This window comes from Budorcas taxicolor, chromosome 5 (assembly GCF_023091745.1).
Source record: "Budorcas taxicolor isolate Tak-1 chromosome 5, Takin1.1, whole genome shotgun sequence".
NCBI classification, from domain to species: domain Eukaryota; kingdom Metazoa; phylum Chordata; class Mammalia; order Artiodactyla; family Bovidae; genus Budorcas; species Budorcas taxicolor.
The window spans coordinates 14724259-14795248 of record NC_068914.1 but is presented as its reverse complement, the minus strand read 5'-3'; the positions used below and the strand labels follow the sequence as shown (position 1 = coordinate 14795248).

Genomic DNA, 70990 nt, shown 5'->3' with positions numbered 1-70990 from the left:
TGTTTGTGTTTTTGCCATCAAGCTGCATGAGCTGTTTATATATTTTGGAGATTAAATCCTTGTTGGTCACTTGATTTGCAAATATTTTCTCCCATTCTGTGGGTTGTCTTTTCATTTTGTTTATGGTTTCATTTGCTGTGCAAAAGATTTTTAAGTTTGATGAGGACTATTTGATCATTAAGTACAAGAATCTTTATTCTTAGGTCTGATATTTAATCTGTGGCTGCAGATAATATGTCTCTATTTAGAGAATAAAAGGTCCCATTATTTTCATTCAAGTCTTCAGCCACGAAGTTACACTTTATTCTCATATAAGATAAGGGTTGGTAGGGGATTAAGGAGGTACACAGGATAAAAGCAAAAGGGAACAAACACTTTTACAGGCATATCGTCCCAGTTACCGTGAAGGTTACATTTCAGGTTAATTTACAAAAGTAGTGACAGAACCATGATTTCAGTGATAATCAACACGTTACACCTTTAAAAAAAACAGAAATACTAAGGCAAGCATGCAAAATTCAGGGTATAAAAAAACGCAAGGGCTGGCTGCCCAAACAGGTATTTCCCTTAGAAAGAGGGATTTGAAAATGTGCACAGAACCAAAGGAATTAGAAGCTGAATTAGCAGACCCATTTCCAAATGGGCAGACAATAACTGGTAAAGCTTACTCAGTCAGATTAAGAATGTATAGACATCTAATTCCTCGTGCTATCCACAACTACATGTATCTGAAATACAAGGAGATAAATATCCAGAATACATCAAACCCACTGATTTAAACAAAACATTTCAAGGGAGGGGGTGAAGTTGTTATTATAGTATGGCAGCACATTACACATATTTAAGAGATTAAATGGAAAGAAATAATCTCTTATTTTAATGCTCAGTTTTGATCAACACGAGTTTCCAGCCAACTTTATGATATAGAGCAAAACAAGTATATTCTTCAGTTTTCTTCTACATTTTTTTTCACTATCTTTCAAAACTGAGCACTGGGTATTTTTAATGTAAGTAATGGGATGTTATATGTACATTCTAATTACACATTTTTAGGAATAAACAAATGCATATTTCAGTAATTCATAGTGTATTTATAAAATTAAAAGCTCTCTATCAAAATAACACTTTTCACTGGGAAAAATAAATAAAACAGACAAATGGATCTACACAAAGTAAAAATTTAACTTTGGTAGACTTCACTGTGGAGGACAGTCCATAACAAGCTTATCTGCCCTTACTCCCCCAGAGCCGATCATCTGAGTTAAGGTTTTTAAAATATGTTTTAATTGAGATCATTATATTGACATTTGTTTCTCATTCCACAGCATCTTCAGCCAAGCTCTGAGCACTTACAGTTCTCTAATTGTTGGGAGCTTAGTCAGGAGCATCTGGAACACTGGTGGTGGAAGAGTTTGCTGCAACACTTGCATTAACTGCTGTGGCTGTCCACACACAGCAGTCGCATTTGTCAGATGGTCCACACCCTTCTCATACTCACCTTGAGCTAGTAATTCTTCCACCAAGCTGTATTTCTTCTAGAAAGACTTTCTGAACGGCTTCAGCATCTTTAAGGTCAGGTAGCTTGGAAAGCCCAGCTCTCTCCTTGGCAAGCTTTTGTTTGTTTCTTCGTTCTCGCAGCCTGTTCTTGAAGTTGGGGTCACTCCGTCTCTTGCAGTCGAAGTAAATGCAATAACTGATGAAAAGGGCCCCGCACACTCCAGCGGCGATGGCGCTGTTCTGGCCCACCATCTTCTCTCCACCAAGGAGCCGGGTCGGCTGCGGCGGGGCCCGCAGAGAAGCTGTTGACCGCGAAGCCTCGCTATTGCTGCGATTTATGTCAGTGTTCTGCCTATGTTTTCCTCTAAGAGTTTAATAGTGTCCAGTCTTGCATTTAGGTCTGTAATTCATTTTTAGTTTATTTTTGTGTATGTTGTTAGAGAGTGTTCTGTTTCATTCTTTTACATGTAGCTATCCAGTTTTCTCTAAACTACTTACTGAAGAGAGACTGTCTTTTCTTCAGTATTGATCCCACAGCAGTGCCTGTGATTCTTAGTCTTTTTTTTTTTTTTTTAATTGTCCTTTGGTTGTGCTGGGTCTTCACTGCTACGCGTGCTTTTCCCTAGTGGTGGCACACAGGCTTCTCATTGTGGTGACTTCTCTTGTTGCAGAGAATGGGCTTCAGTAGTTGTGGTTTCTGGGCTCTGGAGCACAGGCTCAATAGTTGCAGTTCACAGACTTAATTGCTCTGCTCCACGTGGGATCTTTCCAGATCGGGGATCAAATCCATGTCTCCTGCGTTGGCAGGTGGATTCTTTACCACTGAGCCACCAAGGAAGCCTCTTACTCTCATTTTTTAAAGTTACTAATTTCAAGTAAATAAATTGCGAACATGGTAACAAACTGTATACTGAAGACTCTTTCCTACTCCTGTACCCCAGCCTTTAGTCTTCCAAGAGACAACCATTTTTACTGAATTTTTCCTGAGCTATTTTCTATGCACATACAACATATTTCTAAAATTGGCTTTACATTATTTTATACAAATTGCAGCATATACATATATATACACATATATACATGGTTTTGCACCATGCGTATTTTGCTTCACACGTGCCAATGCCTTCCCCTCTAGGGACGCACCTTAGTTGAATCAGTAGAGCTTGTTGCTCATTGCAGTGAGTGGGAACACACACCGTCAGGAACCACAGGGCACCTCAGTTGGAGTGTGTTGGAAAGAACTTATCAGATTGGGGTTTAGATTAGTTGGTTTAATGAGAAAGTTTTAAGGAAACTCATTTGCTGTGGATTAGATGTATTTAGGATGCTGGAGCACTTCTTTGTGTGTTTCAAAATAAATCCTAACAGTAAGACAGAGGGAATGAATTGAGGCTAATGTTAATCGATAAAGAAGCAGCAACCACTCACATCAGCCAGGATAGAAGGATGTCTGATCATGTTTGTAGTTACAATAATATTCATGTTTTTATATGTGTTCGGGTATCATTGCTAAATAGTCTTGTTTTCACTTGATCTGTCATGGTCTCATATCTCGTCTGATGTTGATGTTCTGGGAAATTTTTTGTGTTTAGTAGGATAACAGTAAAGCTAGTGTTTTCCCCATTGCATAGATATTGTAATTTATTACTCATTCCCTGAGAGAGAGACATTTAGATTATTTACTGTTCAAACAACGCTGCAGTAAATAACGTTACTTAACCTGCATACAAGTTTATCTGTAGAAATGCTAAAAGGAAAGTTTTTGGGTCAGAGGTTTTGTGCACTTTAAATCATGTTAGATATTGTCAGATTGACCTAAATAGAAGTTGTACCAGTTTATTTTTCCACTAGCAATGTATGAGTTTGTCTATTGACCCACACCATTGCCAAAATAAAATATTACTGAACTTTTACATTTTTGCCAACTTGATAGGTTTAAAAATGGTACCTCAATTCCCTTTCTGTGTAAACAAGCTGCAAAATTATTTTTAAATTGCAGTATAATAAGGAAATAATAGAATGGTGACAACTTTATTAACATGCGAATCTTTCTGGAAGATTAAATCACAGATTATGTCCTATATTTTGTTAACATATAGTATATATGGCTATAAGATGTTGGATGGGAAGAGAAAGATGATCATTAAGTTGAGTGTTTCATTTTATTTGTAGCATAGTATTTAACTTGGCGTCTTTTATCATTGGCGAGTAGGGTTTTTTCATGGTAATGATCTTCCCTGAGAACTGATGGAAGCTAAGTCCTGTCTGGTCTGAGGGACAGTCCAGAGGACCCAGTTGGTCTCCTTGTCCTAAATTTCTATAAAATGTAACTGTTATTACTTGTCTGCCCACCAGCGGCTGCTGTTGGCTCTACCATCACTTACGAGATATTCCAAGGACTCAAATTTACCTGTCCCAGATATAGGGCTGTCTTGTAGATATGTTGGACCTGAGGTATGGACAATGTTTTGAAAGAATATTTATCTAACATTTATTGAACATCTACTATATGCCAAATAATGTTTAAGCACTGTGCTTCAGTGCTGAGCAAAACAAAGTCCTTGCCTTCAGGACACATACTTTCCAGACTATGAAATATATGAGAAAGAAAAAAGCACCCCTGTTAGCTGTCAATTAGCTTAGTTACAACGGTATTCCCTGATGGCTCAGGCAGTAAAGAATCTGCCTGCAATGCAGGAGACCTGGCTTTGATCCCTGGGTTGGGAAGAGCCCCTGGAGAAGGGAATCGCAACCCACTCCAGTTCTGCCTAGAGAACTCCACGGACAGAAGAGCTTGGCAGGCTACAGTCCATGGGGTCGTAAAGAGTCAGACATGACTGAACAACTAACACTTTGACTGAATATAATGTTACAGAACAGCAACAGCAGATGAGGACTCTGCATGAGCATGAAGGGCCTTCAGTCATAATTCAGCCTGAATGAACACTGCGCACCACAAAATCGTAATACACCCCCTTTCCTGATTAATACTAGTAACTACGAGGGACCTCCCTAGTGGTCCAGTGGTTAAGAGACCACACTCCTTGTAGGGGGCATGGGTTCGATCCCTGGTTAGAAACTAAGATCCCCACAAGGGGAAACTAAGATTCCCCTTGGTGTAGGGAAAAAATGAAAACTAGTTACCAAGAAACTGAATTGCTCCAGCTTTCTGAAAGCACTCAATCTGAAATAGCACCCTTCTTGCTTTCTTGAACCCTCTGTAACATCACCTAACACAAGCCCAAATCTTGTACAAGTCCCTCCTAAAACCCTCTCACTGAGATTCCCCACTCTTCTGCATGCTGTTCAGCCTCTCTTGCTACAGGGAGTTTAATTTAGAAAACTAACTTTGACTAACGTGTTCCTGGTGGTCTTCGGCTGGTAGGAATTGACTTTCTAGGTAGCCAAAAGTAGTGTCTTTCTGTCTCACACACACACACACATGATGAAAGAAATGAAGCATTTGTTGTCTGATGGCATTAAAAGGCCTGCAGAAGTGACTTGCACAGAGGCATGAAAAAAGTGAGGAAGGACCCATGTGGATATCTAGGAGGGAGGGAACAGCAACTGCGCTGGCCTCTGGGGGCAGGCTTGACATGTTCTCCAAACAATTATAAGGCCAGTTTGGCTTAAGAGTGAGAAGTGAAAGGGTGATTAGAAATGAACTTAAAGAATTAACCAGGGCTCTAATCATGAAGGCTTCAAAGGCCCTGGTGCAAACTAGATTTTTGCTTCCAATGTTGTAGGAAGCCATTGAGAAATTTTGGTTTTGTTTAGGGGAGAGACTCATGGCTGTCTCCCACTCAGCCATTGTAGTGAAAGTGACATTGCCCTTGGGCTAAGGCAGGGAAGTCCCCATCCACCCACCTTTGTCTTTATGGGGTGACTTGCCTGGCCTTGGGGACAGTTTCACCAAGCTCTTCTGGAGTCCTTTATCTGGAGAAGAATGAAGGATGCAGAAGGAAATGGAAACTTCAGCAGAGCCATAGGAGAATGCACTTTGAGCTCAGAAATGCTACAGCGGGATGAAGCCACAGTGGATGAAATAGGAAACAGGATTTTTCTTTTCACTTGAATAAAAAACTTAGCAGGCTGTCAAACCTAGTTACAAGCGCCTTGTTTTTACTTCAGAGGTCGGCCTTTGCAGATGGGCACCAGCAGAGGGCGCTACAAACTTCAGCAGCCTGTGTGCTTTTGTCACAGGCGCAAGAATGAACTACGGAAGTGGCGGTCTGGAACAAAGTACAATAGATGGTTAAAACACATTAGATCCTACCTTCCGAGTTTGAGTCCACTGATGGGGGGAATTTGCATTTCTGACAGGTTCCCAGGCAATGCAAATTGGTTTTGGAGTCAATCACCTAAAAAGCCTATTTTCAAAGCTGGATGCCCTTTCCTAAGAGCATTTCATGATTGGGTGGGCTGAGAATACAGGTATTCACAAAGCTCCTTCATTCCCTCCTCTTAGGTGGATATGAAAGTTCACTGAAGATTGTAAGCATTATCTCTGTGCTTGGTTGCTTAGGTGTCCGACTCTTGGCAACTCTGTGGAATGCAGCCTGCCAGGCTCCTCTCTCCGTGGGATTTTTCAGGCAAGAATACTGGAGTGGGTTGCCATTTCCTCCTCCAGAGGATCTTCCCAACCCAGGGATCATGTCCTGTGTCTCCTGCATTGCAGGCAGATTCTTTACCTGCTGAGCCACTGGAAAGCACCAAGCATCATATTTAGCTTTTTATTCCTCCATTTCATTTTTTAATTTTGGTTTCTGATTGTATATTACTAATATATATAAACAGTTAATTTGGGGATGTTGATCTTTTATCTTGTGACTTTACCAAACTCGCTTATTAGTTCTAGAAGTTCTTTTGTAGATTGCTTAGCATTTTTTACATAGGTAGTTTTGTCATCCTGAACAGGGACAGTTTTATCCTTCCCCCTTTCCATCTTGAGCTCTTGTTTCCCTGGTGGCCAGAAATAGATCTTCTAACCCAATTATGTCATGATATTCAGGAGCAGATAACGTACCAGTTCACAAAGCAATTGACAATATTCTGACTCCTAAGTGTCCATGGAGGACACTTCGGGGGGAAAACATCTGCAATGATGATAAGACTTGGAGATGAGAGAGATCTAGTCTTGATAAAATAGTTTGTTCTCGTTGGCCAGAGCCAGAGGGTCTAGCCTTACCACAACCCTGCCACTCTAAGTCAGGAGTTTCTGAGTTGCAGCATCCCAGGGGATGGGATGGGTTAACTTGGCTTAAGCATTGGAGTGGACCAGGGATTGGTATAGTGGGATAGCCCATTTGATAGGTCCTGGAAATTGGTAACTGCATTCTCAGAGAGGCCTTCAAAGGGAAAGCAACAGATTGGGCTTCTAATGTAGGCACTGGAGAGAGGAAGTGCCTTTTCCTGGGCAGTAGTTGAGTGGGGGTGAATGACATCTGAGAGCAAAATAACGTGTTTGTGTCCTTGCTCCCTGCACACTGCCTGGTGCCTTCGTACACTGGCACTGGAAGCATAAACTCCCTGGGCTCTCCCTTTGCCAAGCCCCTTTTCCTGGGAACTAGTTTCTGGGGTCAGTTTACTAAGAGTTCCCATTTTCATAGCTTCATCCTTCCTCTGCTTCTATACTTAAGGGTAGCCATTGTCTTCTCGAGGAAAATATCAACATGTATAAAATGCATTACACTTTCATTTCCCTAGCCATAGGGTAGCATGTTTTAGAGTAGATTCAGAATTAGTACTGCCTTTGGCCTCCCACTCTGGGCTCCACCTCATCCTTTATATTTCTTCCCATTGGGAAAATTATTTAAAATAGAAATGGCTGATAAGCTCAGCTATCACACTGTAATAGGTCTTGACTTAGAGGGGAAGGAACTTTGTTCACACGTTTTTCTAGTTTTGATGTCGTGGGACTGTGGGTGAGTTCAGGCAAGTCACCAAACCACTCTGTCTCAGTTTCCTCCTTTGATGTAACGGATGGCAGAACAGTACAGTGGTTTAAGGGCATGGGCTCCGAAGCCAAGTGCCTGGACTCAAATCTTGGCTCCTCTGATGATTAGCCGTGTTAACCTTGGGAAGCTCCTAAGCCTCTTTGTCTCTCAGTTTTCAGCTGATGACAGTACTTACCCTCTAGGGTTATTATGAGTATTTATGGTATTTATGAGTTAATACATGCAAAAGATATAAAACAGTACTTGGAACATTGTAAGTGCAAGATAGCTTCATCATCATGATTATAAGGATCCAGGGAGTTGATATTGTGAAGTACTTTGAAACTGGAAAATGATACCCACCTTTGACAATTACCTTATGAAAGGTATTTAACTAGATGCTGTGTCTAGGTTGATCATAACTTTTCTTCCAAGGAGCAAGCGTCTTTCACTTTCATGGCTTTCTCTACTTGCGGAGAGCGGAGGCTACCCTAGTTGCGGCGCACTGACTTCTTGCTGCGGTGGCCTCTTGTTGCCGAGCACACGCTCTGGGCCCTCAGGCTCAGTAGCTGCGGCTCACGGGTCTTAGCACACACAAGCTCAGTATTTGTGGCCCACGGGCTTAGTTGCTCCGTGACGTGTGAAATCTTCCCAGACTAGGGATCGAACCCATGTCCCCTGGATTGGCAGGCAGATTCCTATCCGCTGCGCCATCAGGGATGTCCTGAGGTTATACTATTACTCGGCGAATTACCATTCTTGAACGAAACCTCCCTAAAAGTGAGTTCTATTGGAGAGTTGAGGTGTGTGGGTGAGCAGTAAGCCCTATTGACACAGGGCGCTCTTGCTGGCCCTGTTTGGCCATTCTGTTAGATTATGCTCTCAGTCGCACTCTCTGGAGGCTTTGGTTGAATCTGCAGAAGTTTGTCCGCTCAGCCACTCAGTGTTTCCAGTGTTCTGTCTCTGCCTGGTCCGCAGCCTGGGGAAGGTTTCCTTTCTTTGCTTTGCAGCCCTTCTGCACTCACCCCACATCATACAGGTGTTTTTGCCATGTCACCAAGTCCTCTATGGTAGAGTGCATAAGCTTTTGTACTGTGACTTCACTGTTTCATCCATCGAGACACAAAGTCTGTTTCCCCAGCCCTTGAGGGTGCTCAGTCTGTGACTTGCTTTCACTAATAAAATGTGGTAGTTTTACTGTTACATGACTGTGGAAGCTACCACTTTCACCCTCTTGGGATGCTGACTTGAAACTGCCATGCCATGAAGGAGTCTGGGATGAAAGATCTTGTGAGTTGAGAGAGGCCCCGCTGGCCAAGATGTCCCAGCTGAGTTCACTCCCCACCTCACCCATGCAGCTACGTAAGTAAGCCCAAGGGAGACCAGAAGAACTGACCAGTCAGTGTGCAGGGTCATAGACATAAACTGTTTTAAGCCACGAAGTTTTCGTATGGTTTGTTCTGTGGCAGTTGATAACTCCTGTACCTTATATTTTATTTCTAAAGCCCCTGCCCATTGGTCTTCTATGTCTTGAAAGCCCTGGCTCTACATCTTTAACAGCTCAGAGTGTGTTTTCCCAGGCTTCTTGGCCAATACCCAGTTCCATACTGTCCTGAAGTCTGTTTTCAGGAGGTTGGTCTTGGCTCTGAGGCTGTTGTATTTTAAGTGTAATCTCACTGGTGAGTCACTGGTGCACTGTTGCTTGGTTTTGCCTGGAATTAAAAGGACCCATTTGAATGCAGAGTTCCAAAGAATAGCAAGGAGAGATAAGAAAGCCTTCCTCAGCAATCAATGCAAAGAAATAGAAGGAAAAAACAGAATGGGAAAGACTAGAGATCTCTTTAAGAAAATTAGAGATACCAAGGGAACATTTCATGCAAAGATGGGCTCAATAGAGGACAGAAATGATATGGACCTAACAGAAGCAGAAGATATTAAGAAGAAGTGGTAAGAATACACCGAAGAACTGTACAAAAAAGATCTTCATGACCCAGATAATCATGAAGGTGTGATCACTCCCACTCACCTAGAGCCGGACATCCTGGAATGTGAAGTCAAGTGGGCCTTAGAAGCATCACAACGAACAAAGCTAGTGGAGGCAATGAAATTCCAGTTGAGCTGTTTCAAATTCTAAAAGATGATGCTGTGAAAGTGCTGCACTCAATATGCCAGCAAATTTGGAAAACTCAGCAGTGGCCACAGGACTGGAAAAGGTCAGTTTTCATTCCAATCCCAAAGGTAATGCCAAAGAATGCTCAAACTACCACACAATTGCACTCATCTCACACGCTAGTAAAGTAATGCTCAAAATTCTCCAAGCCAGGCTTCAGCAATATGTGAACCGTGAGCATCCATATGTTTAAGCTGGTTTTAGAAAAGGCAGAGGAACCAGAGATCAAATTGCCAACATCTGCTGGATCATCGAAAAAGCAAGAGAGTTCCAGAAAAATATCTATTTCTGCTTTATTGACTATGCCAAAGCCTTTGACTGTGTGGATCAGAATAAACTGTGAAAAATTCTGAAAGAGATGGGAATACCAGACCACCTGACCTGCCTCTTGAGAAACCTGTATACAGGTCAGGAAGCAACAGTTAGAATTGGACACGGAACAACAGACTGGTTCCAAATAGGAAAAGGAGTGCCTCAAGGCTGTATATTGTCACCCTGCTTATTTAACTTATATGCAGAGTACATCAAGAGAAACACTGGGCTGGAAGAAGCACAAGGTGGAATCAAGATTGCCGGGAGAAATATCAATAAGCTCAGATATGCAGATGACACCACCCTTATGGCAGAAAGTGAAGAAGAACTAAAAAGCCTCTTGATGAAAGTGAAAGAGAAGAGTGAAAAAGTTGGCTTAAAGCTCAACATTCAGAAAACTAAGATCATGACATCCAGTCCCATCATTTCATGGCAGATAAATGGGGAAACAGTGGCTGACTTTATTTTTCTGGGCTCCAAAATCACTGCAGATGGTGATTGCAGCCATGAAATTAAAATATGCTTGGTCCTTGGAAGGAAACTTATGACCGAACTAGACAGCATATTAAAAAGCAGAGACATTACTTTGCCAACAAAGGTCCGTCTAGTCAAGTTTATGGTTTTTCCAGTGGTCATGTGTGGATATGAGAGTTGGACTGTGAAGAAGGCTGAGCGCTGAAGAATGGATGCTTTTGAACTGTGGTGTTGGAGAAGACTCTTGAGAGTCCCTTGGACTGCAAGGAGGTCCAACCAGTCCATCCTAAAGGAGGTCAGTCCTGAGTGTTCATTGGAGGGACTGATGATGAAGCTGAAACTCCAGTACTTTGGCCACCTGATGCAGAGAGCTGACTCATTTGAAAAGACCCTGATGCTGGGAAAGATTGAGGGCAGGAGGAGAAGGGGATGACAGAGCATGGGATGGTTGGATGGCATCACCGACTCGATGGACATGGGTTTGGGTGGACTCTGGGAGTTTGTAATGGACAGGGAGGCCTGGCGTACTGCAGTTCGTGGGGTCACAAAGAGTTGGACACGACTGAGTGACTGAACTGAAAAGGACCAACCTATATGCTGTCAAAATTTTTTAATTAAGAAATCACAAGTTTAGATTTCTGCCTGTGACAGGGTGAAGCAATAGGGTCCAGATTTACCCTTCCATTTCATTGATGCCCCCCGTCATCCTAAATATGATAGTCCAGTTGTGATATGGACCTAATACTGAAGACAGCCAGCCCATGCCCCTCCCTTGATCTGGACTCTCTATGTCTATCATTTCATGCTTGTATTTTCATGAAGGAGGTAGAGCCTGAGCAAACAATGTTTGGTAGCTTGTGATCTGGCCTCAGCTGACCTCTCCAGCCTGGCCTTGCTAGGAAAGCCCTCTTGTTGCTACCTCCTCCCCTACCATCCCATCTGTGGTCATTTCCATCCTTGTCATATTATTTGCAGTTTGCTGCACATGCCATGTTACATGGTCATGCCTGGGCATTCCTTCCTTATGCAGTGCCCTTCCCCTCCTTGTCTGCTGCACACACACACACACACAGACACACACACAGACACACACAGATACACACACCCCTTTCACTGTTGAGACTCCTTTGAACTCTGAAGCCTTCCTGATGCTTGCAGGATGGTCCCTTCTTAACCCCACCGTCCTCTGTTCATGGAGCAATTCTTGCACAGGCAGCACTTTACAATACTCGTTCATGTTGTCTCTCTTTCGAGACTGTGAGATTGTTGATTTCTAATTAGTCTTTGGCACAGTGTCTCACAGATACTCGTTGCTTAATAAACATTTGAGGAAGGAGAGGAGAGAAGAAGGAATGTGTGTTAACAAAATCTGAAAGAATAGAGATCCCCTCCTGCCCCCTACCCCAGCCAGAAGAATATCCAATACAAAAACTGAGCGTTCCTTCTGAGTGTTGAGGACGGTAACTTCGTTTCATTGCTTTGTTAATTGGGACTGCACTAATTTGTGAAGGAATACCAACTTGGGTAGTTCATTTTATACCACTTATAAACATGGGATTTGTTCGACTGAAATCCTGCCGTATAAGCAAGAGCAAGCATTTCAAGTATTTCCATATACACAGTTGATGGACTGAATTAGAAAATATTCTCATTTGTTCATTAAAACAGATTTCCCTTAAGACCTATACTGAGGAGCACTTTATTAGCATAGTCCCACTAGATTCCTAAAGGTAATAAAACTGAATTTCTTTTAATATGCTTTATGAGTCAGTCAAACCAATTCTTGTCAGCTGGACCTAGTTAATCTGAATTAACTATATATGAAATCCTTGGCACTGCAGAGGGCAGAGTGATTCATTCAAATGGTGTTTAGTAAAAAAAGAAAAAAAAGAAGTTTCATTGTAGCTTGTCTCATAAAATTGCTGGAAGCTCAAAGAAAATGGGTGCTGTTTTGAAGGCAGTGAAGGAGATGTCCTTGGTACACTTTGGCTTCTAGATTTGAAATGCTTGAGCTTGACGGTTTTCTTCTTGTAAGGGAACTATATATAGCAGCAGCCCTCACTTTTAACAGGCACCCCTCCTGGTGACTCCCCTTCCTGCCAGCTGCTTACTTCTATATACATATCATGTGTAGTACTTTCATGGGGCCCTGGGGGGGCCTCACATGGGCCATAGAGGTCGTCCTGCTTGAAGGGAAGAAAGCTTGCTGCACATGAACACACTTGCCTACTGGGGGAGGAAAGAGGCCACTAGTGCTGGCCTGTACCCCTTAGGCTGCTACCTACAGCTTTTCTACTGTTGGCTCAAATACACTAGAGTCGGGTTTTAAGAATTAATGAGGTTTTGGGCTTCCCTGGTGGCTCAGATGGTAGAGAATCTCCCTGCAATGCAGGAGACCTGGGTTCGATCCCTGGGTCAGGAAGATTCCCTGGAGGAGGGCATGGCAACCCACTCCAGTATTCTTGCCTGGAAAATCCCCATGGGCAGAGGTGCCTGGCGGTCTACAGTCCATGGTGTCACAAAGAGTCGGACACGACTGAGTGACTAAGCCCAGCACAGCACAGCACAATGAGGTTTTAGGAAGAGCTGAGGCTAGTGTGAAGGCCTCCCATCCCATCAAAGAGCAACAGTGAGCTCGTGGGACAGATTATTCCCTTTCCTGAGCCTCCCCAGATGCAGAACCACAGTTGGGCACACAGGCAGAAGATCTAAGAATTCCAGTAGCTTCCTCACACACCAACCCCATAACAGGTTACTTTGAGGGGCTACCGCTGCTGTGCTGTGTGAAATTTCCCCTACCAAGTCAGGGTCTATGCGAAAAACCTTAAAACCAACATGACCTGACACCATGTACTGAATGAGAAGGCAGTACTCTGAACTAGGCAGGAAAGCCCACTCTGGTTCTCTATGTTCTAACTGTGTCCATGCATTGACATGATGTTTACTATTATCAAGCTTTGCAATTTCCTTCTTTCACTCTTCTTTCATTTCTTCCTGGTTGCACTAACCTTGGGTATGAGGCTTTTACGGCTAAAATAGCTCTTCCTGATTGTGTTTACAGGGCTCAAAGTGCCAACCTATGCACAAGAGCCTGGGAGCACACCTTTGAACTTCCTGGCTCTCTTGTAGGCAGTTATTTCTGAAATCATGATTCTTTTATATATTTGAATATCATATGTATATTTTTAGATATTATATAAACATGTCCTATCTTATACCTGTACTATGTATTTCGAATATTTACATTTCTTGTACCATTGGTTGACTTTCCTAATTGGCTCTTCTGCCCCTTTTCCCTGAGATGCCCCTTTCTTTCTGCAAGGAATCATTTTTTTCCACTCAATTTAACAGCTATTTGTTAGTTCACTATGAATAAGGCTTTAAAGGGGAGTTAAAGATTACACTGTCCACCTTTAAGACTTTATAAATCTGACAAGGAAAGTAGAAAAAACACAAATGACTATAAACCATTGTTATCATTCAGCCTGTTGAGTACCTGCTATATGCTCGGTGGTTTAAGTATAATTTTTCATTTAATTCTTATAAGCCTTGCAAAATAGTGGTATAATCCCCCATTTTACAGCTTGTTGGAGAAATTCCTCGAGGTTATACTACTAGCAAGTGACAGAGTTGGGATTTGAACCTGGGAAGCTGTCTTCTAGAGGCTGTGAACTTCCTTTCTGTATCACGAGGCCTCTCAGTGCAGACCATAAAAAGCAGATGCCGTGAAAGTGATGTGAGGTTTCAGGGAGGAGCTGAATCTGGAAAGGCGTTTGAAATAGGTTTGCCAGTTTACATACTCTGAGCAGCAGACGCCAAGTTGGAATTAAAAGTACAAGAGGTTTGCTGAAGGATATGCTGGAGACAGACAAAGAACAAAACGTAGAAGCAGCTTCAGATTTTGATACAGGAAGAAGGCAGGGTAGGAAGAGTTCCAGGTGGCAATACACCTCTAAGGAAGTTTTGGCAAGGCCAAAGGGACATCTTGTTAGGGGAGTCCCGTGTTTTGCAGGGATGGACCTGCATGAATACCCCTGTCATGCTTGGTCAGCAGCAGCAGCTTGTGTGGCTTCACTGGGGCCAGAGCAGGGAAGCTGCCATGATCCTCACAGCAGCAGATGTGAACAGTTGCATTTCCATGGCTGCCGTGATAGCCTTAGAAAAACTGGTTAAGTTTCAGGGGTAGCTATGTTAAGAATGGCATTTGAGATAGCACACTTTCTATGGAACACTAGGTTTTCAAGATCCTTGTTGAAAAAAAAAAAAACTGGAACGTGTTCTTTTCTCCTTTCAGAGACTCATCCTGCAAAGTAATTTAAAGCTCTATGAAGGTCCACTTGAAGAAACGAGTTAACCTTGGTTTAATACAGCAGTGCCCAAACCTATTTGACTACAGAGCTCTCTGTATGTAAATTCTATTAATGCTTTGTGTAATTAGTATTCAACAAAACTCTGTGATTTCTTAGATACTTAGGTATGGGCCATATGGTGAAGGACTTATCTAACCTGGGAGAGGGGTCTGAAGAAGGGAATCTGCTCTCAAGTTGTATTATCTGGCAGTGGTGTGCAGTGGTGACTAGAGCAAGAGAGTGACCGTCAAAGTTCATCCCTGATTACTTAACAGCCATAACCCGTCCTGGGACTGCCCGCTGTCTCCAGAAACAGCATGTGAATCATTGGGAATCCAATTGCTTTACTTCTAATCCAAGGTCTAGGAGAACTGAAATTGGTGGGAGGGGTGGTGGGTTCACGCAGTATCCAACTGACCAGCCTCCTACAGCCAGAAAGAATGGCCTATTGTCTGGTTTCCCTCTGTGCTGAGTGTCCAGGCGGCAGCCAGTCAAGCTGCCCTTGTGATTTTCCTAGGCCTCCAAACTCTCCCTCACCCTCCTTTCACTGCCTCCCACACCAGCCCCAGAGACAGGGCAGCCACACAGTAGATATACGCAGCCGTGGGATGTGTCATGAGACATTCTCGGTGACCCAGTGACAAGACCGTGGACAAGCTACCTTCCCTCTCCCCTTTTACCTTCATTATGGAGCTTGCGCCAGGGAAAATTTTTGAAGGCAGCTATCTCTGTTAATGGGCCATGACAAGGCTGGTCCAAAGCAGTGGGCTCTTTGAACATTCCATATATATGGTTAGTCTCCTGCAGTGAGTTCAGTCGCTCAGTCGTGTCCGACTCGTTGCGACCCCATGAATTGCAGCACGCCAGGCCTCCCTGTCCATCACCAACTCCCAGAGTTTACTCAGACTCACATCCATCAAGTCCGTGATACCATCCAGCCATCTCATCCTCTGTCGTCCCCTTCTCCTCCTGCCCCCAATCCCTCCCAGCATCAGAGTCTTTTCCAATGAGTCAACTCTTTGCATGAGGTGGCCAAAGTACTGAAGCTTCAGCTTTAGCATCAGTCCTTTCAAAGAAATACCAGGGCTGATCTCCTTCAGAATGGACTGGTTGGATCTCCTTGCAGTCCAAGGGACTCTCAAGAGTCTTCTCCAACACCACAGTTCAAAAGCATCCATTCTTCAGCGCTCAGCCTTCTTCACAGTCCAACTCTCACATCCATACATGACCACAGGAAAAACCATAGCCTTGACTAGACGGACCTTAGTCGGCAAAGTAATGTCTCTGCTTTTTAATATGCTATCTAGGTTGATCACAACTTTTCTTCCAAGGAGTAAGCATCTTGTAAATTCATGGCTGTAGTCACCATCTGCAGTGATTTTGGAGCTCAAAAAAATAAAGTCTGACACTGATTCTACTGTTTCCCCATCTATTTCCCATGAGGTGATGGGACTGGATGCCATGATCTTCGTTTTCTGAATGCTGAGCTTTAAGCCAACTTTTTCACTCTCCTCTTTCACTTTCATCAAGAGGCTTTTTAGCTCCTCTTCACTTTCTGCCATAAGGGTGGTGTCATCTGCATATCTGAGGTTATTGATATTTCTCCCGGCAATCTTCATTCCAGCTTGTGTTTCTTCCAGTCCAGCGTTTCTCATGATGTACTCTGCATATAAGTTAAATAAGCAGAGTGACAATACACAGCCTTGACATACTTCTTTCCCTATTTGGAACCAGCCTGTTGTTCCATGTCCAGTTCTAACTGTTGCTTCCTGACCTGCATACAGATTTCTCAAGAGGCAGGTCAGGTGGTCTGGTATTCCCATCTCTTTCAGAATTTTCCACAGTTTATTGTGATCCACACAGTCAAAGGCTTTGGCATAGTCAATAAAGCAGAAATAGATATTTTTCTGGAACTCTCTTGCTTTTTCGATGATCCAGCAGATGTTGGCAATTTGATCTCTGGTTCCTCTGCCTTTTGTAAAACCAGCTTGAACATCAGGGAGTTCACGGTTCACATATTGCTGAAGCCTGGCTTGGAGAATTTTGAGCATTACTTTACTAGCGTATGAGATGAGTGCAATTGTGTGGTAGTTTCAGCATTCTTTTGCATTGGCTTTCTTTGGGATTGGAATGAAAACTGACCTTTTCCAGTCCTGTGGCCACTGCTGAGTTTTCCAAATTTGCTGGCATATTGAGTGCAGCACTTTCACAGCATCATCTTTCAGGATTTGAAACAGCTCAACTGGAATTCCATCACCTCCACTAACTTTGTTCGTAGTGATGCTTTCTAAGGCCCACCTGACTTTACATTCCAAGATGTCTGGCTCTAGATTAGTGATCACATCATCATGATTATCTGGGTCGTGAAGATCTTTTTTGTACAGTTCTTCCGTGTATTCTTGCCACCTGTTCTTAATATCTTCTGCTTCTGTTAGGTCCATACCATTTCTGTCCTTTATCGAGCCCATCTTTGCATGAAATGTTCCCTTGGTAGAGGGCAGACACACTGAAACCATACTCACAGAAAACTAGTCAATCTAATCACACTAGGACCACAGCCTTGTCTAACTCAATGAAACCAAGCCATGCCTGCGGGGCAACCCAAGATGGGCGGGTCATGGTGGAGAGGTCTGACAGAATGTGGTCCACTAGAGAAGGGAATGGCAAGCTGCTTCAGTATTCTTGCCTTGAGAACCCCATGAACAGTATGAAAAGGCAAAATGATAGGATACCAAAAGAGGAACTCCCCAGGTCATTAGGTGCCCAATATGCTACTGGAGATCAGTGGAGAAATAACTCCAGAAAGAATGAAGGGATGGAGCCAAAGCAAAAACAATACCCAGTTGTGGATGTGACTGGTGATAGAAGCAAGATCCGATGCTGTAAAGAGCAATATTGCATAGGAACCTGGAATGTCAGGTCCATGAATCAAGGCAAATTGGAAATGGTCAAACGAGATGGCAAGGGTGAATGTCGACATTTTAGGAATCAGCGAACTAAAATGGACTGGAATGGGTGAATTTAACTCAGATGACCATTATATCTACTACTGCAGGCAGGAATCCCTCAGAAGAAATGGAGTAGCCATCATGGTCAACAAAAGAGTCCGAAATGCAGTACTTGGATGCAATCTCAAAAATGACAGAATGATCTCTGTTCGTCTCCAAGGCAAACCATTCAACATCACAGTTATCCAAGTCTATGCCCCAACCAGTAACACTGAAGAAACTGAAGTTGAATGGTTTTATGAAGACCTACAAGACCTTTTAGAACACACACCCAAAAAAGATGTCCTTTTCATTATAGTGGACTGGAATGCAAAAGTAGGAAGTCAAGAAACATCTGGAGTAACAGGCAAATTTGGCCTTGGAATGTGGAATGAAGCAGGGCAAAGACTAATAGAGTTTTGCCAAGAAAATGCACTGGTCATAGCAAACACCCTCTTCCAACAACACAAGAGAAGACTCTACACATGGACATCACCAGATGGTCAACACCAAAATCAGATTGATTATATTCTTTGCAGCCAAAGATGGAAAAGCTCTATACAGTCAACAAAAACAAGACCAGGAGCTGACTGTGGCTCAGATCATGAACTCCTTATTACCAAATTCAGACTCAAATTGAAGAAAGTAGGGAAAACCGCTAGACCATTCAGGTATGACCTAAATCAAATCCCTTATGATTATACAGTGGAAGTGAGAAATAGATTTAAGGGCCTAGATCTGATAGATAGAGTGCCCGATGAACTATGGAATGAGGTTCATGACACTGTACAGGAGACAGGGATCAAGACCACCCCCATGGAAAAGAAATGCAAAAAAGCAAAATGGCTGTCTGGGGAGGCCTTACAAATAGCTGTGAAAAGAAGAGAGGCGAAAAGCAAAGGAGAAAAGGAAAGATATAAGCATCTGAATGCAGAGTTCCAAAGAATAGCAAGAAGAGGCAAGAAAGCCTTCTTCAGCGATCAATGCAAAGAAATAGAGGAAAACAACAGAATGGGAAAGACTAGAGATTTCTTCAAGAAAATTAGAGATACCAAGGGAACATTTGACAATGGGGACAGAATGTGAATGGTTAAGAGCATGTGCCCTGATTCACAGCTGGGTTTAAATTTTGTCTCCAGCACTTAAAGCTATCTGTGTGTACTGGGCTAGTTATCTAACCTCTATAGGCTTGTTTTTCTCATTTGTAACAGGTATAACAGGCCTCTTTATAGTACCTGTGTTCATAGGGTTGTTATAAGAATTAAATAAAGCATATGAAGTGTTTAGAACAGTACCTGGCACAAAGGAAGTGCTTGATGTATGTTAGCTGTGATTATCTTAATTGTGTTTATCCTTTCTAGGGACTCCCTGGTGCTCAGACAGTAAAGAGTCTGCCCACAATGCAGGAGATCCAGGTTTGATCCCTGGGTCGGGGAAATTCCCCTGGAGAAGGAAATGGCAACCCACTCCAGTGTGCTTGCCTGGAAAATCCCATGGATGGCGGAGCCTGGCAGGCTACAGTCCATGGGGTCACAGAGTCAGACACGACTGAGCGACTTCACTTTCACTTTCTTTTTGCATCCTTTCTAGCGTCACTATTAGACACTGGGTGGGCGGATAGCGATAAAGTGAGAAATGGTTCCCACCAGTAAAGAGTGTGATAGGAAAGGCAGGAGGCAGAATATTTTTAAAAAAACATGATATGTAGGTAAATTTTACTTTAAAGAAAAACACAAATATTGTAGGTATGCTACAGGATTTAGGAGTGAAGCATACTAATGTCTGCAACTGACTTTGAAATGCATCAAAAAGGTAAGATGGATTGGTGAATGGATAGATGGGAAGATATGGGATAAAGCAAATATGGCATAATGATAATTGTAGAATCTAAGTAGTGGATATGTTGGGGTTCACTAAACAATCTTTCATCTTTCCTGCATGTATGAACATTTTCATAATAAAATATTGGGGCATATATAATATGTTATGCCATAAGATAAACAATGCCATAGAATTTCAGAGGGAGGGAAATGAACATGTAACAGGTACGTCAAGAAAAACTGGTGGGAATACATTTGAGTTGGGCTTTAAAAGGATTCAGAGGGTTTAACTCAAAAATGGTGAGGACAGGAAGCATTCCAGGTGGCTGAAGCATTACTAAAAGCACTGTGATTTGGGAATATGTGACTTGAATTAGCACAGGCAGCAGGAGAGAACCATGACTGTGATGGAGAGTAGGATCGTGGTCTATCTTCCTTATATTGGGGACCTTATCCAACAGATAAATGGGAGCCACTCAAGTTTCTTGACCAGGAGTCTGCATTTTTCCTGTCACTTTGGGCTAAACGTTCTTGTAGAGGAAGACGTGAACTTTCTCAAGAAACTAAACAGTTTTTCATCAGGGTTCTAATTAGAACTCTGGTCAAGACCACAGGTTGCTGGCTGGATGACAAATAGCAAAGCTCTTTTATATCAGTCTCTATACCAACCCAGAACCCAGACCACTGGGATATCAGTTGAGAGGAACAGCATGAAACTTGCACTTAATTGTGCCCTGACTGTTAAGCTATGACTCTACTACCTGTTTTAATCATCACATTTTATACTATACACTAAATCAGAATGGGATCCACGGGGCATGTATCTGGAGAGCTTTAGAATGCTCCTCTTTTCTCCTCAGGGTTTCCCTGGTGGCTCAGATGGTAAAGAATCTGCCTGCAACCCAGGAGACCTGGGTTCAGTCCCTGGGTTGGGAAGATCCCCTGGAGAAGGAAATGGCTACCCACTCCAGTATTCTTGCCTGGAGAATCTCATGGACAGAGGAGCCTGGTGAGCTACAGTCCATGGGGTTGGAAAGAGTCGGATGTGACTGAGCGACTAACACTTTTTTGAGACTGCTGGGACTTGATGGACAGTGGGCTGCTGCTACTGCTGCTAAGTCGCTTCAGTCGTGTCTGACTCTGTGCGACCCCATAGACGGCAGCCCACCAGGCTCCCCCGTCCCTGGGATTCTCCAGGCAAGAACACTGGAGTGGGCTGTCATTTCCTTCTCTAATGCATGAAAGTGAGAAGTGAAAGTGAAGTCGCTCAGTCATGTCCGACTCTCAGCGACCCCATGGACTGCAGCCTTCCAGGCTCCTCCATCCATGGGATTTTGCAGGCAAGAGTACTGGAGTGGGTGCCATTGCCTTCTCCGTGATGGACAGTGTAGATCAGAGGTTTCCATGTGTCCGTGTGCCTGAGAATGGCAGCCCCAGTGTTGCACGCACAAAACCAGGCACTCTGTCCTTTATGTGCAACAGGTCCTGGCTTGACTTTTGAGACCAGTTTGATCCTAAGGTGACCCTCGGCCCCAGCTGTGGGTCCCCCACGCATTTTAAGTCCCTCTATTCATCTCTGCTCTCCCTAGCTTTCGTCTCAGTCCTGTCTGTGCTTCCTGTTTCCTGGTGTGTCCTCCCACTGCTGCCTTTCCTGCCTCCCCATCACCTGGAGCCCTCTAGAACCTTGTTCCCACTGTAAACACACTACCCTAAGTCCTCAGGTTTACTCTGCTCACCATAGCAAAAAACCACCATTTCCCATTGAAATACGGTATCCCACGGAAAACTACTCATTTTCCTACATTGTCCAACATCCTAGGGCTGCACCTGGGGACAGGAAGGGCGGCCACAGTCTTAATTCCTCCTGCCTATTATAAAATCATCTCCTTTGAGATTCGTGCCATCAGTTCTACCATTCTTCACTGTGGTCATCCTTTATGACCAGCTTCCTGTGTTCCCTGAGGACTTTGGGACCTGACTCAGTTTTCCTCTCTACTACTTATCCTTGCAACATCCTGGTAACTTCTGTATCCCTGCCAGCAACTTGGACCTCTTCCACTATTGTATATTGGGTGTTGGGGAGTGGGCGGCTCCAACAGCCAAGCCTCACCTGTCCTTGACCACCTTCAGCTCTGGGGAACTTCACTTCCACTTCATCTTTCCATGGCTGCTCACCACCCAGGCTGCTCCACTGCTAAATCTTACATTCCAACATCCCACATTCTAACCATAATCACAGCTTAGGGTTCTTTCTGTCTCTTTCACTTGTCTCACTTCAATAAATGTGTGTTTCAATTGCATAAAGATTCCCAGTGCCTATCCCTTAAACCTGAGCAAGAGGAGCCCCCAACCTGAGCCTCATGCTTGAGGGGGCTCCACTCTAACCCAAACCAGTCAATCCTAAAGGAAATTGACCCTGGATATTCATTGGAAGGACTGATGCTAAAGCTGAAGCTCCAATACTTTGGCTACTGGATGCGAAGAGGCAATTCATTGGAAAAGACCCTGATGCTGGGGAAGATTGAAGGCAAAAGGAAGAGGGTGGCAGAGGATAAGATGGTTAGATAGCATCACGGACTCAATGGACATGAGTTTGAACAAACTCCGGGAGATAGTGGAGGACAGGGAAGCCTAGTGTGCTGCAGTCCATGGGGTCACAAAGAGTCAGACATGACTTAGCAACTGAACAACAACAACACTCTAACCCTTCTCAGATTGTGCCTATTCCCCCAGGGTGAGGAGTCTGCAAGGCCGAAGAAACAAGCTCATCAAAGCCATCAAATCCTTGCCCACCCTCTTCATATCTGGACCAAACTCTGAATACAGATCTCAATTTTCCCTGTTGAAGCGGCCCTAGGACTGCTTCCGGGGCCTGCATGGACTTTGTCCTCAGAGTTGTTTGTCCTGAGCATGGACTGAACTGCCAGTGACACACTGCCATGGGATGGTCAAGGAGTGGGCTGTGTGGGAGGGTGGAGCTTGCATGCAGAGGCTAGGGTATACCCTCACACTGTGGGCCGGAGCCTGGGGCAGGAAGACAAGGTGCGAGTCCACAGCTGGCTCTCCCCACGTGACATCATCTGGCACCGTCAGGAACAGGACTGAGTCGTAATAAGGGAACGTTGAAGACTGGCCCGGTGGGATTGCAGAACTGCTGTGGGCTCCACTGTAGGTCCTGTTTCCCTCCTTTCACCAGGGATTTCTCTTAGCGGTTTCTGTGTGCCTAACCTACTCTGTGTGTGTTGGATATGTGTACGTATGGGAGTAGGCAGCTTCTCTTTAGTTCATAGATCTTCAGATTAAGGGAAACTGTACTGGAACTGCCGTACTTAAAGAAACTATACCAGAGAAGCCTCTTGCTGATACCATGAATGTGGCGATTTGAGGGAGGTTTTAGGAGGGAGTTAGTGTATTTTCTGTGTAGAAGAAATGTCATGTGACCAGAGTGTTGACTATGATAGTTTAAAATATATCCACAAATTCTTTGACACTCCTTCAGAAGGAAGAGACTAATTTTTCTTGCCTTAATGGCAATCCACTCCAGTATTCTTGCCTGGAGAATCCCATGGACAGAGAAGCCTAGTAGGTTACAGTCCACGGGGTCGCAAAGAGTCAGACATGACTGAGCAACTTCACCTTCACCTTAGGGGCGGACTGGTCTTAGTTAACTCACTTCTAACAAATAGAATAAGGCAGAAGTGACAGTGTGATTTTTGAGGTGGGATCATGTAAGAAATTGTGGTTTTTGTCTCTCTCTGGGATCACCGGCTCTGGGAGGAACCAGGGGCTTTGTCAGGAAGACACTCAAGCAGCCGCTCTATGGAAAGAGCCATGTGGGGAGGAATGGAGGCTTCTTACCAAGAGCTACACGAGGGAGCCACCTTGGAAGCCAGTCCATTAGCACAATCAGCCCTTCATATGACTGCTGCTGCTGCTGCTGCTAAGTCACTTCAGTCGTCTCTGACTCTGTGCGACTCCATAGACGGCAGCCCACCAGGCTCCGCCGTCCCTGAGATTCTCCAAGCAAGAACAGTGGAGTGGATTGCCATTTCCTTCTCCAATGCATGAAAGTAAAAAGTGAAAGTGAAGTTGCTTAGTCGTGTCCAGCTCTTAGGGATTCCATGGACTGCAGCCTACCAGGCTCCTCTGTCCATGGGATTTTCCAGGCAAGAGTACTGGAGTGGGGTGCCATTGCCTTCTCCCATATGACTAGCCCAGCTAAAACCTCATGGGAGACTCCGAGCCAGAGCTACTTAGCTAAGCTTAATTTTTAACCCATGGGAAGTTTCAGATACTAAAATGCTTGTTGTTTGAAGCTATTAAGTTTTGGGGTGATTGGTTACACAGTAATAGTAACTAATGGTCAGTCAGTCTTGACCTCACTTGACCACTCCTCAGGATATGACACTGCTCAGCACTCCCTCTCCCATTGAGGCTTCCAAGAAAGTACCTCCCCTTGAGTTCTTTTTTTAACTCGGCCAGTCTTTGTCAGTTTTCTTCATTAGCTTTTCCCTGAAATAGCCAATTCTCCTAAGATTTCTACTAGCTTTATTCCTATCACATTGCTTACTGACTTTACTCACAGCTATAATTCAGTCAGTCAGTTCATACACACAATGGAATATTATTTAGCCTTAAAAATGAATTTCTGACATATGCTAAAACATGGTGAACCTTGAAGATACTATGCAAAGGAGAATAAGGCAGACATGAAAGGACAAACATTGTAGAATTCCACTGGTTGTGTCTCAGTTCAGTTCAGTTCAGTTGCTCAATCATGTCTGACTCTCTGCGACCCCATGGACTGCAGAACGCCAGGCCTCCCTGTCCATCCACCAACTCCCAGAGCTTGTTTAAACTTCTGTCCATCCAACTGGCTGATGCCATCCAACCATCTCATCCTCTGTTGTCCCCTTCTCCTCCCACCTTCAATCTTTCCCAGCATCAGGGTCTTTTCAAATGAGTCAGTTCTTCACATCAGGTGGCCACAGTATTGGAGTTTCAGCTTCAGTATCAGTCCTTCCAATGAATATTTAGGACTGATCTCCTTTAGAATTGACTGGTTGGATCTCCTTGCTGTCCAAGGGACTCTCAAGAGTCTTCTCCCAACACCACAGTTCAAAAGCATCAATTCTTCAGCATTCATCCTTCTTTATGGTCCAACTCTTATGTCCGTACATGACCACTGGAAAAACCATAGCTTTGACTAGACAGGCATTTGTTGCAAGGTAACGTCTCTGCTTTTTAATATGCTGTCTAGGTTGATCATAGCTTTTCTTCTAAGGAGCAAGTGTCTTTTAATTTCATGATTGCAATTACCATCTGCAGTGGTAGATGTCCCTCACTGTTTCCATTGTTTTCCCATCTATTTGCATGAACTGATGCAACTGGATGCCATGATCTTAGTTTATTTTTTTAGGAATAATGGATTTTTATTTTGAGATAATCTTATATTAACATGCAGTTGCAGAAACTAGTACGGAGAAATCCACTGTGTTCTTCATCCAGTTTCCCATAGTGGTGACATTTTGCAATACTCTAAAATGAAGAAATGACAATGGTTTAATTCACTGACAATATTCAAATTTCAACAGTTTTAGTCGATTTTATAATCCTTTTTCTTCCAAATGAAACATGTCTTTAGAAAGTTTTGAATATTTGACTTCATGATCTTAGTTTTTTGAATGTTGAGTTTTAAGCCAACTTTTCCAGTCTTCTCTTTCATTTTCATCAAGAGGCTCTTTAGTTCCTCTTCACTTTCTGCCATAAGGGTGGTGTCATCTGTGTATCTGAATCATAATTAAAACTAAAATTTTCATGCCAATGCCTCCTACCCAGACCTTTTTCCTGGGCTTTGTAACTGCTTACAGGAAATAAACTGTGGAAAATTCTGAAAGAGATGGGAATACCAGACCACCTGACCTGTCTCTTGAGAAACCTATATGCAGGTCAGGAGGCAACAGTTAGAACTGGACATGGAACAACAGACTGGTTCCAACTAGGAAAAGGAGTATGTCGAGACTGTATATTGTCACCCTGCTTATTTAACTTACATGCAGAGTACATCATGAGAAACGCTGGGCTGGAAGAAGCACAAGCTGGAATCAAGATTGCCGGGAGAAATATCAATAACCTCAGATATGCAAATGACATCACCCTGATGGCAGAAAGTGAAGAAGAACTAAAAAGCCTCTTGATGAAAGTGAAAGAAGAGAGAGAAAAAATTGGCTTAAAGCTCAACATTCAGAAAATGAAGATCATGGCATCCGGTCGCATCACTTCATGGGAAATAGATGGGGAAACAGTGCACACAGTGTCAGACTTTATTTTTTGGGCTCCAGAATCACTGCAGATGGTGGCTGCAACCATGAAATTAAAAGATGCTTACTCCTTGGAAGGAAAGTTATGACCAATCTAGACAGCATATTCAAAAGCAGAGACATTACTTTGCCAACAAAGGTCTGTCCGGTCAAGGCTGTGGTTTTTCCAGTGGTCATGTATGGATGTGAAAGTTGGACCGTGAAGAAAGCTGAGTGCCGAAGAATTGATGCTTTGGAACTGTGGTGTTGGAGAAGACTCTTGAGAGTCCCTTGGACTGCAAGGAGATCCAACCAGTCCATCCTAAAGAAGATCAGCCCTGGGTGTTCATTGGAAGGGCTGATGCTAAAGCTGAAACTCCAATACTTTGGCCACCTCATGCCAAGAGTTGACTCATTGGAAAAGACTCTGATGCTGGAAGAGATTGGGGGCAGGAGGAGGAGGGGATGACAGAGGATGAGATGGCAGGATGGCATCACCGACTCGATGGAGGTGAATTTGAGTGAACTCTGGGAGTTGGTGATGGACAGGGAGGCCTGGTGTGCTGCAGTTCATGGGGTCGCAAAGAGTCGTACACGACTGAGTGACTGAACTGAACTGAACTGAGAGGCAAACTCTAGCTAGAGTTGCTGGTCCTGGCTCCTCATGCTTATTTGAAATGGAATTGCCCTCTTGGCCCTCACACCTGTCCCTTTCCCACAGTCCTTGCAACAGGCAGTGGTGCCACTGTCCTCACAGTGGCTCAAGTCAGAGTTGTTGCTCCCAGGCACCCCAGGCTCCTCCTCGAGTGCTGCTTTCGGGACCTTAGGCTTTCACCTCCAGCCAGTATCTTTAGACTAACCCTGCAACTTTTTCTACAGGTTTTTCCAGCTTTACTTAATTACTTGTGGTTTCCAAACAATTCTTGCCATTTCAAACTCCTGTATGGCTTTGCGTAAGCCTCTTTCTAGAATTTGTCTTTCTTTCCTTGATCTGTTGGCTTTCCACCCTTGGTAAGTCCTGCTTTCAAACTTCAGTGCAAGAGTCTCCTCAGCCTGACTGCGCCCATAGTTCTCTTTGCTTATGTTTAGCATCATGCTTGGAACTTTTGAATTCTCCATCCTAATTTGTAGGACAATTTTCCATGTTATTTCTATGTGTCTTATGAGTGACAGCTTTTATCTCACACTATCTTCTCAAACAGTCTTGGGAGAGAGGGGTAACTTCTTCTGGGACAAGAAGCAGATTTTATTTCCATTGAAGTATAATAATGTAATGTATGTCTCTTGGACAAAGGTTGGGCAGGTTAGCAGCTCCTTATAAAGCACGAGGTTTTCTAAGCTTAGAATTCCTCAACTGTGACACAAACACATGGTATGCAGTTTCTACCTAGGGTGCTTTGCATTGCCTCTGTGGAACACGGAAGGCAAGGGGAACTGATGTGAACACAGATGTTATGCTGCATGCTGAGCCAGTAAGTAATAAAGTCCTTTGTCTGATCTTCGAGTTTCATGTCTTTCGCCAGCATCTATGAACCCTGTGAAACTATGGCAGGCTAACCTGCTAGCTTACACCCAGAGAAAATCTTGAACTCGTCCCAGTTCTTGCCACCTGCTGGACTGTAAGTACCTTGAGAGAAGGAGCTGTGTCTGAATGGACTTTGCTTCCCTTGTGAGTGACACAAGGTAGTTGCTCTGTAAGTGGTGGCTGCTACAGATGCTTTGGTCCAAAGGGGTTTGGATGTAAGCACTCAAGACATATTTACTAAATACAACTTTGAAATAAACTGCCATGATTCTGCTCCTGGTTATTAGGTACTGTGTACATTCCTTGGAGTTGTAGAGGGTGAAGCCTCAGATCTATGTTCTGTGGCACAGTGAAATTCTTTGGGGGTTATAAATGCTAGACAGTTCACAGAGTGAATAAGCCCTGCTGCAAGTAACGAGGTACCTGAGCAGAGTCTAGGGTTTTCTGGGGGGTGGTGTATTATGCTGCAGTTGTGATGGGATGGCATTCTCTGCCAGGAGCCTCACAGTAGCATCAAACATGGCCCGAGCAGACCAATTCCTTACGGAATCAGGCTGATTTCAGACCAACTTGTTTGTGCTTGAATGAAGGAATTAGCCAGTGCTTCTGGTGCTTGGGCTTCCCTTGTGGCTCAGCTGGTAAAGAATCCATCTGCAATATGGGAGACCTGGGTTCAATCTCTGGGTTGAGAAGATCCCCTGAAGAAGGAAAAGGCTACCCACTCCAGTATTCTGGCCTGGGGAATTCCATGGAGTATACAGTCCAAGGATTGCAAAGAGTTGGACAGGACTGAACAACTTTCACTTCACTTCACTTCTAGTGCGTGAACTCTTACCAGCAAAGATTCTTACCTTTGTCTAACCGTTTACAATGAGTAATCCCAACCACGATGAAGCAAGATTGCTGGCTGGGGTTGCACTGGGAAGGAAATCCAACAGCCTGCAGCTTTGTATTCAGGTTTGCATTGTGAAAGCCTATCTAATTATCCTTTTTTCCTGGTTTAGGAGGATATGGAACCTTGGCAGCATTTGAGCAGAGGTGACTTTCAGAGCCAGAGTCCGGGAAGGAAAAAAGGCTTTGCTCATAGTCTATGGTTGTTAATGGCTATTAAAGACCACTTCATCTCATTTAAACTTAAAAGAAGCTGGGGTACAGAGGGGATAAATTGCTGATATTGGCGATAGATTCCGAAGCCTAAACTGACTCTACTTACATCTCATTAGATGGCTCGTTTTTTCTTATTCCCTTGGTTCTCCCACTCTTCTTGCACACCCAGTGAACTTGAGTGCAGCGTTCTAACGCTTGGTCAGCATGTTTCCCAAAATCCAGCAGGATTGACTCATTAAAACATCTTCAGTTCTCTGAGCGTGTAAGGCAATCTTACCTCTAACCGGGACAGAGGCGGCAGAAAAGGAACCTAGGGCCTTAGCCCGGGTGGGGGCGGGGGATCGAGGCAAGGTGGGGCACCCCGAGACACGCTCAAGTTTGTTCAGGGAGGGGCAGCCCAAGAGAGCTTCTCAGGCCGAGTCCTGCTCAGCAGGGCAATTACACCGGGACGAAGATAGGGAGTGCCCGAGGAGCAGGAGGTGCGCCTGTGCTCCACTCCTTTCTCCCTGGGCCAGGAGACATACAGGGTTTTTCAGAAGCGCACGCTGCACACGCTCAGTGTAAAAGAGGTAGTGCTCAGCTGACTCCTTCCTAGACTGGGGATTGGCTCTGCAGGGTGTGCGAACCACAGGGGAGAAAGGGAGTTGGAGAGATGTACGTGACCAGCGGGGTGTGCAGCCGCGCCCAGTCGAGCCGAGCCCCGCGCAGGCACGCTCCTGACGCCCCGCCCCTCCCGTGACGTGCGCGCGCGGGGCCTCCACCCCATCCCCCCGCCCGCGCGTTACCCCCCGCGCTGCCTCCGCCGTTCCCCGCCCCCTCGACTCTGGGGCTGCCCTCGTCGCTGCCTGACCCAAGGTCCGGCAGCTTCTACTTTTCTGGCCCCCGCCGAGGGACCGAGGCGGCCCACCCCGGGGGAACGGCTGCGCTCGGGACACGTGGTCGTTTCGGAGCAGGTTGGAGTGAGCAGCGGGCGGCGCTGCGGGGACAGGCGCGGCGGGCAGCCCCAGGGGCAGCGGCAGGGTCCTGGCGGGGGGAGGACAGGGTTGCGGCGTGCGGAACGGTGTCTCCTTCACTTCGCCCTCCAGCCGCGGCAGCTGCAGCCCGACGCCGAGCGAGCCGAGCGGCCTCAGCTGCTAGCGGAGCGGCAGCGGCGCCTTCCCTTCCCCCCCTGGAGACCACCAGGTACCACCACGCCCGCCTCACTCGGACCCTGGGCCTAGGCCCCGGCGGCCAAGCAAGACGCCTGAGTCGGACTCGGGGTCGGCCCTGACTCCCTAAGATGGCCGCGCTGCCCCGCGGCCCCTCTTCCCGATATCTGAGACCCCCTTCTGGCCCCTCGATTCGCTTTTGACCCCTGCTGACCGCACTTCTTGTCCCTCCCTCAGATCACCTCTCCCCACGGCCTCGCCATGGCGACCTACGGACAGAACTGCGCGCGGCGTAAGTCTAGCGGGGTTCTCTGCGGGGTGGGGCGGCGGTGTCCGGGCAGCCGAAGCCTGTTGACCAGAAAACCGCAGCTTCTTTTCTCGTATCTTTCCAAGGGCTTGTAAACTCACCCCTTTCGGTAGCCAGTCCACTGTCTGACTTCCCTGGCTCTGCGGAGGAGGGTGTAAGTGGCATGGATTTCGGATAGGGGGACTAGGCCTGGGTAGTTGGTCTGTGGCCGCATTCACCTTCAGTTTTTGGACGTGCGTTTGATGAACTCAGAAGCAAAAAGTTATTTGTCGGATTCAGCCTGTGGAGGATTGGGCCGGTCACTTTTCTAGAGGAAGTAGTAACCCCCCTTCTGAGAGCGCAAGGTCATTACATGTGCTCCTAAGGGCGTGGACGCGCTATGTAGAATGAATGAGCTGGTGTGGCGAGTTCAGATTGCTTGCCCTTAAGCCTCATAGCATTGGCCGAGGACTTGAGTGTCATATTAATATGTTTAAAGTGTATTGGATGTTTAGTTGGTGCAGACGGTTGAGTTAAACATAGGTAGCTGCATTTTTTAAGTTCCAGTGTTTAGGTTGCCCAAATATGAGTTACTTTTCTCTTTCCATTCTAGAATATTGCTTTGGCCTCAGTGCGGATACTAAAGGATAAATGAGGGAGCAAAGGGGACATGTCTTAGTATTTTATTTTAACTCATTTGGTTAAATTGGCCCATTCCAGTGGGCCAGTTTACATATATACCTATATCCATTCCAGTGGATTTTGGCAGATATATTTTTACGTATAGGTATATATGTGTATTTGTACTAGTCCCTAGGAAGTGAGGTTATAAACACTGTAAATTTAGGAATAGAAAGTGTGGAGGGAGTTTCCCAAGTTTGTATAGATACTTAACTGTTATTATCCATTTTAGAAATAAGCCTTTGGTGCTGATATTTCTCTCATGGAGTTTTATTGTCTTTTTATTGTAGCTTCTAGTGGTTTCAAAACCAAGGTGGCCTTCTTGGATTTAATGATAACAGTGGGTCCTAAGTTAGTTTTGGGGCAGACTGGGAGAACAAGGACATTAACACAGGAATGTTTCTTCCCACCAGCAATGTGTATTCCTCCATCATATGCTGACCTTGGCAAAGCTGCCAGAGATATTTTCAACAAAGGATTTGGTAAGAACTGTTTAAAAATTCTAGATTAGAAGTGAAGATGTGTAAGTTTGTACTGCTTGGTGAAATTAATAATTTCTTCAGATAACTCTCCTGGTGAAAGAATACCGTAACAATCTACATTCCCCCTCCATCCCAGTTTTCTCCATTTTTTCATTCTTTAGTTCAAGAAATTTACCTTTAAGGGAAAAAAAAAATGTATGCGTTTATGCTCAATGATACAGTTTAGGCCTTGGTTGACTAGAATTACGTTTTTTTTTTTTTTTTTTTACTGTCTTGGGCTTTTATGGTGGTGACTTCTAAAGGATTATGGGGTTTTTCAAATAAATTTGGGTTTTCTTGACGATTTTGTTCCATATCCCACCCTCCCTATCCTTTTAGCTCTTTCTGAAGTTGTTTAGATTATTGATCCCAAACTGCAGTATGCTTTTGGGACAAATGTTGTAAATGCTTATATTTTAATAAGTTGTTGACAATTCTCGTATTTAAATTGAATCGATTGTCCTATCTGATATTTAGGTTTGAAAAGCATTCTTTAGTACGTGCTTTGTTAAAAATGATTTGAAAGCCTTTTTGAGGATGGGTGCTAAATACACACTGACACACTAGGCATAGCTTCCTAGAGATGTTCTGTCCTTTATGTGTTAGTTTATAGAGTAATTAAAATTGTTTTCATTTAAATACTATGTATTAACACATTTATCTTTCTCTAAGTATGTGAAAATTTTTTTTATATGTAGAGTCAGCCATTGGTATGCATCTTTTTGTACAAAAGAATCATTTTGTTCTTTTTTGCTTTCTTCTTGAAGGTTTTGGGTTGGTGAAACTGGATGTGAAAACAAAGTCGTGCAGCGGCGTGGTGAGTGTTAGGTATTTGATAAGTTCTGACAAACTTTTATGTAACTTTTCAACACATAAAATAGTTACAACTGAAAGATGTCTACCCACTTTATTTTAAAGAAGAGGCAAAAGATAATTTCATTTTAAGAGAATTTTATCTTGATGTATTTTGGCTTTAGATATGATTTCTGATTTTCATGTGTTTTGCCATGCACGAGAAATTCAGAAAAGACACTTAAGTCTTGTTTGCAAGCTTGAAGGTAGGAAACTTGTTACACTTTTTTGTAACCCATTTAATACCTTTGAAAAGCATTCAGGGGGACTTCCTGATGGTCCAGTGGCTGAAACTTCATGTTCGAAGTGTAGGGGGCCTGGGTTTGATCCCTGGTCAGGGAACTAGATCCCACATGCTACAATTAAAGGATTCCACATGCTGTAACCAAAAAAAGGATCTTGTATGCTGCAGCTGAGACCCAAGACAGGCAAATGAATAGATAAATAAATATCTTTTGAAAAAGGGAAAAATACTTAAGAGTCCTGGGCATAAACATACTCAATAACTCTTAATTTGAGTGTACTAATTATTTATATAATGGCCATAATCTAGCAGCCCTCCTTGGGGGGAAATTTCCACTTGTATTTTGTGAATTTAGAGAGTCTTAAATTTGAGTTTTGTTTTTTTTTAATTTGAGTATTTTTAAAGAGGTTAATATTTTTATATTTGGATGTCTTGATTCTGCCTAACAAACTCCCTCAAAGAGAGTAAAGTAAAATTACATTTTTTGTAATTTTTTTTCCTCCTAAAAATTTTTTTAGATTCTTTAGGGGATGGGTATAGTGTGTGCATATTGAATGTTATTGATTATTTTGATAAATTCTTTCTATAGTTAACTCCCTTAGTATATTTACTGCACTTAGTGCAATTGGTATTTACTTAAATTAATAATTTTGTAGTTTCTTAATGCCTAGATTTGGATTTCTTGGGTTTTATATTGGTCACATCTGTTTGGTTTCTTTGGTCAGAAAGGAAGCCTGAGTATTCAGTGTGGGTGAGTGACTTACTAGCCCAGGGTAACAGGTTACAGAGAGCAGTGACTTGGTGTTTGTTTGTGTTCACTCTTCTGACTTGTTGGCCCCTTTTAAATAAGTTGCTGAAACACAAAGCCCTTCTTAAAAAAAGTAGAAGATTCAGTTCTAGTGTTTAAGATTTTACTTGCTGGCTGAAGGGACAAAATCAGCTTTAAACTGGGTAATAATCAGAGCAGTATATCTAGTACTAGATTGTTTGATAAATCAAAATCTTTGTTTGAAAGGAAAGGTTTACTGTGGACAGGAATGTATTTTATATTGTTTTCATAATGCATTCCTTTTGTGTTCAGTTCAGTCGTGTCTGACTCTTTGCGACCCCACGAACTGCAGCACGCCAGGCCTCCCTGTCCATCACCAACTCCCGGAGTTCACCCAAACACATGTCCATTGAGTTGGTGATGCCATCCAACCATCTCATCCTCTGTTGCCCCCTTCTTCTCTTGCCCTCAATCTTTCCCAGCATCAGGGTCTTTTCAAATGAGTCAGCTCTTCACATCAGGTGGCCAAACTATTGGGAGTTTCAGCTTCAACATCAGTCCTTCCAGTGAACACCCAGGACTGATCTCCTTTAAGATGAACTGGTTGGATCTTCTGCAATCCAAGGGGCTCTCAAGAGTCTTCTCCAACACCACAGTTCAAACGCATCAATTCTTCTGCATTCAGCTTTCTTTAGAGTCCAACTCTCACATCCATACATGACCACTGGAAAAACCATAACCTTGACTAGATGGACCTTTGTTGACAAAGTAATGTCTCTGCTTTTTAATATGGTTTTTAATATCCTTTTGTGTAGAGCATGTGAAAATATGCAAAACTTTGACAAAATCAGACCTATTTAATCCTCCAGAGATAGGAGGCTAAAACTTTTTAAAGTTGCGATAACTGAGACCCGGAAAAGTGTCTTCCTTAGTGTTACTCATTTAGTAAATGCCAGCCAGAACTTGATATCAGGACTCCTAATTTTATATCCAGTGTTCTTTGCTAACACAATCTGGTGCTTTTTACTATGGGCATTGAGTGCCGAGTTTTGACTCAGTGTCTATTGATGAAAGCATCTAATTTCAGGAGACAATGTGTAAGACTCTTATATAGTATATATGACCCGAAGAATTGAGTCTGTGTCACTGCAGAGCAGCAGTTACACAAATGATGTTTTGTAAGTGAAAGATGATTGGTCTTTTCTCCAATGGTTACAGCTTTGGATATTTCCGCATTCTGCAAGTATCACAATTTCAGGTTGAAATTCTCTTCTTATCTCTAAAAAGTTCATATCAGCCATTTTTAAATTTGGCTTTCCCATATAGAGTATAACATTGGTAGTCAAATTAGAACCCTCAAGGCATTTTAATATTTTATGTTGGAAGAGTTCAACTGCTTGCCTGTATACTAAGCTCATAAAGATTAGATTTCTGGATTATCTGTAGCAGATTTTAAATTTCAGATAAGCTCTTTCCATATTATATCTTCCTTTTCAGTTGGTGTACAGTTAGGGATTGGCAAGTTATTTATATTTGCTACAAACAGAAGATTATATGATATATCTCAAATCAGTCACTGCACAGATTTTTCTCTAGTGATTATCTGTTCTACAGAGTATAGTTTATATTATAGACGATGTGAACCAGTTAAAGGGAATTTCCTTCCACCAATTTTTTTTTTTATTGAAAATGTGAAAGGTGATTGGAAAGGCATAGAACCTGATGAAGACTGTGTCAGAAAAACAGAATATTGAGGTTACCAAAGAATTAAAAACTTTGTGTCATAGATTCTTTCAGTAGAGTGCTTTCTTTTTAGGGAATTTCAGGAACCATTTCATAGTAAATTGTGTGTAAACTGATTTTAATGGAGGGAGTCTGATTAGCCATGCTGACCTAGTTAGTGTTTCATTGAATATCTGGTAGATTGGAAGCAGTTCTGAAATAGCCATTCACTATCCCTCTCCCCCCACTGATTTTTTTTTTTCTTTAAACTCAGGATCACTTTAGCAGAAATTTCCTTAAAAACTTTATAGTTTGTTGTTCACTTGAGAATCATATTCAAGTAACTTTTGATCTATTGGTTGAAAATGTCAGCAGTAACAAGATGGTAGTCAGTAATTAACAAGCTAGTTTGTCACTCTTGTATTTACTCAGTAGCAGAGGGTTAGGAGTGTTTGGGAAGCTAGAAAAAGGGATTAGGGAATTACTAAGGGTTTCAGTGGGGTTTGTGTAAGTTAGAAAGTATATTATTGTAGGCTTACGAGAAAGTTTCTGAACTTTTTTATTGTCTTGTTAGGAATTCTCAACATCTGGTTCATCTAATACAGACACTGGTAAAGTTACTGGGACCTTGGAGACCAAATATAAATGGTGTGAGTATGGTCTGACTTTCACAGAAAAGTGGAACACTGATAACACTCTGGGAACAGAAATCGCTATTGAAGACCAGGTAACATTTTGAAAATGTGCTTTAGTATTATTTTATTTTTGTGTTTCAAAAAGGAAATAAACTGAAAAAAAATTCTTTTTCTCTTGAAATAGATTTGCCAAGGTTTGAAACTGACATTTGATACCACCTTTTCACCAAACACAGGGTAAGCATGGGCATTTTTATCTGCTTTAAGTTTAAAGCTTTCTTCAGTGTATTTAAGGAAGGTACACATTCAGGTGCTGTGTGTTGGCAAGTTTCTGTTTCTGCCTTTGGAGCATGAGCAGTATGGTTCTTGGCTTGCCTTCAGCTATTTGCCTTTTATCACTGTGTCACTAACTTGGAATGAACATTTTTTTAAATAGGTTTTTGTGACTGATAGCAACTCTGCAAAGTATTCTTCCTATAGTGGCAATCTAGTCACCCCAGGTGCCTTTGTCTTTTAGTTCATTGAGCTGTGGGTTTGTTTGTTTTTTTCATTTTTTAGCCTCTTATGATTATCTTGCCACCTGTTTGGAGGCATACCTTAGAGATATTGGAAGTTTGGTTCCAAATCGCTGTAGTAAAGTGAATATTGTGAACAAGCAAGTCTTCCAGATTTTCTAGTTTCCCAGTGCATATAAAAGTTCCATTTACACTAGAATATTGGCTAGTAAGTGTAAATAGCATTATGTTGGGGGAAAAACAATATACATACCTTAATTTGGATGGCATCACTGACTCGATGGACTGAAGAAAGCCTGCATGCTGCAGTCCATGGGGTTGCAAAGAGTCCGACGTGACTGACCAACTGAACTGATACCTTAATTAAAAAACACTTCTTCATCTGAGCCTTCAGTAGTAGCATCAAAAGATGAGTGACCACAGATGACTGTTACAAAGACAGTATAATAATAAAGATGTTTGAAATGCTGTGAGAACTACCAAAATGTGACACAGAGGCACAAAGTGAACAAATGCTGTTGGAAAAAACACCAACAGGTTTGCTTGGTGCAGGATTGCTGTAAACCCTTACTTTGCGTGTGTGTGGGGAAGCACTATAAAGTGAACTTCGATAAAACAGTGAAGTATGTCTCTGCTCCCCATTATAGTGAGATTGATTTAAGTCTGTTTTGTACCCTCTGTCTGTAAATCTTTTTTTACTGGCATCAGTTTTAAGTCAGTTTGTTCTTTTTCTAGAAAGAAAAGTGGTAAAATCAAGTCTTCTTACAAGAGGGAATGTATAAACCTTGGTTGTGATGTTGACTTTGATTTTGCTGGACCTGCAATCCATGGTTCGGCCGTCTTCGGTTATGAGGGCTGGCTTGCTGGGTACCAGATGACCTTTGACAGTGCCAAATCAAAGCTGACAAGGAATAACTTTGCAGTGGGCTACAGGACTGGGGACTTCCAGCTACACACTAATGTGTAAGTATTTCTTTTTGGGGATATTATGATGTGGGACCTCAGAGTGGTGTTGCTATCTCCTGTCATCTCTGAGTCTTGGTACAACCTAAAGGAGTTCTCCTAACATAAAAATATCATCTTTGGGCATTTCTTGAGTGCCCTCTCAGAAGTATATAGAAATGTTACTCTGTATAAAAAACGTTACTCTGAATTTTTGGTCCTGAGAGAGTAAAGTAAGTGTTCATTCCACATGAGGCTTAATGTGCTTTGGATTTTTGGAAGAGGCTAAGACTTGGTGGTCTCCTTGGTGGTCTCCTGGTTAGGATTTGGCACTTTCACTGCCGTGGCCTGAGTTCAGTCCCTGGGCGGGGGACTGAGATCCCACAGGCTGCACAGTGTGGCCAGGGGGAAAGCTGAGCTGCTGCCAGACTCTGCTAGTGCTCTCATTTGATTGTCTGATGTGTACGGTGCTTGTTTGGTAGGATTGCCTAAAGTGTATGGAGTCTTTTCTTAACCCAAAGTAAATGCATTTGTGGACAGTACTTAAAGAATTTTTTCCCCTACAAAAATGATGCATTGGTATGTAACAAGTAAAAGAAGAAAACCAGAATTGTCCATAATCCCACCACCTAGATGTATAATTTTTGTTAACTATTAATGCTTTGATGTTTCACTGTATATATATATAAAATACATGCCAGAAAGACTGTTTCATAACCTTCTCCGCTACATTAATGTATTATGATCATTTTCTTATAGCATTATAATTATGTAGTTTTAGTGATTGTTAGTGGCTGCGTGGTAATTCTGCTGAATGGCTATACCATGATTTATTTGACCAATTCATGTTTTTAGAACTTCAAAGTTTTTAGTGAAACACTAGAGACCCGTGTAAGCAGTGGCTTTTATTTAGATGTAATGCTATAGTGTCAGCCGTGTGCATTAGACATTATTACATTGTGTAGTCTAGAGTGACTAATTTAAAATATCTCATAGCAATGATGGTACAGAATTTGGAGGATCAATTTATCAGAAAGTATGTGAAGATCTTGACACTTCAGTAAACCTTGCTTGGACATCAGGAACCAACTGCACTCGCTTTGGAATTGCAGCTAAATATCAACTGGATCCCACTGCTTCCATTTCTGTAAGTACTTTTGTGGGCTTAGAATGGGATTTTCATTGTGGGACTTAATCTTTGGGTCTATTAGATTGTGTTGAAAATTGTAACTGTGGTTGGAAATTGTAATTGTGAACCACAGTTTATACACAGATTGAGATTAGAGCTTGTAAGGCTGGTTTTTCTGTGGCGATAGTGTTAGATGTTTGATATCCAGGCCACAGGAGTGTGTTTTAATTAACCTCCAAGCTGCTGAAGTAGTACGAAAAGTGAAAGTGTTGGTCGCTCATTGTGTCTGACCCTCTGCAACCCCATGGACTGTAGCCTGTCAGGCCCTTTGTCCATGGGATTCTCCAGGCAAGGATACTGTTGCCATTCCTTTCTCGAGGGGATCTTCCCGACCCAGGAATTAGACCCAGATCTCCTGCACTGCAGGCAGGTTCGTCACTGTCTGAGCCCCCTGGGAAGCCCACCGAAATAGCACAGATGATGATTGTGCGCCCCAGTCCTGTCCAGGCCGGGGAGGCCAGTGTTTCCGGGTCCTGGGCAGCTCTCCTTCTTGTTGGGAACTAATAGTATTTTGTTACTTTGTGCCTGACTTCAGTGGTTTACAAAATATCTTCTGACTTGATCTCAGCAGCCAGTGGTACACATGCTGTTTTGCAGGTGAAGAAACTACAGCTTGGAGAGGAGGACTTAGTCCACTGCAAGGGAGGGAAGAAAGGAGGGGTAGTCCAGGACTGGACATGCAAGGCTTTCAGTCTCCCTCCTGTCTAGGGTGTCCAGGTAGCTCATTTTGCTTTGCCTGGGACTATCCCAGCTTTAGCACTGGAAGTCCTACAGAAACTTCCCCTTTACCTCAGGTTAATTGAGTTGCATGGCCACCCTAGTCCTGTCCTTGGACCCTTTCTGCCGTTTCTTCCTTCAGTCATAGTGGATTGTGGTAGGAGGGAGTGCAGTGTCTGAGGTGTGGAGCACCGGCTCCAGTTCCAGGCAGATCAGCAACTATTCTGTGTGTTGGTTGGTTACAGGTCAGGCACTGTTTATACTGGAATAAGAAACCTTTATGAGAGTTACTTCTGTTACATAAAATGATCTTTATTCTTGGGGACAATATGTTTTAATAATTTAGGCAGTTAAGTTTTAACCCCATTCTTTTTTCTTAGCAGAGTTGTTATCAGAGAGAATGAGAAGCACCCAGAATGCTTTTCCCATTGGCAAAACAGTGATTCATTTATTTTCCCCTTCTCTGTTTCTAACTACACCTCAGCAGTAAAACCCTCAGGATCCACACTGTGCTGTGGTAGCTGCATTGCTGTTCTTTTCAAATGTGTGTCTCTGGCACCCTCACAGGTTTAATACCAGCAGAAGATGCAGCTCTTTCACAGTCTAAAATGGGAAGAATGCAGCTTGGGACTTGTGTATCAGTGAGTGACTTCAGAGGATTAATTTGGAAATGTATTTAGCATATCCCACCTAAGTTGTGCTGCTGTTACTGTAATCAAGCATCACCCCTGAAGCCTTGCATAATGCTCCATCAGTTTTGTGGTTGAGTCCTGAAATAGTAGGAACTATTTTATTGTCTGGGCTCTTGATTTGTTTGGCAGGCTTCCCAAGAGGCACAGTGGTAAAGAATCTGCCTGCTGATGCAGGAGATGCAAGTTTGACCCCTGGGTTGTGAAGACCCCCTGAAGAAGGGAAGGGCAGCCCACTCCAGTATTCTTACCTAGAAAAATTCCATGGACAGAGGAGCTGGGCAGTCTGCAGTTTACAGGGTCACAAAGAGTTGGACATGACTGAACTACTCAGCACCCTTGATTGGTTTGGCACAAGATGGTTACTGGTGGACATTTCTTCCTTAGATAACTAACTCACATGGTCATGGGAGGCTCATGGAGATTTGGCTATATATAGTGCCAAGTGAGTACAGGTGTCGTTATCTGACTTTTGCCTGTATGTCAGGGACTACTTGTTACCTTTTTGTTTCGATAGCACTCAGAATGCTGAAGAGCAAAGAAACCAGACTAGGCAACCTGGGCCATGGAGATTGGGATGAGATGATCCCATTACAGCCATAGGCCTCTGGTGTGGCTTAATGGTCTTAGAAGTGGGAGAGAGTGGAGCTAGAAGCTTCTGACCATGTCTTGCTCTCCAGAATTTCACATAGCCTTTGAAAGTCTGTGACTAAAATCCTAAAATAGTGGAATGGTACAGGGAGGGTAGGGATCTGGACTGGTCAACAGTGCTCCGTTGGAACATCTTCTGAAGCACAGTCTAGTTATATGCAGCCAGGACCCAGGTTTGTACATGAGAGGTGTAGGAAAGTGAGGTAAAGAAGCTGTAGTCAGTCTTTTTCTTCAGAGGAAGTGCTTATCATTTGGAGATTTAGAATATGCATGGTTTAGATTCGTAAGGAAGACCCTTGAAAGTAGTGTGTGTCATAGTTACAACTTTATACACACGCCATATTTTGAAGGTGGTGTGTATGTCATGTTGTGTAGTTAGTGAGCCTGGTAAACTTCCATTACTCACATTCTGGTATGGTTTTGTTGTGTTGGATTAGATTCAGCAAGAACAATTTTTATGAGAGTACTTGGCTTTTGTGCTCTGTGAACAGTTGAGGGTCTGTAGATACATCCTCAAAGATAGCAAGAGTTTTGTGTCCTGCTGACAATTTGAGTTTAGTAGATAAGAATTAAGTGGGGCCTGGTTTTTGCTTCAGTTCAGTTCCGTTGCTCTGTTGTGTCTGGCTTTGCGACATCATGGACTGCAGCATGCCAGGCTTCCCTCTCCATCACCAACTCTTGGAGCCTACTCAAACTCATGTCCATTATGTTGGTGATGCCATCCAACCATCTCATCCTGTGTCGTCCCCTTCTCCTGCCTTCAATCTTTCCCAGCATCAGGGTCTTTTCCAGTGAGTCAGTTCTTCACATCAGGTGGCCAAAGTATTGGAGCTTCAGCATCAGTCCTTCCAATGAATATTCAGGACTGATTTCCTTTGTGCTCGACTTGTTGGATGTTCTTGCAGTCCGTGGGACTCTCAAGAGTTCTCCAACACCACAGTTCAAAAGCATCAATTCTTTGGCACTCAGCTTTCTTCAGAGTCCAACTCTCACATCCATACGTGACTACTGGAAAAACCACAGCTTTGACTAGGCGGACCTTTGTGACAGAGGCATGGGTTGGTGGTGGCCTGCTGCAGGGTCGAGGGCATTGAGTGCAGCAGTGCATGGGACCTTTTGAAGGAGGCCGGCATTATCTTCATTAAGGGAACACAGCCCATCAACAGAAAATTGGATTAAAGATTTACTGAACATGGCCCACCCATCAGAACAAAACCCAGTTTCCCCCCTCAGTCTCTCCCATCAGGGAAGTTTCCATAAGCCTCTTATCCTTATCCATCAGAGGGCAGACAGAATGAAAACCTCAATCACAGAAAACCAACCAAACTGATCACATGGACCACAACAGCCTCGTCTAGCTCAAGAAAACTATGAGCCATGCCATGTAGGGCCACCCAAGACAGACAGGTTATGGCGGAGAGACTTCCCTGGTGGCTCAGACGGTAAAATGTGTCTACAATGCGGGAGACCTGGGTTCGATCCCTGGGTTGGGAAGATCCCCTGGAGAAGGAAATGGCAATCCACTGCAGTACTATTGCCTGGAAAATCCCATGGACAGAGGAGCCTGGTAGGCTACAGTCCATGAGGTCGCAAAGAGTCCGACATGATTGAGCGACTTTACTTTCACTTTCTGACAAAATGTCCACTGGAGAAGGGAATGGCAAACCACTTCAGTATTCTTGCCTTGAACAGTATGAAAAGGTTTTTGCTTAACTTAATACAGTATTACATTTTACTACCTCACATGGAAAAGTGAACATGTCATGATTGCATGATAGGGAAATACCTAGGGCCTTGTCTCTCCATTCAAAGATTTGTCTTACATGTGTTTTTGCATTTTATCTTAGGCAAAAGTCAACAACTCTAGTTTAATTGGAGTGGGCTATACTCAGACTCTGAGGCCTGGTAAGTTTTAAGGGTTGTTCTGATAGTATTTTCAAAATCAGTTTTCATTTCTCAACTTATTTTGTAAACCTTTCAAAACAGAAGAATTGACAAAAGTACAATGAACACGTTTACCTTTTGCTACAATTTTATTTTTATTTTGTTTAATGCTGGGCTATTTGGAAGTTGTAGCTATGATATTTCCCTAAATGGTTTAGTATGCAAACATTGTCCTTCATAGGCACAAGACTGGTTATTTACTTTTTTCACTTGTGCCTGAAATGTCTTGTAGTAATTTTTATTTCTCTAGTCATTGTTCACTCATTGCTTTGGTTGTTTGATCTCTAGAGTCTCATTTACTTTACGTAATAATTTGAGCCTTGCTTGTTTTCCAGAGCAGTACTTCTCTAATACAAGGGTGCCTGAATCACTTTGGGAATCTTTAATTAGAGTACATAGATCTGGGGTATGGGGTTCTGTCTTTCTGACAAGCTCTTAGGTGATGCCAGTGTCACTGGCTCTTGAACCAGCATTTGAATAGCAAGGTTCAGAAGCACTTGGAACCTTTTCCCCATACTTTGACTATTCTGAAACCTGAAGAAAAGAATGGTGCCTTGAACACTCAATCTTCCCTACAGTGGCCAGTTACTAACATTTACCATGTTTGTTTTCTCCCTCCTTGTCTGTATACATAATCCTTTTCTCTTTTTTTTTTACCCACATATTCTTACAAATTAAATGTATATTTTGCAAACATACAGACACATCAGCCCTAGCATACATATGAGAGTAAAACATTTTTAACTGCATCACTTTAAAGGCATCATAACTACAGTACTGTTTTCACAGCTAAAGAAGTGAACAGTTTAAAATAATACCTAATACATGGTCGATATGCAGATGTCCCTACTTGTCCCAAAATGTGTCTTGCTTGTAGCTTTTCCTTTCCTGGGGTCCGCATTGTCTTTTAGTCTGGATAGTGCACTGAACATGATTGTATTTTCTAGAGCTATTTTGAGTTTTTTTTCCTCCTGTTTGAGCTTCATTAACATTTTTATGCTCTGTGACTTGATGCTTTCCTTGCTCAGGATCGTGCCAAATGAATTGCCTGGTCTCTCAGGTACTCCCAAGTGCCCTCTGGTGGCTGGCATTATAGGTCATCTGGCAAGCTGAGAAAAAGTGACAGGCTGTGAGGTGACTGCTGGGTCCCATGAGGTCTTGCAGGTACATGATGGTTGTCTGCTTTTGTTTACAGGTGTGAAGCTTACACTGTCTGCCCTGGTAGATGGGAAGAGCATTAATGCTGGAGGCCACAAACTTGGGCTTGCCCTGGAATTGGAGGCTTAATTCAGCTGAAAGAAACCTCTGGAAATGGGTATCAGAAGATTTGGCCTTAATATATTTCCAGTGTGACCAGCAGGCTTCCCCCCGCACCCCCGAAGGTGATCAAAACAAAGGATGATCTAAACAAGAGCTGTATTTTAAATATTTAGACAGTTACTTGTTAGCTGGTTTCTAGTTGAATTGGTTGTCTATCTAGTTACCAATACTGCAGTCATGCAGTCACCTATACATTATTTAAATGTATTTAACTGTTAAATGCGCTACCCACCAATAATGAAATAGACATTTATGAAAACTGTGCAGCTGTGTGCATGTTTGTTTTTATGCTCCTTTTAATGTTGAATATTGCCGTTGAATGAGATGGATCAGTGGATGTCTTAAGGTTAAGATTTTTTGTTAAATTCAACCATCATGAGAATTACTTTTGGTATCCTGAAACATTACAAATTATGAATAAAATGAGTATATGTTATTAATGACTCCAAGTATTTGCAGAGTTAAAAACTTGGCAGCGAGGGTCAAATATTCCTGGTAGGATATCTAGCTAGTACTTTATTTTTCCAGTGAGCATTTATTTTGCTCTTTTTATAAATATGTGCCACAGAGTCCTCTGAGCCGAGAATAACTCCATAAAATGTTTAGACTACAGTAAAATAAGAAGATACATGACTTCATATCTTCAGTTTGTAAATTTGTATAAAATTACATTGGATCATTATTAACTCCAGGAAAGATAAGTGAGTAAGTGATGAAGAAGAGAAATGAAGGGATGGTGCTGAAGGTTGTACATACACACCATACCCCTTTGGGCTATTGCTATGGAAATGATCCAGGCCCTAGTTAGGTGGGATGGGACTAGGTGTAGTCCCTAGTGGAATAAGTGGAATAAGGAGTAGACAGTGTCAGTACTCAGACAGTCTGTATGGGCCCCAGGGAGAGATCTAACTCATCTCTTTCCAGGTAGACACTGAAAAGCTTGGGCCTAAGTTTGTGAGCAGAGTGGCTTCAAGCTAGGTGGCCATTGGCCTTAATCTGAGCTTGAACTGAATGATAGCAATTAATAGATGATTCTGGTTGGAAAAGTAGGAAAGGGGAATTTTGATGGGAGGAGAGTTGGAACAATATCATTGAAAGTTAGAGAAGAGTTTTGTTCAACACATTCATAATACTAGATCTGTGGCATAGTTCGTAGTCAGAGAACAAAGAAGAAAATGTAGTACTTGGACTCATTATCCAAAAAGTGATACATGCTGAAAATTTCTAGGTCAAGAAGAATCTGATAAGAGAAACCCAGACAAGCTGTCCACACAGATGGAATGTGGGGCGCAAAGATCCCTCTGATTTTACTGTTTGTCCTAAGGAACAGGCTGGAATGGCCCACTGTATAAGACACAAACTTAATGGCAATAAGTTGGGATTTGAGCCAGTTTATTTTGAGTCATGCAGGAACTATTGCTAGGAAAGAAGAAAAACAAGAAAAGCTGTCTGCAAGCTAGGTGTGAAAGTGTCTATACTTAAGAGTAAAATGGACCTGTTCACCCATGTGCATCCCAGTATGCTTTTATGATTGGGAGAGCGGAAAATAGGTTTTCACCCAGGTTGCTGAGGGTTGTCTGAAATGCAGGGTATATCCGAGACGCCCAAGGGCTGTGAAAGTTGTCGGCTGTGGGCTCGGGCTCCTGTGGCCTTTCTTCTAGCCTCTTCCAGGTTTCCTTCTACTTCAGGGCTAATGTGGGGGCAAAATTGTGTTCTAGGCTGATGCTATTTCTGCCTGAAGCCTGAGGCAGTTTTAGTGGAAAGAACACTTCATATATGAGCCTGATCTTCATTTGTGGTGTAGGGGTAAGAACTTGCTACAGATCGGGGAGGTGCAAACAGGTTTAAACCAGAAGAGTGAAGCACCTGGCGCCCTCTGCTCCTCCGCTTACATAGGCTTTCATAGAAAACCTAACGTTCTCTTTGTCTCCCTCTGGGGAATGTGTTAAAAATGGCCTCCTACCTAGTGGACTGTCACTAGGGATCACACCTCTGGCCAGTGATCCCATGTCTCATGTCCCTCCAGGACTTACGGGGAGGACAGAATATATGAACTCCAGTCATCCCTGAGGTCCTCAGTCAAGTGGCCTGGTGTCTCAGGGGATGTTGACTAGGGCCTCCAGTGCACAGGTGAAGCCAGGTTCAGTTTTGTGAAGACGTGGGCACATGGCTAGCAGGATTGGTGTAGCCTACAGCGGTGCACAGTGCAAGGCCCGTCTGCTGCCACCAGATGCCAGTTTCTTCTCCACTAGTGTCCTAGCTTCAGTGAACAGTAACTTCATTCATTTGCTTCTCTTAGGAAGAGATGTAAAGAGGGAGTCCAAGAGACCTCTACCAGTCTCCCAGCCCTTCGGTCCCCTGGAGGAAAATCTCTATAAGGATCTGGGGTTTCTAACCAGTTGCATGTGGGCGGGTCAGTTAAAACTTAATACCTGCCTCCAGTCAGCTGGAAGTTCCTGTGGTCAGGCCACACAGCCCTCTGGTGCCAGCAGGTCCTCTGGAGTGTGCCAGGGAGGGGATGAATGTCTGTGGCCAAAAGGTTCCCTTTTGGTGAAGAAGTGGCCTTCCCTCCCTGCACCACTGAAGCACAAGAAGATCGAGTCCCAGGCCTCACTTTATTGTCGAGTCAAAGCAGGTGTGGAATGGCTGGGGTTCCCAGGGCCCCTCCCTTGATGCCACGCACTAGGGGCCAGCCCTAGATCTTGAAGGCTAAGGTGAGGCCGTCGCCCAGGGGCAGGAGGCTGATGTGGACCCTGGCATCCCGCAGAATGCGCTCGTTCAGGTTTCGAACACACTGGACCGCCTTGTCCTGTGGTTTAGGCTGCAACACCTCTCCCTGACACAGGACCTGCGGAGGGGCGGGGCATTGTGGGGGCGGGGCCTGGGGAGCCTGAGCAGGAGGTGGGGCGAGAGCTGGCGACCTGGGATCTGAGCAGGGCAGAATGGAAAGCCTGGGAACTCTGTTGGAATCCTGGGGGAGGAGCTTAAGTGACTTCTGGGCAGGGCTTTGGAGCACCGGCGAGGAGAAGCCTGAGGAATAGATGCACCCAGGCCAAGAGGGTCTCTTCTACCCCCCGGGGGCTGCCCCTTACACTGAGCACAGCGAGGACACCTCCGGGCCGCAGCAGCTGCAGACACCGCTCATAGTAGGCGGTGCAGTTTTCCTTATCCGCGTCCACCACAGCGACGTCGAAGGTGCCGGCCTCACCCGCGGCCAGGAGCTCGTCTTGCGGGGGAGGAGGGGCAGAGGCGGCTGAGTCCGCAGGCCCCAGCAGCCAGCAGCCCCCGCCCAGGCCGGCCCAGGCGCTGTGGCCATTCAGGTGCTCGAGGGCGCCGGCCTGCCACCCTGCGTGTGGCCGCGGACCGGGTGGCAGGGGGCTGTCACTGCCCAAGCCCGCCTGGTGGACCGGGTCACTGGCTCGCGCCGGGTGGTCCCATTAGGGAAATGGCGCCCAGGCCCTTTCCACTCCGTTGCTCACCCAGGGTCTCCAGGGCGGGCTTCAACCGAAGGTCGATTTTGTGCTCCTCTTCAGCCTGCAGGAGTGGGGTCAGAGTCAGCATGTCCCTTCTCCTGGAGCTGGGAGTGGTCGGGCTCCAGGGGCCTGACGAAGGCTCAGGTGTGTGGGACACTTACCTGCCTCCACAGGGGACGCCCCAGCTCGGGGGGCCCTGCGTCCACCTCGCAGGTCACCACGCACCCGGCCGGGGGAAGGGCCAAGGCCAACGCTAGGGCTGAGTAGCCTGTGAAAGTGCCTGGGGAAATGGACACGGACAGGCTCAGACCAGAGTAGGGTGACAGCCCGGTGACTCCAGTCCCCAGTGTCCCCGGCCGTGTGCCTACCCAGGTCCAGTGCCTTCTTAGCCTTGATGAGGCGAGCCAGGTTGGCCAAGAGCTGGGCCTGCTCACGGGTCATCATGGAATCCCCCTGCGGCTGCTCCAGGGTCAGCTGCGTCGAGGGAGGAGAAGGTCGCACTAGCTCTGCCAGTCACCCCTCTGCACCCGAAGTTTAGAGCTCCAGGGGCGTGGCTGTGGGCGTGGCTCAAGGGCGGACCCTCCGAAGGCTCACTGTGCCTGGCCTAGGGAGCCCGGAAGCCCAGAAAGGGACACTGCCGCAGCCCAAGGTCACACGGCCACGTGGGTCCCTCCCGGCCCGAGCTGGGCGCCCAGTCCCGCTCTCGGCCCTGCTGACCAGCCGCAGGCTCCGCAGCGCCGGGTGCTCCCGCATGGAACGGCTCAGCAGATACTGCCACAGGGGGCTGTCCTCAGGGGGCAGCAGGCGCTTCTCTCGCCGGGATCGCCAAGGAGGGAACCATCTCCCTGCCGGGGAGGGGTGGTGCCGGGTCAGGGCCTGGGTCTTGAGTGCTAGGGGTTAGCTAGCCTCAGCCACAGTCAGCCTCGCTTCTGCGCCCGCCCGTCTCCCCGCGAGGCCTTTGCCTAGGGTACCGAAGGCCCGGCGCTACTCACCCAAGAAGAGGCCGCTGGCGAAGGCAGCGCCCAGTGCGGCCGAGCCCAGGGCGACCGCAGCGGGCACAGAGATTCGGGGCACTGGCTGGGTCATGGTGCGGGCCGGAGGCAGCTGGCGTCCAGGTTACCTGCGCTGGGGCTACTGGGACCGCCGCAGGACCCGCGGACCCTCGCGGCTCCGCCTTGCCGGGGCAGTGTCCTCGGAGCCGCGGTCTCGACCACCATCTGGCGGCCACATGGCCTTACTGCAAGCCCCCGCCCGAGGGGTTCTGGTGTCATCTGGTGGCCGTTTTAGCAACTGCGCCGGGCAAGGAGGAAGCATTACATCGGATGTTTGGGTTTCTCTGTCCGACGCCAGAGGTCTAGGGGCCTAAGTACCAGAGGAAAATTTGAAGTGGCTCAGATAGTAAAGAGTGTGCCTGCAATGCAGGAGACCCGGGTTCGATCCCTGGATTGGGAAGATCCCCTGGAGAAGGAAAAGGCAACCCACTCCAGTCATCTTGTCTGGAAAATCCCATGGATGTAGAAGCCTGGCAGGTACAGTTCATGAGGTCTCAGAGTCAGACACGACTGAGCGACTTCACTTTCACCTTCTGGCTCTGCTTCTTCCTCATCTCTACCGTTTTTTCTGAGAACCCCTTGGGGCATATGTGAGTGGATGAGAGGACTGTCGGTATAATAGAATAGTAATAGGTACAAAATGATAGAAATTAAAGGAGCCCTGGGAGTGACTGAGAGAATCAAAGGAGGCCTCTTGGGGGAGGTCACCAAGGATGTCAGGCTGAAGGAGTGTGTGTCCGGGGGGGACACAACCATAGGAGGGGTTCAGGAGCTGGGGCACGTCTGGTTGATGGGGTGCTGAGACAATATCCTTAGCTAGAATCCTGGGTGCCAGCGGGACTTGGGTGTGAGATCTCGGCCCCATCAGTCTCTCTGAGCCTGTTTTTCCTTTGTGTAAAACTGGGACCATCGTCTTAACATTACTGATACTAGATCACACAGCCTGGCACACAGTAGGTGCTCCAGAAATGGCAGCCGTGGTTATGGTCACAGGTTGGAGGGAAGACATCTTGAGGAGGGGGCATCAGAGCGCAGGTGAGTCCCCCTTGCAGCTCTGTTCAGCAGGGATGCAGGGATACTGTCCGCTGAACAGCGAGGAGAGCACCGGCTGTGTGCTGAACGGGGTGGGCGAATGAGAGAAGCTGTCCTGGCTTGTGTTCATGACGCTGAGCTCAGAGACCACAGGACATAGGGAACTGGTGAGCAATCCCAGCGTCACAATTTCCTCTTCTGTAAAATGGGGTTCTTCATAGTTCCAACCTCCCTGGGGTGGGGCAGGGGGGGAGAAATGGAGTGAAAAAATCCAGGTGAAGGATTCACACAGAGCCTGGCACTTAGTGGGCTATAAGTGTTACATTTAAATGAGTCCAGTTCCATCGGCCGCTGCTCCAAGGCTGTCCCCTGACACCAGCCCTTCAGAAAACGCACTGGGCAGACTGAAGCTCCGCTGTGGGGAGCTTCCCAGGCGAGGATCGGCCCAGCAAGGCTCAGAGACCGGCTTGCTCGGGGGCTGGGGCGGGGGCGGCTTGGCTGAGGCTGAAGACCCGGGCGAACTGAAGAGGCCCGGAGCCCAGAACTGACCCGAGCTGTGGGAGCCCGGGTACGTGGGTAGACCATGAGGAGTGGAGGGTGGGATCGCCTTGCAGACCCAAAGGTGGGCTGATCCTTTAACCAATCAGCTCGCGGCCCCCCGGGAGGGGTTACGGGAGGAGCCTGTTGTCTGGGTGCTGGGTGGGTTTGAGTCAGCCCTCCTAGTTCCTCCCAGTTCCCCCCAGTGCCCCATCGCCAGGCAAGCGGCCTGCTGGGAAGGATAGTGCATTTCCCCTTGCCTTTTGACCTTTTGCATCCTGCTTGTCCCCGTAAATGTTTCTCTGACCTGACTATTCTCCAGGGTAAGGACTGAGGCCACTGTTCTCTCCCCCACCACCCGCTCCCAGCTGAGCACACAGCAAGTGCTAAATAAATGTTCTCTGCATACCGAGCTGGGGAAGCCTCCGGCTCCTGGCTGCCGCAACTGCCTGTCAGGACGGCGCAAATAGTAACAGTGAGGGGCGTTTCACTGAGCATCAGGCACTGTCATCCAGCCTCCTTGTGAGTTCAGTTCAGTTCAGTCGCTCAGTCGTGTCTGACTCTTAGCGACCCCATGAACCGCAACACGCCAGGCCTCCCTGTCCATCACCAACTCTCGGAGCCCACCCAAACCCATGTCCATCGAGTCGGTGATGCCATCCAACCATCACATTCTCTGTTGTCCCCTTCTCCTCCTGCCCTCAATCTTTCCCAGCATCATGGTCTTTTCAGGTGAGTCAGCTCTTCACATCAGGTAGCCAAAGTATTATTCCCATTTTCTGGAGGAGAAAACCAAAGCTCAGAGAGACTACTTCACACTTACTTCCCCAGCCCTGATTTGTTAACCTCTCTGGCCTCCTGGTTGGGGGTCCCACAGTGAGCTCTTTTGACCCAGAGGAAACCAGACTTCCAAGAAGTGCTTTCCTGGCACCTCCACTGAGACCCTCCCACCAAACCAGGTGGCACTGGGGCCCTGGGCTCAGCCTGGCCTGCAAACCCTCACTCTCCTTCCTGTCTGGAGGTCTGGGTTTGGGCAACCCCCAAGCTCACACCAGAGCCTCCCTCTCCAAGCCTGGCTTCAGCCTGGAGCCTGTGGAGGTGGGGGGCAGCCGGGGAGGGGAGGCATGTCACCATATATCCCCGTCAGATTAAAAAACTAATTTGAAAAGATTAATGTATTCCATTCTTGTTATGCTGGCTCTGATACCTCTGGGCCTGCGGCTGCTCTGCCTCCTGATTATTGAATTTTTATGGCCTGGTAATTAATTGCAGATTCCCTGTTTTGTTCTATTTCTTTTTCTCTGACATTTTAATTTCAACAAAAAGCAGTGGTCTCCATGCAGGTTCTCTCTGGAGATCCTAATGGTCTATAAAACAGAATGACTTATAGACGTGGCACCCACTTCAGTTGGCGAGCGATTGTTTGAAACCTTGCTGATCACGCAAAATTTAATTTTTCCACCTCCCTCCCCTAGTCGCTACTCATTTCTTGTCTCTTCCATTACAGTGCCCGTATCTCAGCTCACAATGAGGGGAGCAAAGTGTCGCCTCTGAAACTGTTACAGTGCCTTTTCCTCGAAGGCCAGGGGGCTAAAGACAAAGTAGGCTTCGATTACTTTCCTTGGAGGTGGCCCCAGTGGTGGTGGTGGGAGCTGGGCCTCCCCAGAGGGCCACATGGATGTGGGCAGCTGCCCCCAGGGGTGAGGGAGAGGGAGGGTCTTTTCTGCCTCTCTCAGTTGCCCTTTAGGCTGAGTGCAACTGCCGCATTAAGCACCAAGGTGCCCACAGGCTCATGAGGGCAGGGAGGATGGGTGCCCATATGTGCTCTCAGTCCACACCACGAAATCAAGGGGGTTGACCCCTGCCAAATTCTTAGCCAGACTGGGTCACTGGAAATAGCTGTTCACAAAGACAGATCTGGAAGAGGCTCCTGCACTCCTACATCTCCCGGCCCTGCTGACATCACAGAGGCTGGGCACCTTCCCCTAGGGACCCCCAGGACAGGGCAAGGCAGGGGCAGAAGAGTAAGGTCATAGAATCAAGTTGAGCCTAAAGGACTGGAAATTCAGGTACCTTCAGGGGCAGGCAGGCAGGCAAGCGGAGGGTGGCAGGGGGCAGTAGGGACTGTGGCCCAGAACTCACGCCCCATCGGAAGGTGTGGTGGCCACTCAGCTCCAGCCAGCATGGCCGTGTGGGAAGTAGTGTGCATCGCGGCTGGAGCTTCTGATTTTTCAAAAGAGGTTGGAAATCTGGCTTTTAATGCAAAACTTCACAATCTGAAACATTTGGGTTAGTTTTTTTTTTTTTTTTTCTGACACTCCGTGTCAGCTAAACTGAATACATCTTTGATCTTTGTGTCTGATCTGGCCCACAGGACAACTGTTTCCTCTGATTTGGAACACAGATCAGAGACACGAGGACACAGAAGTGGATTCTGCTGGGCCCAAAAAGGCCTCACTGGCCAGCTGATGGCCCCCAGTCCCATGGCCCTGCCCCAGGAATCCTCCTTCCACCCCTGGGCTTTCAGTCCTCTTCCTGCCCTCATGGGCTCTTCCCCAGCAGCTGTGGTCTCCCAGAGGTGGTGCCTGTGGGCCTCTGTCCGGGGCTTGCTGTCTTTAGGCCTCCTCTTCACAGAGAAGCTGGTGGCCTGGAGTCCAACCACAGCTGGCTGAGTGATGCTGAGCTTTTCCCCTAAGACTTTGAGGGGCAGTGACTCCAAAAGTAACTCCAAAAGCCCCCAGAGTCCGTGTAACTCCATGGACTCTGGGGGCTGTGATGGATGGGGTGGGCTGATGCAGACAGCAGCTCATTCTGCCTTCCTTTTCTACTTTTCAGGGTTCATGTGATTCTGGGGACCCATCCAAGAGCCAAGGGCCTCTGGGGCCCCACGTTCTGTTTCCACCTCCTCTGTGTTTTGATGCTGCGGAGCCAGTGCTGGGAGTGCCCTGGCTTCGTATGCCTGTTTCCTCACCTGGACAGGCCGAATGGGAAGTGAGAGCATGGGCTCTGGAGTCAGAGGGACTTGGTTCAAACACTGATTGGTCCACCGCTCACTCTGTGTCTGTCTGAGCTCAGAGTTTCTCAGCTAGAAAAATGGGCATGACCCTCCTGTCTTAGTGTTCTGTGCTGTGTAATGAACTATCACACACTGAGTGACTTTAAAAAAGCACACCATTTTTAATCTCATGGATCTGTAGGTCAGGAGTCGGGTTAGACCAGGCTGATCCTCTGTTCGGGGTCTCACCATGTGAAAGGCAAGGTGGCATCTGTGGGTGCAGCTCTGCCTGGGCTCTGGGCCCTCCTTCAAGGTCTCCAGTTCTTGGCCAAATTTAGTCCCTTCTCGCAAAACCCCTCCGTCGCAAGGCCAGCAAAGGCTCCTCGAATACTTCTGGTGCTTCAGCTCATTCTGCCTTCCTTTTTTACTCTGCAGGGTTCACGTGATTCCTGGGGCCCATCCACCTCATCCAGGCTCATCTTTCCTTTTCAAGGGGAGCTGGTTAGTGACTCTGGTTCCATCTGCAAAGTCTTCCTTGCCGCTCAAGATGACGAGCGAGAGAGCAGTAGTGGTGGTGGAGAAGATGAGAGGGTGGCAAGATTCAGCACGCCCTCCAGCCTCTCAGCGTTGCTGTGACAGTGAAAACCCCCTACCTAGCTCTCTTCCCTCCTCCCTTGAGAACCACGGTGCTAGGTATTTAAACACCCTGCATGGACAGGCCGGGCAGTAGGCGTGTCTCTCACAGCCACCCTCCCAAGTAGTTAGCATTGTCCCCGCTTTCCAGATGTGCAAACTGAGGGTCAGAAGTCAGGTGACATATAAATGGCAGAGCCAGGATGTGAACCTGTCCCCATCTCAGCTGCACATAAGGGTTGGTCATCTCACCACTGGGCCCAAGTCCAGAGCTCATGTATCTCTGGGAAGTTCACTGAGTTCTCTTGAGAGGCTTCTGCCATGTGCCAGGGATTGACCTGTGATATGATTTTGCAGGTTCAGCCCAGGTCCTGGCATTTGGGTGTCTCTGGGAGTCCCCAGCGGATGACAGGTGTGTGTTTCATGGTGTTACCCACTTCTTTCTCTTTGAGGGATGGCTGGGGTGCCACTGTCACAGCCATTCCTGAGCATCACGGCTTTTGCTGGACACCTCAGCTGATCCTCAGGAGCTGCCCAGTGGTGAAGACTTTGTGCGGTCCTCTTGAGAAACAGCAAAGAAAAGTCCCCCTGCGGCTCTTCTCTCTCCACCTTGAAACGGTGGCCTATGTCATGAGTCCTTTCTTCCCTAAGTTAAGACGAATACACATGTCCCAGACTCCCCTGCAGGCATGGGGCCTGGTGCCCACAATCGAATGTACAGCGCAGGACTCACGTGCAAACGTAGCTTGTGAGTCTGTGGTTGGAAGGAGAGTGATGCTGTGGCAATGAGTGTGGCGGAGCTGGAGGTGTCTGTTCCTGCCAAGGGTGGCTGCGGTGGAGCCTCCACTCAGAGGGGTTTTCATGAGAATGTCCCATGCTGTGTAAAGATGAGATGCTTGGAACTGTAACAGCTGTCTTGTGGCCATGAGGCAACAAAGTTAAAGATTTAAATAAATAAAAACAGTGAGGTTGCTGAATGGTCCTTGAAGACATTGCCCAGACATTGAACCACCACCAGCAGCTGCTTACCTCCAGCCTCGTTGTTATGTGAGACAATGGAGCCCTTTGTGCTTAAGCAGTGATTAGCTATATATTCTTTTATTTGACTCTCAAAGTCTTCCTAACTGATACAGACATGCTAGCAGGATGGTCTGTGCCCAGGGGTGGTTGACAGTTGGTGCTGAGATAACTTTTGTGGTTTTTTTTTTTTTTTTAATTCAGGATAGAGTTACAGATTCCACACTGAACCCGAAAGCATGCTCTTCAAAGGTAAGGCCCCATTTTCCTCAGGGGGGTTTCCTCACAGGGATTGCCCCATCCCTCTCTCACTTGACAAGTGCTAGTGCGAGTACCAGGCATCCCACCCTTAACCCCAGCGAGGTAGGCATGATCACCCACCCTCTATAGACGGGGCCATCTGAGGTCTCACACCTAGGATGTGGGGATTGGGTCCAGTTCTGTATGGCCTGGGGTCTCCCCATGCCAAAGTGAGTCTCCTTGTTTGTGTCCCGGCCATAGGTGCCAGCGCATCCCAGGTGGTGATGATGGTAAAGAACCCACCTGGCAGTGCAGGAGACACAGGATGCTGGTTCCATCCCTGGGTCGGGAAGCTCCCTTGAGGAAGGAAATGGCAACCCACTCCAGTATTCTTGCCTGGAGAATCCCATGGACAGAGGAGCTTGTTGGGCTACAGTCCATGGGGTCGCAAAGAGTTGGACATGATTGAGCAACTTAGCACACATGCAGGGTGCAGGGGCTTCTAGGAGAGTGGAGCACCAGGTGGAGAGCCGGGTTCAGGGCTGGGGAAGCTCACGACCTCCCAGCAGAGCGGTCAGGTTTCTGCTGCAACCAGGGTTGTGCACCAGCCCCAAGTCTCAGCAACTTCCAAAATGACCACCTGCTTTTCTAGCTCCTGGGTCAGAGGGTCATCTGGACTGCTTCTGCTACAGGTTTTGGGTTCACATCTTTCTGCAACAGGGTTTCCCTGATAGCTCACTTGGTAAAGAATCCACCTGCAATGCAGGAGACTCCGGTTCAATTCCTGGGTCGGGAAGATCCACTGGAGAAGGGATAGGCTACTCATTCCAGAATACTTGGGCTTCCCTTGCGGTTCAGCTGGTAAAGAATCCGCCTGCAATACAGGAGATCTGGGTTCCATCCCTGGGTTGGGAAGATTCCCTGGAGAAGGGAAAGGCTACCCACTCCAGTATTCTGGCCTGGAGAATTCCATGGACTGTATAGTCCATGGGGGTGCAAAGAGTCAGACACGACTGAGAGACTTCACTTCACTTGTTTCTGCAACAAGCAGCTGCCTGAAGATGCTCTTTCCCAGAGGACAGCACAGGTGCAGGAGGCCAAGCACCCAGGTGCTGTGAAAGCCTCTGCCTCAGCCAGCTGTGCTGATGCTCCTACGGCCCCAGCAAATCACTTGGCCACACTCCTCATGGGGGTCAAGTGTGTGTACTCCACGCCCTCCATGGGGCAGCCCCTGTGAGGTCACGTGGCAAAAGGTGTGGCTATTATGGGTCAGGGAGGGAAGAGTCAGGGTCAGCAGTCCAAGCTACACACAGATCCCAGGGATCCCCAGGCATCCCCAAAGCCATGAATGCAGAGACCCCCGTGGGGCAGGACCTCAGCAGGGGCAAGTAGACCAGGGTCACTGCCTCAGGCCTGAGCTTCCAACTCCCCAGTCTGTTTCTCAGAGGAGGGACCTGGAGCTGTGGGAGTCAGAGTATTACCTGAGGTCACAGGGCAACCTCCCGCCTCTGCCCACCCCCACTGCCATCATCCTAAACCCAGATGGGGAGGGGGCAAGGGGTCGGGGCACCTGCCTCCCTGGGGATGACGAGCCCCTTTCTCCCACCCCCATGCTCAAGCATATACCCACTTCCCCCAAGACGGCCGGACACAGAGCCTAGGACTCGAGTATTCCAGCTGCATTGCATGGAGAGCTCTCCGTGCTCCTTGACTTCTGGTGGCCCCTGAGCTGGCCTGGAGACATATTGTTTGCCTTGATCAGTATTTTGTTTCTTTGAATGGAGCCAACATGAAGCAATCAGAAACTTCACATAGAATTCAGATTTGATTTCCGTTTCTTTTGAAAGAGCAGCAGGTTTGACGACCCTGGGCCCGTGTCGCTGCAGGGCAGGCGGCAGTGCAGCGCCTGCCCGCATCCCCCACGGGTCGTGTGCCCTTGCCCCAGTCCCCACCACTCCCTGCTGCCTCAGATCCAGAGAGCTTCCCCCATATTCCACACTGGTCTTCGTGCTGCTGGAGCATGATGCTGGTTTAATCCACTCCCCAGAGGAGAGACACCTGTTCGGGGCACATAGCCCATAATGGGCTTTTGTTTTTCTTTCTCTCTTCCTGAATAAGAATTTCATCTGGATTTCAAAGAGCAATTCCTCTTGTGGGCTCCAAATCAGGACCTCAGACTCTGCTGCCCAGCCTAAGGTCAAACCATTTATATCATGGTTGAATCTCAGAATACTTCTGGCATTGCTTCCCTGAGAACACAGTCACCTTGACTGGAAAATCTACACTGAGATGAAGCTTTGGGAGATGTTTTGGGGACCCAGGTCCCTGAGTTATGCAGGGAATCCCCTTGGATGTATAAAAAAAGATCCTAACTGCTGATACTTACATAGCAATCACTGAATGCCAGTCACTTCTCCTAACTTCATATTAACTCACTTAATCCTTCCATAAACTTTGTAAGGGGGAAGGTACCATTTTTATCCCCATCTTACAGATAAGAAAGATGAAGCACAGGGAGGTTAAGCAACGTTCCCAAATTTGCACATGTTGGAGGTGGTAGAGTTGAGATTTGAACCCAGGCTCTGTGGTTTCAGGGCTTATCGTTCTTAGCCACTGAAGTATCCTAGAGGAAAATACCTGTTGTGCTTAGTCACTCAGTTGTGTCTGGCTTTTTGCAACCCCATGGACTGTATAGCCCACCAGGCTCCTCAGTCCATGAGGATTCTCCAAGGAGAATGTTGGAGTGTGTTGCCATGCCCCCCTCCAGGGGATCTTCCCAACTCAGAGACTGAACCCAGGTCTCCCACACTGCAGGCAGATTCTTCACCATCTGAGCCACCAGGGAGGCCCAAATACCTATTGAGGTGGCCAAGTTTTCTATAATGTCTCGTTCACCCTTGAACTTGCCCAACAAGGTAGGGTTGCATTTGGCTGTGAGAGACAGAAAAATCTAAAAGAGAAGCTGATTTCTGTTTTGTATAGATGCAACTTAGAGGTGGCAAGGAGGCTCCAGGGTCAACTGGGGCTCAGGCTTCTCTGCCGTCATCCTCATCATGTGGTGTCTTCTCATTGAACAGGATGACTGCTTGAACTCCAGCCATCACACCTTCAATCCAGTTTTCAGGAAAAAGGAAGGGACAAAATAGAACTAACCTCCTTCCTTTAAGACACTTCTCCAAAGTTTCATAGACTATTGTACTCGCATCCTTTTGATCAGCACTTAGTCACATGGCCACACTTGAGCCTGGAAATAGTCTATAGTCCAGAAGATAATATGTTTACTGAGAAATCAGTTCTATCATTAAACTTAAAAGAGAGAATGGATATTGACTCAGCACCATCACTGTGTCATTTACAGATAAAGAAACTAAAACTCAGTGAGCGGAATGACCTGCTGGAGGAAACACAGCTGGGAGGAGGTGGAGCTTGGATCTTCTGTCCCTGGGCCCTTTGGAGCAGGTAGGGCTCTGAAGATACACTCTGCCAGTTTCCTAGGTGGTGAGGAGGACTATGGGTATGTACACAACTCCCTTCCCAGGCCCCAGGAATACCCAGTGCCCAGGTCCTGCCAGCCAAGCAGCTTTGTGCCTGCAAGCCCTGGCAGCCTCTCTGGATGCAGATCCATCACCCCGGCACCAGCCATGCCCTGGGCCTGACTCCATCCATCCCTCTAATGTGCACTGACTGTGCTCGGGCACGTTCCTCAGGCAGCCTCAAGAGCGCTGAATAATTCAGGTCTGCGTAATGGGATAATGAATTCACTGACACCCCAGTGTGGTCTCGGTACTTACGTTTCAAGAAATACTGACTCCCCAGGCCCGCTCTGCAGGCTGGAGACGTACACACGTCAAGAAACTGTTGCCTTTACCTGCCTCGTGGGGTTCAGGCCTGATTGAGTGGATGCCCTACTTTGGTCTCACTCATTGTTTAACTGCTTGGGTGACTGGGGAGTCTGGAGGGCAGGGGGCCTGTCTGGTTGGAACTGTGGGGCGAGGTGGAAGTGGAATCACAGAAGCTCGGACACACAGAGCCGGAAAGGACCCTTTGGTTCTGCACACCCATCTTATGAACCGGGAAAGTGAGGTTATGACAGGGACGGGCCTCTGCTCCCGCACACTGCGCTCTGTGGCTGGGAATGCCGGGAATGGATCAGGAATCTGGGGAGGAGATCTGCTTTTTTTCCCTCCTAACTCTCTGGTTTCCCCGTCCCTCAGCTGTAGAGAGTTGTTGTTAATGACTCCCAGCTGCCCCTTCCCTGGAGATGGGCCTTCAGCCTAACAAGAGCCGTTCCCGGAAGGCCTGGCCTCCCTGTGCGACCTGGACAGACTGTGGCCATGACCGGCTGATGTGGTGCCAAAGGCCACCCCGAGCCTCAAGGTAGGATGAACGCTGACGCTTTTAAGGGTCCAGAACCCTTGAAGGGACCAGGCTGTGGCTCAACCCCAGCGGAGACCCTGTTCTGGCCTAGCTTTTACTACTCCTCTGTCCGGCTTCCCTCGCTCCCCTGTTCCTCAGAGCCTCTTCCTGTCCCCACCAACTCCCACCCTACACACCCCCCACTGCTGTAAATCATCTGAAGGGAATGCTGGACTCAGGCTCTGCTTCTGCAGAACCCTCCTGAGACAGTTGTGTTTCTGGGTCTGAACCCTCCTTTCTTATTTTTGTTTTTTAGCTTAAAAAAAAATTTTTTTTTATCAGAGCATAGTTTGCTTTACCGTGTTGTTAGTTTCCACTGTACAAAAAAGTGAATCAGCTATACGTATACATATATCCCCTCTTTTTTGGATTTCCTTCCCACTTAGGTTATCACAGAGCACTGAGTCGAGTTTCCAGAGCTCTAGAGTAGTGAGGGACAGGGAGGCCTGGTGTGCTGAAGTCCACAGGGTTGCCAAGGGTCAGACATGACTTAGCAACTAAACACCAATAGGAGGTTCTCATGAGTTATCTGTTTTATACAGAGTATCAACAATGTATTGGAGAAGGGAATGGCTACCCAGTCCATTATTCTTGCCTGGAGAACTCCATGGACAGAGGAGCCTGGTGGGCTACAGTTCGTGGGAATGCAAAAAAGTCAGACACAACTGAGTGGCTAACACACACATCAGTGGTGTATATGTGGCAGTCCCCGTCTCCCAATCATCCGACCCCTGCCCTCCCCCTTGGTATCCATGTTTGTTTTCTACGTCTGTGTCTCTGTTTCTGCTTTGTAAATACGATTGTCTATACCAGTTTTTTTCAGATGCCATACATATGCGTTAATATACGATACTTGTTTTTCTCTTTCTGACTTACTTCACTCTGTATGATGACTAGGTCTATCCGCATCTCCACAGGTGACCCAATTTCATTTCTTTTTATGGCTGAGGACTGAAGTGACTTAGCAATAGCGATATTCCATTGCATATATCGTTATCCATTCTTCTGTTGATGGACGTTTGTTTCCATGTCCTGGCTATTGTAAATAATGCTGCTATGGACATTGGGGTGCATGTATCATTTTGAATTACGCTTTTCTCTGGGTACATGCCCATGAGTGGGATTGCTGGGTCACACGGTAGTTCTATTTTTGGTTTTTTAAGGAACCTACATAACTGTTCTCCATAGAGGCTGTATCAGTTGACATTTCTACCAGCAGTACTGGAGGGTTCCCTTTCCTCCACACCCTCTCCAGCATTTATTGTTTGTAGATTTTGTGATGATGGCTATTCTGACTGGTGTGAGGTATCTCATTTTAGTTTTGATTTGCATTTCTATAATACTTACTGATGTTGAGCATCTTTTTGTATGTTTGTTGGCCATCTGTATATCTTCTTTGGAGAAGTGTCTACTTAGGTCTTTCACCCATTTTTTGATTGGGTTGTTTTTTGATTTTGAGCTGCATGAGCTGTTTGTATATTTTGGAGATTAATCCTTTGTCAGTCGCTTCATTTGCAAATATTTTCTCCCATTATGAGGGTTGTCTTTCTGTCTTGTTTATGGTTTCCTGTGCTGTGCCAAAGCTTTTAAGTTTAATGAGGTCCTATTCATTTATTTTTGGTTTTATTCTCATTACTCTAGGAGGTGGGTCAGAAAAGATCTTAACTGCGATTTATGTCAAAGAGTGTCCTGCCTATGTTTTCCTCTAAGAGTTTTATAGTGTTTGGCCTTACATTTAGGTCTTTAATCCATTTTGGGGTTAGGGTAAGAGAATGAGATTAGAACACTCTCTAACATCATACACAAAAAAGAAACTTCCATTCTGGGGACTCCTCCTGGAGGGCTAAGCGGCTCAGGGCCAAGAATGCTTGGCCCTGGCTCTGCTGTGCAACCGTGAGGAAACCACTTCTCCACCCTGGGCCTCAGTTTCCCCGCTTGCATGGCTGGGGTTGGGGGAGCCTCTCTCATGCTCCTTCCAGCTCTGAAGGTCTGGTATGACCTGAAGCGCCAGGAAGCCAGTGCCACATGTCCATGGAGTCCTACCATCGGGACTTTCTCTGAAGGCTTCTTCAAAATGTAAAAGCATTTGCAATGAGAATGAGTTTCCTTATTTTTTTTTGTAATTATTTATTTATTGGCTGCACTGGGTCTTCGTGGCTGCTCAAGGGCTTTTCTGTAATTGTGGAGGGTGGGGCGAGTTGTAGTACAGGCTTCTCATTGATGGGCTTCTCTTGTTGTGGAGTGTGGGCTCTAGAGTGCGGACTCGGTAGTCATCGTACACAGGCTTAGTTGCCCTGCAGCCTGAGGCATTCTCCTGGACCAGGGACTGAACTCGTTCCCCCTGCACTAGCAGGCGGATTCTTATCCACCAGGCCACCGCGGAGGCCTTGAGAGTGAGTTTCATGTAAATGACCATGCAGCAGGCAGATTCTCTCAAGGTGGGATCCTCGGGTCACCTGAATCCATCACTGGATGGGGACTGCCTGGTTGGTACTGTGGGGTGAGGTGGAAGTAGAATCACAGAAGCTTGGACATGCAGAGCTGGAAAGGACCCTTTGGTCCTGCACACCCAGTTTATGAGCCAGGAAAGTAAGGTTGTGGCAGGGGTGGACCTCTGTTCCTGCACACTGCGCTCTGTGGCTGAGAATGTTGGGGATGGCTCGGGAATCTGGGCAGGAGACCTGCTTGTTTTCCTTTTAACCCATTGGTTCCCCCATCCCCCAGCTACTGGAGGTTGGTGCTAATGACTCCCAGCTGCCCTTTGCTGGAGACGAGTCTTCAGCCAAATGAAAGCCTTAAGGCCAGCCCACCTAGCATGACCTGGGCAGACTGCAGCTGATGACTGGTTGGTATGGTGTAAAATGGCCACCACTGGGGACTGCCACTGAGTCCTATTATTGGGGACTTTTCCCTGAAGGCTTTTTCAAAAGGCAGAAGCATCTGAGATGAGAATGAGTTTCATATTAAGTGATGATGCTGTAGGGCAGACTGTCTCAAGGTGGGATCTTGGATCACTTTAATCCATTACCTGAAGGAATGTATATTATTATTGTTATTTTAAAATATTCATTTATTTGGCTGTCCTGGGTCTTTGTTGTGACATGTGGGATCTTTAGTTGTGGCGCATGGGAATCTAGTTCCCTAACCAGGGATTGAACCCAAGGAGCATGGACTATTAGCCTGTGGACCACCAGAGAAGTCCCAGGACTGCTTATTATTATTCCCCTTCCCTTCTTCCCTGTTTTGAATATGGTATGTTATGTCTGGAGCTGCAACAGCTATCTTTCAGTCATGAGGAAACAACATGAGATGTAAACAATAAGCTAAGGAGGGACTTCCCTGATGGTCCGGTGGTGAGGAATCCACCTTGCAGTGCAAGGGAAGCAGGTTTGATCCCTGGTTGGGAAACTAAGATTCCACATGCTGTAGGACAACTAAGCCCGTGCACCACAATGAAGATCCCAACATATTGAAACTAAGACCCAATGCAGCCAAATAAATACTTTTTTTTTTTTTTAAAAAGCTAATGATACTGAAGCAGAAATATAGAAAGAAACTGATTTTCAATGGCATTTCGGAAACATTGCACAAAACCTGAAAACTGCCCCTAGAATCTCAATATGTGAAATGATTATCTTTATTGCTCAAGCAAGTCCTGGTTGAATTTTTCTTTTATTTGCAGCCCAAAGTTTTCCAAACAAATCAACAGTCTTTATCTCATTGAATCATAACAGCAATCTTCTAAAGTAGAAGATTTATTATATTATTATTATTATTGGCTCAGATAAGTGACATAGCTAAGGCCACACAGCTGGCAAAGGGCAGCTGGAGCTTTCAGGTTGGGAGGAATTTTGATAATTGATGAAAACGTAACTCGTGTCTCCACTGTGTGTGTCCCGTTGTAGTCTGGCCACTGGGAATAATCTCCCTTGCCATTCTGGTCTTTGGTCATTCTCTCGCTATGCATCCACCCTAGGTGGATGGATAATCTCAGCTTAGAGATTCGGGAAAGGCCCCTTGTCGGGTGGGGAGAAGGAGGTGGCAGGTAGCCACTGTCCTTGCCAAATGGAGTGTGGCCAGATTCTGGTACCAAGGACAAGGGGAAGACTGAACCCATTTTGGAGATGATTCTGGCCTCTACAGTTCTAGTCTCTTGGATGTGGGGTTACAGTGAAAGGGAGAAAGCTCAGACACAGAAATAGACAGAGGTATGGAAGGAGAGGGAGACAGAGGCAGACGTTGAGAAGGAGGAGGGGGAGAGGAAGAAAGAAGGATGACAGGTTTCAGAGATAAACTTTGAGACAAACATAGCAGTGGACCTCAGCTCAGACACAAGCTAGTTCATCCCCCTGCCCCACCCCCCACACCGGCTTCAGCCTCTTCACTGTGTGATGGAGTGCCCTGGGACACCTCCCTCGCTGGGACAAATGGCTAGCACTGACCTGCAATGGATGCTAGGTCAGTGGCCACTTCTGTCCCCACACAGACCAGTCTGATGGTTTGGAAGGTGCTCTGAGGGTGGAGGCAGGGTGATGCAACCTTAGGTAAACCTTTGTCTTGCCTTTTCTGGAGAGCAGAGGCCTCTTGAAGAAAGGCAGGTAGCATTGGTGTGTGTGTGTGTGTGTGTGTGTGTCTGTGTGTGTGCGTGCGCTTTCAGTCTGTGCACGCGTTTCAGACTAAGTACTTTAAGTGGTCAGAAAGCTGGATATTTCCCTTGACAGAAAAGTAGCCTTCTTGATTAGCAGCAATACCAGAAATGCCTTTGTCTCCTGAACAAGCGGGTGGGGTTGGGTAGGGGGAAGAATTTAAAGAGTCATCAGAACACAAGGAATCTGGGAGCCACTGCTGGGGTTAGCTGGGGGAAGAATCACTGCTCCAGACCCTGAGGCTGAGCCCTCAGACCTCGGGGGTTGATGTGCGTATGTTGGGGGGAGCCCTCTGTGAGGGGCCTCCTGTCTACCTCGGATTAGTGGGGAAGCAGGGACAGAAATAGCCCCAGACTGAGGAGTGAAAGAAGGTTCTCTGTCAGGAACATAGAGCACCTGGGGGTGTGGGCAGCGAGGAGCCTGGGGGTCGCCTTCGCCCTGGTGCTCTCTGGGCAGAGTCTGTTCTCCAGAACCTGGTGCAGAGCCTTGACTGAATGAGTGAGCCCTGGGCTCTGCCAGGCCTGGAGGCTGTGAGTGAGGATGAAGGAGGTGGTGCTGCAGCATCAGCTGGGGGCTCAGGGCCTGGGCAGGAGACAGTGGCCCCTCACGCCCTGCTCATGTGGCTAACTCCTCGCTCCTGGGGGTTCAGGGAAGCAGACCGTGCTGTCTCCCTCAGGTTGGATGTGCCCTTGACTGAGTTGGTGCAGAGGCTTCAAAATGTGTCTGTGAGTCCTTAGAGCCTCTTCTCATAAAGAAGTGGGGTCTGGGTCCCCTCACCCTGAGCCTGGGTGACCCTCCTTGAAGAGAATGCGATGGAGGTGATGTTCTCTGACTTCGGAGGCTGGTTAGAAAAGGCCACGTAGCATCTCCCAGATTCTCTTGGGAACTTGCTCTGGGAGCCCTGTAAGAAGTCCATCTCCACAGAGGCTGCCATGTGCAGAGACCACATAGCCTGAGAGAGGTGCCTCAAGGCCCCCAACTCATCCATCCCCAGCTGTTTGAGTCTCCCTTGTCCCGGTGTCAGGCATGTGCTCGAGGAAGCCTTTGAGATGACCCCAGTCTCAGCCATCCTGCCTGTGATGCGTGATGGACCCAGAGTGAGAACTGCCTGCAGTCCAGGCAACCTCCAGATCCATGAGTGGAAGAAATGATCATATATGAGGGTCCTACGGCTGCGTAGGTCACATATGACCACACACTGGAGGCTAGGGTCTAAAGTCAAGGTGCTGGCTTGTTCCTTCCGAGGGCTCTGAGGGCGAATCATCCCTGCCTTCCTCCGAGCTCCTGGTGGTTGTGGGCAGTGCTTGCTTTTCTGGGCCTGTGGATGCTTCACTCTGCCTGCTGCTTCCATCTTCACATTGTGTTTTCGCTGTGTCTCTGTGTCCATATAAAGGACACTGTCACATTTGATTAGGGGTCCCTGGCACAGACATAAAGGACCTGCCTGCCATGTGGGAAACCCAGGTTCCATCCCTGGGTCAGGAAGGTCCCCTGAGAAGGGAATGGCTACCCACCCCAGTATTTTTTCCTGGAGAATTCCATGGAAAGAGGAACCTTGGAGGGCTATAGTCCGTGGGGTTGCAAAGAGTCAGACATGACTGCGTGACTAACACTTTAACTTTTTTACTTTTCCATGTATTCCAGTGTTACTTCATCTTGACTAATTACATATGTAATGACTCTGTTTCTCAAATAAGATGACATTCTGAAGTAGTGAGGTTGAGAATTTAATATATCTCTTTTGGGGGGGCATAATTCAACCATGACATATAGTTATTTTAAGCCATTATTATTTAAAAATTATTTATTTATTTGTGGCTGTGCTGGGTCTTTGTAGCTGTGTGTGCGCTTTCACTAGTTTTGGCAAGCTGGGGCTGCTCTCTAGCTGCGGTGTGCCGGCTTCTCATTGCAGTGGCTGCTCCTGTTGCTGAGCACAGGCTCCAGGGCACATGGGTTCAGTAGCTGGAACTCACAGGCTCCAGAGCAAGGGCTCAGTAGTTGTGGTACATGAGCTTAGTTGCCCTGGCAGCATCTGAAATCTTCCCAGACCGGGGATTAAACTCATGTCCCTTGCATTGACAGGCAGATTCTTTACCACTGGAATACCAATAAAGCCCAAACCCACTATTTTGAACCTATTCATTACGTAACAGTATTTACTCAGAACATGAGAATGTAGGGATGGCTAGGAAAGCAACGGAAACATCAGTGGAAATGTAATTTACCAGAACATCCCTCTAGGAGGCTACTGTATGTGGCTGAGATAATCAGTTTTCTAATTAGCTTGCAGGGGGTGCTGAATCCTCCTCACAAAAGACGGATGTTCCAGCAACATCATGTGGTTGAATAATAACAGACAGCTTCTCTAATGCCTTCTTTTTTTTTTTAAGTTAAATTGTTGATTTTTTTTCCTTTTAGTACTTATTTATTTGACTGTGCTGGGTCTTAGTTGTAGCATGTTTGATCCTTGTTGCTTGCTGAGACATGCAGAATCTTTTTTAGTAGCAGCATGCAAACTCTTAGTTGTGCCATGCAGAATCTAATTCCCTGACCAGGGATCGAACCCGGGTCCCTGCATGGGAAGCTTGGAGTTTTATCCAGTGGGCCACCAGGCAGGTCACGTTAATGCCTTCTAATGTAGGAAAATAACTTGAGTTTTGCTTTGTAAGATATTCCTCCCTCTTAAATAAATGTTGGATATTAATTTAAAGAGAATCAATGTGATTATTAGAGTGTTTCTGGCCTCCACGTCTATCAGCATGGCCTTGTTTACTAACACCTTCCCCATCAGAGGTCTGATTAGCTGTGGGCTACAGTTGCCTGGTTAAGTGTCTAGTTTCTCCATAGACCAGAAGCAATCCTGAGAACAGGGTCGGGCCTTGTCTTGCTGTCTCTTGAATCCCCAGCACACTTTTTGGCACATAGAAGGTGCTTAATAGTCTCTGAAAGCATGGATGTTGGAAAAGGGACAAAGGGACTTAAAATCTATATGAGGATGAAAGGTATATATATAAATATATCAGCTACAAATCATCTAAGGATGCTAGAAGAAATATTTTTGAAAATTGAAATTCTTTTCTGTTAATGGAAGAACCTTTAAGAAAATAAGGGAATCGAGAGGCCCGGAACAAATTGGAAACCTCAGTCCAGGGAAATAAGACTGCTGACACCTTGAGGACGTCTACCTAATTTCTACTAATTATCTACCTTCTTGGCAGCCTATAGCTTGAGCTTCTGTGGCACAAGAAAGACAAGGAAGAATCAAGGGGTGATAAACATGACTGGGAAAAGTTGAAAAAGAACCAAACAATGATTCTGGGAATTTAAATATATCACATATGAAATTAAAAACTCAGTGGGACAGCTAGATAGAATAGACACTGCTGGAGAAGGAATTAGTTAACTGGAAGATAGATCATAGCGTAGCACAGAAAGAAAGAATGAAAGAGGTTAAGAAGGTTAAGAGACGTGGAGGATGAAATGAAAAGGTATATGTCTAATGAGATTTTTAGAAAGTGATTAGAGGAATAATGGTAGAGAAGTGATATTCAGAGAGGTAGTAGCTGAGAATTTTCTATGATTATTAAAAAGCATGAATCTTCAGATTCAGCAATTCCAGCGCTATCAAGGTAAATAAACAGAAGTCTATATACAAATACATCATAATCTAATTAAAGAATATCAAAAGCAAGTAGAGCTCTTAAAAATATCCAACAGGAAAAAAAAAATTGTACCATAAGGAGAGTGGTACAGTGGGAATGTGCTGGGCCCAAAACCCAGAGGTCAATGGATTGAAAAAAAAATTGTGTCATTCATGGCTTCTGTAATTAAAAGAAATTAGGCTAAAAGTTTATTAGTTAAAATAGTATAAATAGTAACAATGAAAGACAGAATAACAATAACTTTAAAGGACTTTGAAAATTCACAAGGATTCACAAGGTTGGATTCACAAGGATCCAACCAAGGATCTATTTCTGCTTTATTGACTATGCCAAAGCCTTTGACTGTGTGGATCACAATAAACTGTGGACAATTCTGAACGAGATGGGAATACCAGACCACCTGACCTGCCTCTTGAGAAACCTGTATGCAGGTCAGGAAGCAACAGTTAGAACTGGACGTGGAACAGCAGACTGGTTCCAAATAGGAAAAGGAGTGCCTCAAGGCTGTATATTGTCACCCTGCTTATTTAACTTATATGCAGAGTACATCATGAGAAACGCTGGGCTGGAAGAAGCACAAGCTGGAATCAAGATTGCCGGGAGAAATATCAATAACCTCAGATATTCAGAGGACACCACCCTTATGGCAGAAAGTGAAGAGGAACTAAAAAGCCTCTTGATGAGAGTGAAAGTGGAGAGTGAAAAAGTCGGCTTAAAGTTCAACATTCAGAAAATGAAGATCATGGCATCCGGTCGCATCACTTCATGGGAAATAGATGGGGAAACAGTGGAAACAGTGTCAGACTTTATTTTGGGGGGCTCCAAAATCACTGCAGATGGTGACTGCAGCCATGAAATTAAAAGATGCTTACTCCTTGGAAGAAAAGTTATGACCAACCTAGATAGTATATTCAAAAGCAGAGACATTACTTTACCAACAAAGGTTCATCTAGTCAAGGCTATGGTTTTTCCTGTGGTCATGTATGTATGTGAGAGTTGGACTGTGAAGAAGGCTGAGCACCGAAGAATTGATGCTTTAGAACTGTGGTGTTGGAGAAGACTCTTGAGAGTCCCTTGGACTGCAAGGAGATCCAACCAGTCCATCCTAAAGGAGATCAGTCCTGGGTGTTCATTGGAGGGAATGATGCTAAAGCTGAAACTCCAGTACTTTGGATACCTCATGTGAAGAGTTGATTCATTGGAAAAGACTCTGATGCTAGGAGGGATTGGGGGCAGGAAGAGAAGGGGAGGACAGAGGATGAGATGGCTGGATGGCATCACTGACTCGATGGACGCAAGTCTGAGTGAACTCCGGGAGTTGGTGATGGACAGGGAGGCCTGGCATACTGCAATTCATGGAATCACAAAGAGTCGGACACGACTGAGTGACTGAACTGAACTGAACTGAAGGACTGTATACCCCAGTCTCTAATAAGACTGAAATAATTTCTTAAAAGATAATTTATCTCTTAAGAATAAATCCAGATCCTAGGTATGTACTAAAGAGAATTGAAATAAATGTCCATATAAAAACTTGTACACAAATGTTCATAGCAGTGTTATTTAAGAGTGAAAAAGTAGAAACAACCTAAACAATCTAAATATACACCTGTTTATGAATGGATAAGGGCTTACCTGGTGGCTCAGACAGTAAAGAATCTGCTTGCAATATGTGAGTCTCAGGTTTGATCCCTGGATCAGGAAGATCCCCTGGAGAAGCAAATGGCTACGCACTCCAGTATTCTTGCCTGGAGGATTCTATGGACAGAGGAGCCTGGCAGGCTACATACAGTTCATGGGGTCACAAAGAGTCAGACACAACTGAGCAACTAACATTTTCACTTTTTCATGAGTAGATAAGCAACATGTGATACATCCATACAATAGGGTATTACTTGCCATAAAAAGGAATGAAATTCTGATCCATGCAATAGCATGGATGAAGCTTGAAAACATGCTAAGCAAAAGAAGCCAGACACAAAAGGTCACTAATTGTATGATTTCACTTATATAAAATGTCCAGAATAGGCGAATTCATAGAGACAGAAGGTAGATCTGTGGCTGCTAGAGGCTGGAAGGGAATATGGAGTAACAGCTGATGAGCATGGGCTTTCTTTTTGGGTGATGACATGTTCTAGAATTAAGTTTCTTGTTTGTTTTGTTTTTTGGCTGTGGGTGCTCTTTAGTGTGATCCGCGGGCTTCCCTAGTTGTAGCCCTTGGGTTTAGTTGCTCCATGGCATGAGGGATCTTAGTTCCCTGACCAGGGATTGAACTTGAATCCCTGCACTGGAAGATGGATTCTTAACCACAGGACCACTAGGGAAGTCCCAGTGGTGAGGTTTGTTAAACCTTACAAATACACTAAGGCCACTTAATTGTACACTTTCAAAGGGAGTTTTATAGCATGTGAATCACAAAAATGCAAAAAATAGTAATAAAGGTAGAAATAAGGACGTTTTCACTTATAGGCATACCTTGAAGAAAGCAAATATCTTAATAAAGCAAGTCACACAAACTTTTTGGTTTCCTAGTGCATATAAAAGTTATGTTTTGGGAATTCCCTGGTGGTCCAGTGGTTAGGATTTGGCACTTCCACTGTGGAAGGCCTGGGCTCCATCCCTGGTCAGGGAACTAAGATCCCGCAAGCAGCACAGAGCAGCTAAAAAAATGTTTTGTTTGTTTGCACTATAGTCTGTTAAGGGTGCATTAGCTTTATGTCAAAAAAATGTACATATCTTAATTAAAAAATATTTATGGCTCAGAGGGTAAAGTGTCTGCCTGGAATGTGGGAGACCGGGGTTTGATCCCTGGGAGAAGGAATGGCAACCCACTCCAGTACTTTTGCCTGGAAAATTCCATGGACAGTGTAGCCTGGTAAGCCATAGTCCATGGGATTGCAAAGAGTCGCACATGACTGAGCAACTTTCACTCCAAAAAATGCCAACCGTCTTCTGAACCTTCAGTGAGTTGTAGTAGTAACATCAAAGATCCCTTGTCACAGATCACCACAGCAAATATAATAGTGGAAAATATTTAAAGTATTTTGAGAATTACCAAAATGTGACACAGAGTGATGAAGTGAGCAAATGCAGTCGGCAAGAACAGTCCTAATGGACTTGCTTGATGCAGAATTGCTACAAATCTTCAATTTCTAATAAACACGTGTGCGTGTGTGTGTGAGTGTGCATGCTCAGTCACTGAGTCGTGTCCGACTCTTTGCAATCCCATGGACTGCAGCCTGCCAGGCTCCTCTGTCCATGGAATTTTCCAGGAAAGAATACTGGAATGAGTTGCCATTTCCTACTCCAGGGGATCTTCCTGGCCCAATGATTGAACCCACATCTCTTGCGTCTCCTGTATTGACAGGTGGATTCTTTACCACTGCACCACCTGGGAAGTCCCACTGCACAAAAAGACAAATAATGAAGCACAATAAGGTGAAGCTGAATAAAAGTTATGCCTGTTTACTTAAAACTGAGAGAGTTTATAAACAAGAGATCCCTATTCAAGGAGTTTCTGAAGGATGAACCTGAGAATAAAAGTAATCTGAGGAAACAAGTCTCAGACACCAGATAACGATGAATTGAAAAAAATAATAAAAATAGGGGTAAATATAAACAAACACACTGTCCAAAACAGTGTCTATTCCATGGGGTTAAACAGGAGATGGAGCTAAATGCCTGGACTTTTAAGTAAAAGGAATGAAAGGTTTTGAAGCAGTTTGTATTGTTGCAGAGAAGGGTAAGATATTGATTAACTTTAGACTAAGTTAAGTTAGGTAATAATTTCAAAATGCTGAGTCACCAATAAGAAAATAGTAGAATGCCCATTCTCTACACAGTACAAGGGGGGAAAAAATGGAATGAGTAAGAAAACCTCAATTAATTCAAAATAATGCAACAAAGAAGATGAAAATAAATTCTTAGGAAGCAGGACAAATTAAAAAGAAAACAAGATCAGAAATGAGGTCAAATATATTTGTAAG

At 45.7% G+C, this 70990-nt stretch overlaps 2 protein-coding genes across 2 annotated transcripts; one reads left to right on the top strand and one right to left on the bottom strand.

Annotated features, from left to right (window-relative positions):
* Positions 1-29502: 29502 nt before the first annotated feature.
* Positions 29503-43737, top strand: VDAC2 (voltage dependent anion channel 2). Its single transcript, XM_052639380.1, has 10 exons — positions 29503-29658; positions 29862-29916; positions 31005-31073; positions 31880-31929; positions 35274-35426; positions 35519-35571; positions 36585-36812; positions 37788-37938; positions 41885-41942; positions 43177-43737. The coding sequence occupies exons 2-10, from the start codon at positions 29886-29888 to the stop codon at positions 43266-43268; spliced, it is 885 nt and encodes a 294-aa protein (XP_052495340.1). The 5' UTR covers positions 29503-29658; positions 29862-29885; the 3' UTR covers positions 43269-43737.
* A 2173-nt stretch (positions 43738-45910) lies between these two features.
* Positions 45911-47953, bottom strand: COMTD1 (catechol-O-methyltransferase domain containing 1). The gene is made up of 7 exons (XM_052640508.1): positions 47767-47953; positions 47492-47619; positions 47143-47248; positions 46936-47054; positions 46781-46835; positions 46394-46527; positions 45911-46149 (listed from the first exon to the last, which is right to left on the bottom strand). Exons 1-7 carry the CDS (start codon positions 47858-47860, stop codon positions 45997-45999), a joined length of 789 nt encoding a protein of 262 aa, XP_052496468.1. The 5' UTR covers positions 47861-47953; the 3' UTR covers positions 45911-45996.
* Positions 47954-70990: the final 23037 nt, after the last annotated feature.

Bases quoted from the DNA above. Each gene is read 5' to 3' on its own strand.
- COMTD1 (XM_052640508.1), bottom strand. From the start codon at position 47,860: ATGACCCAGCCAGTGCCCCGAATCTCTGTGCCCGCTGCGGTCGCCCTG. The intron at 47,055-47,142 runs GTAGGCACACGG...CCATTTCCCCAG, and splicing joins TAAGAAGGCACTGGACCTGG to GCACTTTCACAGGCTACTCA. The intron at 46,528-46,780 runs GTGAGCAACGGA...CTCCCCCGCAAG, and splicing joins GCCCGCCCTGGAGACCCTGG to ACGAGCTCCTGGCCGCGGGT.
- VDAC2 (XM_052639380.1), top strand. From the start codon at position 29,886: ATGGCGACCTACGGACAGAACTGCGCGCGGC. The intron at 29,917-31,004 runs GTAAGTCTAGCG...TCTTCCCACCAG, and splicing joins CGGACAGAACTGCGCGCGGC to CAATGTGTATTCCTCCATCA. The intron at 35,572-36,584 runs GTAAGCATGGGC...TTCTTTTTCTAG, and splicing joins ACCTTTTCACCAAACACAGG to AAAGAAAAGTGGTAAAATCA.